The sequence below is a fragment of the Sphaeramia orbicularis genome, chromosome 4, assembly GCF_902148855.1.
Source record: "Sphaeramia orbicularis chromosome 4, fSphaOr1.1, whole genome shotgun sequence".
NCBI lineage: Eukaryota > Metazoa > Chordata > Actinopteri > Kurtiformes > Apogonidae > Sphaeramia > Sphaeramia orbicularis.
Genome location: NC_043960.1, coordinates 56,085,757 through 56,150,186, shown reverse-complemented (window position 1 = coordinate 56,150,186; position 64,430 = coordinate 56,085,757). Strand labels below are relative to the sequence as shown.

Here is a 64,430-nt window from a genome sequence, read left to right as displayed (position 1 = left end):
TTCCTTAAAAATCTGAATAACATGAATAACCTGAAATGTCTTAAGAAAAACAAGTGCAGTTTTAACAATATTCTGCATCAGTTTATTATTTACACATGTGCAGTACAACTTATATTATAATTACAAATATACATAATATTGATAAAATTGCATTTACTTTTCTTAAGACATTTCCTTTTGTTCATATTTGTTCAGGTTATTCACATTTTTTGTAAAAGGATAGTTTGTTAATGTAAACATTTTCATGTAATTTAACTTTTTTTTTTTACACTAAAACAAAGATAAAATCTGCACTTGTCATTATTTAGAGTTTATTATGACAGTATTTTTCTGGTCTGACCCACTTGAGATCTAATTGGTTTGTATGTGTATGTAAAAAGATTTTTACACTATTAATTGTTAATATTTTCAGTGTAAATTTTTGCATTTCACAGATTCATCCTACGGGCCAGATTGGACCCTTTAGCGGGCTGGATTTGGCCTCTGGGCCACATGTTTGACACCTGTGGGTTAAAGGGTTAATATGTGAACCCCTACCCGGACTCAGGGGTTAAAGGTTTAAAAGTGTCCCTGAAACACATCTCTTCAGAGCTCCTCTTCATCTCAGACACCAGACCAGGGGCGTCAAACTCATTTTAGTTCAGGTTCAGTTCATTCCACATACAGCCTAATATGATATAAAGTGGGCCGGACCAGTAAAATAATATAAATAATAGGATAAGAACTGATAAATAATACCAACTCCAAAGTTTTTTTCTATGTTTTTGAGTGAAAAAAAGTCAAATTCTGTAATGAAAATGTTTACATCTATGAACCGTACTTGAACACAACATGAACAAATACGAACCTGAAAATTCTTAAGAAAAATCAGTGCAATTTTAACAATATTATGCCTTAGTTTATTATTTATACATATGCATCATAACCTACAGATCACAGTGGATCTACAAATACACAAAACATTTAGTAAGAGGCAGAATATTGGTTCAATTCCACATACTTAAGAAATTTCAGGTTATTCACATTTTTTTTGTTAAAGGCTAGTCTGTAAATGTAAACATTTTTGTGTAATTTTACTTTTTTTTTTACACTACAACAATGAGAAAAAATTGTAGTTTTCATTATTTATAGGTTCTTATGTTAGTGTTTTACTGTCTGACCCACTTGAGATTGAATTGACCTAAAATGTTTTTAACACCACTGATTGGTAATATCTTCAGTGTAATTTCTGCATTTCACAAATTCATCCCACAGGCCAAATTGGACCCTTTGGCGGGCTGGCTTTGGCCCCCGGGCCACATGTTTGACACTTGTGGTCTATACAGACTGAACCCATGTGGTTTGGACAAGATTACCTTCAGAACCCTTTGGAACGTCAGTTCAACTATGACGTCAGGCATGAAAGGGTTAATATCCACTCCTGCTATCAGTAGTTGTTTTGGTGCACCTTATTACTGGGTTTCCACTCATTTTTCTGACAGACATGTCACTGGAGGAAACAGAACAGGGAGGAGGAGTTCGTGCTTCATGACTTTGTTCTTATCTGTGTATTGTTTTATTATCAGGGTGTAGGAGGTCCGTCTGGTTCAAAATGCACTCGTACTTTGCTTCCATATCACAGTGTGCAGCCCTGGAGCGAACACATGGACAAAGGTCTGAGGGATGATTGAGAGGACAGGGAAACCTGGGGCTGTCTAGTCTGCTCTTATCTGCTCCGGTGCTTTTCCCAGTCCAGCCCTGATAACCCAGCTTGACTAGCAAAATACAGGATATGGCCTGGTAACCTCGCACGACAGCAGGGGAGCAATATTGTTTTATGAGGGGAGGTCTGCTGTAAATACAGTGGAAGGATCAGAGTTCTCAGAGACAGTGACTCATTCAGTCAGGACATAATATGATGTGATGGTGTTCACGGGTGTATGGAAGGGAGGCTCTGAGGGTTCAAAGGTTCACCTGGTGGTAGGGCTGTGTATCGGCAAGAATCTGGTGATATGATACAAATCACAATACGAGGATCACAATACGATATATCACGATATATCATGATCCTGTTAAAAAGGCAATTTTTTGTTTGTTTCTTTTTTTAAATGATTACTTCCTGGAAGAATTGAATTACACCAGAAATGTGCACAAATACTAAACACATTTTTATTTGATCACAACAGGATCTAATGCTATGTCACCAAATTTTTCTGAGTTCAAACTGAAATTCTGTTTTACAGACATTACAGTTTCAGATCCTGTTCAAATGTTCATATTCTATTAGTTCAGAACTAACATCAGAACATTACTTCTGTCCCAACAAAGGAACTAACATCTGCCTCTCAGACAGTAAAAAGTGCTTTTAGGATGCTTCAAATAACCATTATTTAATAAAACAGTGTTAAATAATAATAAATATGATATAAACAATAAAGAAAAACAAAAAACAAAAATGAACTTCCACCATATCTGCATTTGAATAAATACCTAAAAATATCGATACAATACTTTTTAATATCGATACAGTATTGTGAAATGAAATATCATGATACATTGCAGAATCGATATTTTCTAACAGCCCTACTCGTTGGTTCCAGTTCCACCTTTTACTAATATAAGCAGCAGGACAGTAACATGTACAGACTCAGAGTTTAGACCACAGGGGACAAACATACGGTCTGGGGGCCAAAACCGGCCCGCCAAAGGGTCCGATCCGGCCCGTAGGATGAATGTGTCAAATACAAAAATAACACTCAATATATTAACAGTCAGACATGTGACTGTAGGGGCCATATAAAGGTCTACTTTAGTCTGAAGTGGGCCAGATCAGTCAAATATTATCATAATAACCTACAAATAATGACCACTGCAAATGTTTCCTCTTTGTTTTAGTGTAAAAATGTGAAATTACAAGAAAATGTGTAAATTTACAAACTAGCCTCTCACAAACAAGAACTAAGTACCATTTGAGTAATGTTCTGCCTCTTACTGAATGTTTTATGTATTTACAGAGTCACTGTGATCTGTAAGTTGTAATGCATGTTTACAAATGAAAAGCAGAAGCAGAATAGAGTTAAAACTGCACTTATTTTTATTTAACCCTTTCATGCATATGGTCACTCCAATGGACAGTTATTCTACAGCTGTTCTCCTGTATATTCATAGGTTTTGTTGTTTTAGCCGACACAGTGGACACTGATGCATCATCCCATACTCTGCAACTGACACCATTACTGTAACTTTGCTGTTCTTGATAAACCTGATCCGCAGTAACATGTGCTACTGTAAATCAGTTGCGAATTAAATAAGTTCATACTTCTTCCTACTCCTTTTCGACCATGCAAAATTCAGACTTGTATGTGCTTGGAGATAGATTCTGTCCATTTGAATGTTTTATTTTGTTTTGTTTTTTTGTTGTTTTTTTTTTGCATGTTTGAAATAAATAAAGAAATCGAATTGTTATTAAACTGTAATTAACAGTTTTCTTAACCAAAAATTTTTTTCAGTTTTTTTTTTTTTTGCACTTTATCTCCATGAAGTGAGTAACAACTAGTATTAGAGTATGTTAAATATGAGAAAACATCCGATTAGCTGCATTAAAAATGTTTTTATTTAACAGTTGTCACACAGTGTATCACTTCCTGATAATAGGTTTTAAATACATGTTTATTTCAAAAATTAAATACACGGAGTCCAGCTGAATGGACATTTTTGTAACTCCATGAAAAATAGGTTCATTCAAAAAAACTTCAATAGCATTGTTTTTTTCATGCCTAAAGAGGAATAAAAACAATCAGGAAAAAAAATCTTGACTAAGTTCTTTTAATTCATGCAAGAAAAGGTTAATAAATGTCAGTTTTTTCATGGTTGTTCATGTCGTTCACATTTTTGAAAGGATAGTTTATAGATGTAAATGTTCCCATAGCGTAATTTTACTTTTATCACTATAAAACACATTGAAAAGTTTGGAGTTGGCATTATTTATTCTGATACGTACTGGTCACTTCAGATCAAATTGGGAGGATGTGGCCCCTGAACTAAACTGAGTTTGATAGTCCTGGTTTAGAGGGAAAAAGATGAAACTGTCATGGTTTTTAAGAGCAGATTTCAGCCCATAACAGCAGGAGAACACTTCTGCTGCTACATGATTCTCTGCTAATTGTTTGGAGCAGTTCTGTTCTTTTGTTGATGTTCAATAGTTGGAGGCTGGAACATTTCCCACAAACAGGCGTGGTTTCACAGAAGCGCTATTGTCTACGACGGCAGCTGAAGCCACACCCCGGGTTTAGGATACGGCTGGTTTTTAAAGCTGAAACCTAATTTTATATGAGTGATTGTTGTTGGGGTTTTTTTTGTCAAATCATTCAAACGTGGTTGTGATGTGACAAACTCTAAACATGTATTCACTTCTGCTCAACACAGACTGTACAGACAAATGCACCCATAAAGAAAGTCAGTATTAGTCCATGCTTCCATAAGTGGCTAACTGGTCAGCTGAATTAGTGGAACAGGTGGTGACGTCAAACACGACACAACACATGACGTCAGTGTTTGCAGAATTTATTATAACTGAAATGTAAGGACCACATGTAGAACATGTCAGTGACTTTTGACATTCAGCAGGAATATGTTTAAGCCCCTCTGCGCTTTAGATGTTAATGGGTTGAAGGCTGTTTGATGGGAGACGCTCCGTCCTGTCCTGTGGTTTTCCTGCTGGTTCACTCCACTGCACACTGACCTCTTCAAAATCCCACTGGAAAATATGGACAGGTCCAGATTTTATGGATGAATTCTGTTAGAGCACATCATATATATGTTTGTATTTACGCTCTAAAACTGCTTTGACGATCATTTGTGCTGGAACATCATGTAATTTTCGTGTGTGTGTGTGTGTGTGTGTGTCCGTACACATCTGACTGTTACAGTTTGTCATACTTCTGTGTTTTTGCTCAGTGAACAGACTAGTGAAAACAGTAAGTTGATAGGACCAATATTTTGGCAGATGTTAGTCATTTTGGTCTTTTGGACAGACATGTCAGCTGAGAGGTTATTCAACTGAAAACACCCGTGGAATTTACCAAGAAAGGAAAAGAACAAACTGGATCAGAGGATCTAGAACCAGTGGTTCCCCACGGGTCAACATGCTAGTTATAACTGTCATAGTTGTCTAGACGTCATCTATTTAAAAGTGTTACACTGGGAAAAAAATGCCCCTCTAAAAACAAGTGAAAACAAAATTAATAACAAGATATTTTTGCTTGAATTAAGCAAAAAAAATCTGCCAGTGGAACAAGTGAAAATTATCTTGGTCAGATTTCTTAAAATCAGATTTTCCAGATCTACTGTCTATAAATCAGTTCTCATATCTCACTGAAAAGTTCCTCTGTAGGTGATTCTGTCGTATTTTAAGTGTGATGAGATATTTGGACTAGAAATGAGAAAAATACACTTGGTCAGATTTACATTTTTTCAGTGTTAATTGTTAAAGGATGATTATTCAGAGGAGTTTTGTCAAAGTGATTAACGGTTAATTTTTTATTATTTTTTTTACACCATTTCAGTTGCATCAGGTCAAACCCTAAATCAAATTTCTGCTTTTTCGATGTTAATGATAATAATGATGATATAATCTTATGTCACTATGTTATTTTTTCATTATGTCATATTTATTTTCACTGGAGATCAGTGGCTGGGACTATCATGACTATCATGACTATCATGATTATCATGATTATTATAATTATCATTATGTAATTTTTCAGAAATCTTTTGTGTTTGTTTACATTATTAGATTAAACACAAAGTGTTTCAATGCTTTGTAGTTTACTTCATTTTACTGGACACTGACTGTACACACATCACACACTGTGTGTAGGCACTAAAATAACCTCAGGATCATCATCAGTCATCAACCATAATTATAATATTTCTGAAGACGACACCATTCTGAGTTTTCCATGTGTCATCTGTATTTAACGTCAGCCCAGTGGAGCTGTGCTTCAGTGACCATGGTCTGGGTTTGACCCCCATCAGTAGTCTGAAGTCTGTTTGACTGTCCTACAAACACAGCATTTCCCCAATGACGTAGTTACTGGGGAAAGGTTTAGGTTTAGGTTTAGGTTAAGGTTAAGGTTAACTTACTTTATTTGGGGAATAAAGTAAGTTACCCACTGACCCTGGTCCACTTTGACCACTGACCCTGGTCCACTTTGACCACTGACCGTGGTCCTTTTTGACCACTGACCCTGGTCCTTTTTGACCACTAACCCTGGTCCTCTTTGACCACTGACCCTGGTCCTCTTTGACCACTGACCCTGGTTCTCTTTGACCACTGACCCTGGTCCTCTTTGACCACTGACCGTGGTCCTTTTTGACCACTGACCCTGGTCCACTTTGACCACTGACCCTGGTCCTCTTTGACCACTGACCGTGGTCCTTTTTGACCACTGACCCTGGTCCTTTTTGACCACTAACCCTGGTCCTCTTTGATCACTGACCCTGGTCCTCTTTGACCACTGACCGTGGTCCTTTTTGACCACTGACCCTGGTCCACTGACCGTGGTCCTTTTTGACCACTGTGGCTTGTGTCCATGACAAACCACAGCAGCAGGACTTCAGTAAAGTCTCCTGTTCTGATGATCATGTTGTGTTTGTGTGTACACAGTTCAGTCCCTCGGCAGTATTCAACACATAGGAGACCATAAATATCTCTTAAAATAGCAGAGGGAGCGACGCTCCCCTGTAGATCAGGCATCTATTGGACTGACTTCTGAAGCAGACAGACCCAGCCCTGTGTTCATCTGGAATCAAAGATTTTATTTATTTATTTATTTTTTTACACAGGACAACAATTGGGCCACAAGGTAAATCTGAACTAAGCCTCACTGTATTTCATATCAGAACCCCACCCCCCACCCCCACCCCGCCAACTCAGCAAAGGATCTGGAAGAAACTGGTTTATGACAAAGCACACAACACTTCTGTGAGTTCTCCACTTGTTTCAAACCTCTACGTCATGTCGTGTTCAGCCTTAGCATTAACGTTGGTGACACATCTAATCCTGCGGTGACAGCTCTAATGCAGGTCTGTATGTACCCAGGATGCATTTGGAGCTATTATGGGATGTGTTCACATTCTCTACACTGCAAAACTCTAAATCTGACCAAGTGTATTTTTCTCATTTCTAGTCCAAATATCTCATCACACTTAAAATCAGACAGAATCACCTACAGAGGAACTTTTCTGTGAGATATAAGAACTGATTTATAGACAATAGGTCTGGAAAATCTGATTTCAAGAAATCTGACCAAGATAATTTTCACTTGTTCCATTGGCAGATTTCTTTGGCTGATTTCAAGATTTTATTTATTTATTTATTTATTTATTTATTTATTTGCTTAATTCAAACAAAAAAATAAAAAAATAAAAAAAAATCAGCCAATGGAACAAGTGAAAATTATCTTGGTAAGATTTCTTGAAATCAGATTTTCCAAATCAATTGTCTATAAATCAGTTCTTATATCGCAATGAAAAGTTCCTCTGTAGGTGATTCTGTCTGATTTTAAGTGTGATGAGATATTTGGACTAGAAATGAGAAAAATACACTTGGTCAGATTTTGATTTTTGCAGTGTAAGGCTCCGTTCAAACTGCAGGCAAATCCGATTTTTTCACCCACATGTGACCTGGATCTGATCTGTTACAGTCTGAACAGCACTAATCTGACCCAGACCACTTTCATATGTGGTCCTAAATCCGACCCAGACCACTTTCATATGTGGTCCTAAATCTGACCCAGACCACTTTCATATGTGGTCCTAAATCTGATACAGATCTGATATTTTCCAATGTGACTTCAGTCTGAACGGCCAGGTCGCATTTATCTGACCAAAACTGATAGAAGTCGCATTTAATGTGGAATATGAAGGAACACGCAAAAAAAATCAGATTTCACCCAAATATCTGAATAGAGCATTAACACCTGCTGTGTGGGCGGAGCCTCAGTCTGTCCTGGAATGTGTGGTGGACAGACAGACAGACAGACAGACAGACAGACAGACAGACAGACAGACAGACAGACAGACAGAGGCTGTGAATGCACCGCTGACAGGCTGGTGTCATATTAAAGTGTTGTTTAGATGTGTAATGTTCTTCCAAAGCCCAAACATGGACTCTGACTGCTTCATGTGTTGTGATGCCTGAGCTCACCTCAGTGGCACTCAGAACCCCCCCCCCCCCCCCGCAGAACATATTAAACATTAGACACTGTGCCGACATGTATGATGAAATCAGTGTGTGTTGTGTCTTCACTAACAGCTCTGGTCAGTTTTAACCACACAGTGGAGGAAGGGTCACACATCCAGACTGGACGGAGCTGAATATTACAGCTGGATTAAAGGTGAACGGACCCCCACCAACCACAAACAGCAGATGAACCACACAGTTAGAGGGCGACCAATAGTGCATTTATAATCTACCAACAATAGTTTAACAAGGAACAGCGGACTGAATGGCTGACACCACTGCATTTTAAAAAAATGACAGAATTTACACTATTTTTTTCACAGCGTTAGAAAACAGATTTGATCACATTATCTATTGATTTATACATGTACACAGCATAAAAGGCCTGTACAAAAAGAAGAAAATTAAACTCATTTTTGAATTAAAATGTCTGAATTCAAGTAACATCTGCCGGTGCAGTAAGAAAATTACACTTATCAACTTTTATTAAAATAAGAAAATATCATCTAAGGATTACAGAACGATAACATTCTTATTTTAAGCAGAATATACAAGTTTCAAGTCTCAGTTTCAAATGTGAACAGACGACTTCCAGTTGCAGGTTTGATGGGTCCAGTTGCAGCAGAAAGCCACTGGTGAGACTTCAGAATAAGAAAAAGAGGCTTGTCTGGGCCATGAAACAGCACCAGTGGATGACTGAGGACTGGAAGAAGGTGTTCTGGACTGATCAAACCTGTAACTGTTCAGTCTTCTGTTCACAGTGGAACTTACTCCTCCACTATCTTCTCTGTGCTTCCAGCTGTTGTCCTGTCAGTCTCCTCTCACTCCAGCTGTTGTTTCTCATAAACTCTACTTCTGATTCTGTTGTGTCTTTGGTTCTTCCAGACCTCTTCTGTCAGCATTTCCAGTCCAGTTTCTGAGTGCCTTTGGATGGTGAAGGAAACTGGACTTACTGACACCTGGACTTTCTTGGACATTTCTCTGTAGGACAGACCTACATTTTTCAGAGTTCTGATGCTCTGTCTCTCTTCTATCGTTAATTCTTTTCCTCTTTTCCATTTTAACACACTACTTTCTGCAGTCCAATACTGTTCAAATAATGCTCCAACGGTATGGTACCAAAGTGTGTTCCAACATTCCTTTTCTGCAGACACAGGGGGTTGAAGGAATTCACAAACGTTGGGACACCTGGAGGAATTGGTCGCACCAACTTTCCAGGCTTGATCAACCTCCATTGCTGCAGAACTGCTTTCATTTACTAACCCATTTCTAGTTCGCCTTTTTGTGTAATTCTGACATGTACATTATTTTTCAGTTTTGTTTAACCTTAACTTTTTTTTTTTGCTTTTTTCTTATTGCCGTCATGCGGCCTCCGGTGGCGGCAGCTTCTGTTGTCGGCTGTCGTCATCTGTCATCTGTCGTCGTCTGTCGTCCGTTACAAAAATTTCAATCGTCTTCTTCTCCGAAACTATAATTCCGATTGACTTCAAACTTGGTATACAGCTTCTTTATGACGATGTCATCAAAAGTTACTGAAATTATTTGGATCCAGATCTGATTATGGATTTGGTGTGACTTTGAAAAATTTCCCCATTATAAGAGATAGCAAGTGCCGGTAAGCTACAGGGGCATTGGTCGTATTTTTTTTTTTTTTTTTTATTACCTCTGGCAGTTCACCGCTTACCTTTGTACCACATCCAGCTGTTCATTGGACTGGAACTGCTGGAACTTCAATACAAAACTGGAAAAATTGGAGTGTTCTCAAACTTTTGACCAGTGGTATATATATATATGTATATATATATATATATATATATATGCAGATGTAATGTCTCAGTTGATATATATTTCTAAATATATTTATAGGTAAAATTGCCTAAAACAAGTTCTCCGTACTCATCCTCCAACAGTGGACCTAGCTTTATTAGAAATACTTTTTAAATTTGTTGGAATATCTCAGTGGAGTTCAGATCAAGATGAAAATTCTTAGAACAAGTCAAATAATCTGAACAAGTAAACACATTTAAAAATGATTTTTCAAGATAAATATTCCAAATTCAAGTCAGTTTATCTATGTCATATATTCATTTTTTTGCAGTTGAATCAATCCAAAAATATGAGAAATAAATCTGAATGATTTACTAACCAATAATAATCTGACCTTTCTATGAGGAATTTACATTTTTTGAGCTATAGTTTTTGTTTTTTTTCCCCCCAAACTCAGTAATTCCAGTTAAAAAGCTTGATGTCACCAACTTTTTAATTAGTTTATGTCTACTGTACACAGCCATACATTAAAGTGAAGCCTCATCCAAACAAACGCGTATAAATAAAGGACGTTTTGAAGTGAGAACATGGTCCGTGGCCACTGGGCCTTTCACCTGTTCCTGTTTGCTCAACAGTTCACATTGTTAGCGCTCTCACTATTTGCTCTGGTTTGTGATTAAATGACATCCTCCATAACCTGGCTTTGTCCCCCAGTGCATTATGGGAGGTTCTCCTGTGGCTGTGAGCGCTGTGGGCGCAAAAGAAGAAAAGAGCGCAATGTCATTCTGCCTGTGAACTGAAGCTGGGCCTTTACAAGCACTGCAGTTAGAGAAACTGTCCTCTGAAACAGGGACACACGGGGACACGGGGGGACATAAGGGGACAAAAGTGGACATAATGGGACAAAAGGGTACACAAGGAGACACAAGGGGACATAAGGGGACACCGTGGGTTCTCCTGGATACTGAAAATACACTGACAGAGTTAAAATACAAACCCTGCTTTTAGCAAACACACACACACACACACACACACCTCTCTGTAGAGCTCAGCTCAGCAAAGAACATGCTGAGTGTTAGTGTCACACAAGAAACTAACTGCTGTCAGATTTACTTCCCTCAGAATCATGTGTTACTCTTTCTTCGTCCTTCCTCACATTCCATTTCCTTCTCTAGTTCCTATTCCTGATTTTATTTTCCATCATAGACTGTCGGCCACGGATCAGATAAGCAACGACATTCTTAGAATTTTCCTAAGAACTATTTCTGTAGACTGGATTATTAAAAAAGCTGCAAGAAAACAATAAGCAAACAAATAAAAAAGTAGGTGGAGCTTACTAAATCCCCCCCCCGGTACCCTGCCTCCCCAGGGATTCATTCTGGATTTAAAATCAAACATTAGTGTAAACTAGATGAAACTAAATCACTGTTCTTTTTGGGAAGTTCAGTCAAACATTATTCTGTCCAAGTCTGAACTTTCAATCTTTTGTAAAAAACTTTCAAAAATCTGTAAAAACTGCAAAAACTCAGAACATGTGTCAAATTTGAAAAGAATCGGGTGAAGACAAATGGGTTGGACAAACACCTCAGACAGATGGACTTCCTGGTACACACCAAAGGTACCGTTCATGACCTTTTAAAAACAGACTTCTGAATGGATTGGTGGAAAAGTTTACAGTGGGTTCCACTGGATCCAGACCATAATACACTGATACATGATGGAGTTAGAACCTGTAGAAACTGTAGAGTAATGCACTTATTCACTCTAGGTAAATGATTCCATGGCATTTGTTTTGTTTGATTAATTCAATATTGAAAAACATGTTATGTTTCCCAAATACCAGAATGTGTCATTTCCTCTTTACACTTTATGAATTGATGAATATTATTCATACTGTATTATATTATATTATATTATATTATATTGTATTATATTGCACATTATATTATCATATTATGGAGAGAAAAACACATAGGGCCAACTGTCATTTTATTATTTGAAACAGGAGTCAGTTTGAGGTGGGATTCCATCCATTGTCACATGTGTTTCAATTGTTTACATATGTATATATAAAAATAAAAGTAGGTTTATAGTTAATGAAACATTTATCCAACAGTATATATTCTATAAACCCATATAACAATGCAATAAAGTCATCAACGCTGTTCAGCTGATGCCAGACAACCAGCTGTATTCATTCAGATCCTTCAGATATATTTTTTTTATTCTTGCAGATGTTTTTTTTCTTTTTAATTCTTGCAGAGGTTTTCTTTTTTTTATTCTTCAGATCTCATACACTGACCTAATTTCGATCTGCTATCACCACCTAGTGGCAGAACGTGGCACCTACACGTGTACACGTCAGACTGATTCACTTCTCAGTACCAGTCCTCACCTCCAGATCTGAGCCGACTGTGGATGAGTCTAAGGACGTGTCTGAGTAGAAACTGTCCACTCGGATCAAGCGCTCCACCCCGTTCGCAGACCGGTCCTCCGTCTCCTTGGACACCGAGATCTCCTTCAGGCATATCTGACCAAATACGAACACTGCATGTATCTGATGTACACAACCTGCTGATGTACTCACTGACTCAGGACAACCACAGCTTATCGTACAATAGTCTGAGGGACCACTGAGTCTTGTCTTACTTTTCTTACAGGCTGTGCAATGACGTCTATATATCGTCCCATGTCCGTCGCCTTCAGGAAACTTTTCATCTGTGAAGACAAGGTTAGTGAGTACAGAGTGTTACTGTCACATCAACCTGATGAATCCAGTGCAATTCCTACCAAAATTAGGCAAAAGGCATCCAAACAAACAAGAACACATGCTGATGGGACGGAACACAATACTCCAGTGCAATTCCTTAGAACTGGGGAAAACTTTAAGGGCGTAAACATTAACCCTTACCTTTGTTTGTGCTGTTGAATGAACTTCCTGTTTATTGTGTACTGTAGGCTTTTCTTCACAGCTGATCCCTGCACCGCTGCAGAGGTTCAATAAATGAAGGAGTCCCAACTGAGGAACTGGGTTAAAGTTTAATAATAACAACAACAACAACAACAACAATAACAATAATAATAATAATAATAATGATAATAATAATAATAATAATAATAATAATAATAATAATAATAATGATGATGATGATGATGATGTGTGGTTTTAAAGCATTGACAGATGATGAGTAATTTACCCACATTTTTGTAATTTGAGATTTTATTATAATAATGTAACTAAATTTCAGGACTGTTTATTGGTATTAGTTTCCCTTTTGTATTTCTGGTTAATGTGTGTATTATGTATTACCCTTTCATGCATACTGGTCACTACAGTGGACAGCTGTTCTGCAGCTGTTCTCTTGTATATCCATAGGTTTTGTTGTTTTATTTGCATATCAGCCAACACAGTGGATACTTAAGCACCATCTCATACACTGCAATTGATACAATTACTGTAAGTTTGCTGTTGTTGATCAACCTGATCTGTAGGAACATGTTTGAGTGTTTTTTAATTGCTAGTTGTTATTAGACTGTAATTAACCGTTTTCTTAAAAGTTTTTTTTTTTTTTGCATATTATCTCCATAAAGTGAGTAATAACTAGTATTAGATTATACTAAAATGTGACAAAATATCAGATTAGCTGCATTAAAATATTTTTATTTCATAGTTTTCACTCAGTATATCACTTTCCGTTATTGTGTTTTAAAAACATGTTTCTTTGCTTCAAAATATTAAACACATTGTGTCCATTGTGTGAGATTTTTGTAACTCCAAAAAAAAAATAGGTTCATTCCAAAAATTTCAATCACATTTGTTTTTCATGCCCAAAGAGGAATAAAAACACTCAGGGGGAAAAAAAAACTTGACTAAGGTTCTCATAATTCATGCATCAAAGGGTTAATTCAAGCTAAATTTATTTTTTTTGCTTAATTCAGTTCAAGACTGTGGAATTTTTGACTTTGTAAATTCATCCCAGGGGCCGGACTGGAACCTTTGGTGGGACGCATTTGGCCCCCAGGCCGCATGTTTGACACTCCTGATTTAATAGATTTATTAGGGATGCACCCATACCAGTGTTTTCAAGACTGAGTACAAGTACAAATATTTACATTTGAGTACTTACCAATACTAGTCCTTAATAATCCCATTCCAGTTCTTAGTTCCTTTTGTAAATGTGCTTTATTGTCGTTGTCATTAGTCTGACTGGAACAAAGTGCTGCTACTGACATTTAACCCTTTCATGCATAGTGGTCACTACAGTGGACAGTTCTTCTCCAGCTGTTCTCTTGTATATTATGGGTTTTGTTGTTTTAGTTCCATATCAGTCAACACAGTGGACACTTATGCATCATTCCATACACTGACATTCATACCATTACTGTATCTTTCCTGTTCTTGATAAAGCTGATCTGCAGTGACATATTTGAGTGTAAATTATTTGCTAATTGTTATTAGACTGTAATTACCAGTTTGTTTGTTTTTTTAACAAGTTGTTTTTTGTTGCATATTATCTGAGTGAGTAATTGTATTAGAGTGTGTTAAAATGTGAGAAAACATAAGATTAGCAGCATTAAAAATGTTTTTGTTTCATAGTTTTCACACACTATATCAGTAAATGCATGTTTCTTTGCTTCAAAAATGTAATTTTTAATCTGTTCTGTTGTTTGTACATATAACCTGTGCTGCTACTCATTCTGTTTGTGTGCTGCCTCTTGGCCAGGTCGTTATTGTAAATGAGCATCAGTTCTCAGCTAACTTACCTGGTTAAATAAAGGTTAAATTTTAAAAAATAAAATAAAATAAAATGCATGGTGTCCAGCTGAGTGGACATTTTTGTAACTCCATGAAAAGTAGGTTCATTAAAAAAATTCAATCACATTGTTTTTTTTTTCATGCCTAAAGAGGAAAAAAACACTCAGGAAAAAAAAAAAATCTTGATTAAAATTCTCATAATTCATGCATGAAAGGGTTAATGTGTTGGAATGAGCGTTTGTCAATTAATCCACCAGGGGATGCCACTCTGAATTAACCATACTGGACAAATACCACGAAGAAGAGTAAAGTTTTATGAAGAAGAAGAAGAAAGTCAGTAACAACAAGCCTGTAAACGGCAGAGGTAACACTAATGTGATACTAATGTCGATACTGATGAGGGTATTTGTCCTAAATCTGTCAGACGTTTTTCTCTAACTCACAGTCGCTCTTTGAACAGATCCTCTACCTCCATGGTTCTTGGTGGTACTGCTCTGAATTCTCCGTCTGGGTACAAATCCGCGAGCACCCAGAGAACAGACAGAATTATGTACAGAATGTAGGCAGTGTGGTGGACCCCTTGCCACCACCATGTTGTGTCTGTAGTTTTTGTTTCATGAGTTTTGTCAAATTACAGTTAATGATTACATCGCAGAGTTTAGCTGAAGTATTTTATTTAAACATTCTAATGTGGGTGCACACATATTAGTTATGTTTGAATTATTTACTTCCATTGTTCTTCAGTTGCAGACAAAAGACCAGACAAAGGGGCGTGGCTAGTACGTAAGACACGGGAAGGAACTAATGTGACAAGACTGAGGGGGGGGGGGGGGGGGGGGCACCGTATGTGTCTTTGTGATAATTTAGTTTAAATTCTTGGTTTAAATCACAATGGTTTCACACGGTTAGTACGTTGTGTCTAGTTATGATTATTTGTTTTTCATGTTATTTTGACTAAGTTAATGGTTGTGTTTAATTTCACAGTGTAAGGCCTCCCCCTTGTGTTTGATTTGGGTTAGTCCTTTTCTATTTAAGCCCGGCTTGGTTCTTTGTCTGGTTAGGTCCGTTTTTGTTCTGTTGCAGTTTGGTTTAGCTGACCTCAGTTGGGTCCATCTTTGTTCATTTTGTAAATTGACGTTTTTTGGAGCTTGTGTTAAATTTTTCTAACCTTATTAAATGATCATTTTTACTAATTTTACCACCTTTGTCCTGGTCCTTATGTTTGGTCCTCTACACAGAGGACGGACAGAATGCTCCGTCTGTATCTGTCTGTGTCTTTAACGTTACTTTTGCCACTGTCGTTTATTTTGTTAAATCTCCACACTGCTGACATTACTCCTCGGCCTCGTACCTGCTGCACTACAAGGTGAATGTCACACTACCATAAAGTGGTATCAGTATGTTTATATCGGAGCACTTTTACGAGTTGAAGTACATGTGCTCAGTATCGGACCGATACCTGATACTGGTATCGGCATTGGTGCATCCCTAGGATTTCTTAAAAGAGCAGAAAGTGGGAAGTAAACAATTAAAAACTGAGTTTTAATGAAAACTGCAGATCTGTATGTAAAAAGGGCCATCAGCGCCTTCACTGCTTTAGAAAACTGGCACACTTCCACATTGACCGAACCATTTTAACTTTGTTTTATCGTTCCTTTATTATCTCCGCCAAGGAGGTTATGTTTTTGTCGGCGTTGGTTTGTCTGTTTGTCTGTCTGTCTGTGTGCAAGATAACTCAAAGTTATGGATGGATTTGGATAAAAATTTCAGGAAATATTGATACTGGCACAAGAAACAAATTTTGGTGGTGATCAGGGGTGGGGGGGCCACTGATCTGCCTTGGTGGAGGTCTGCGCTCTACGAGTGCTTTTCTAGAAAAGATAGCGCAGACCTCCGCCGAGGCAGATCAGTGGCCCCCCCACCCCTGATTACCACCAAAATTTAATCATTTGTTCCTTGTGCCAGTATCAACAATTCCTGAAATTTTCATCCAAATCCGGGGCACTGATCTGCCTTGGCGGAGGTCTGCGCTCTCCGAGTGCTTCTAGTTTTAGTTATTTATTCTATTTCTTTGCTCTATTTATTGTTATTGTGACTTCAAAATTTTTAAATTTTATGTTCTTATCCTGTTTTTTTTTTATCCCATACTGATTTTATCTTCTCTGGGTTTTTATTGTGTTTTATTGCATTTTGTTTTTATTTATTTGATCTTATTTATTTATTTTATTTTTTTACTTATCCATGCTGCTGTACTGATGAATGGTGGAACACTGGACACTTTTTGTCCTGTCTGTTTGTCCTGTCTGGAAGCTCCACCAAGTACCCGTCTAACATGTTCAATGTATGTCTTGCTGTAATGCCAAAGCAATCACCTCGACTGCAAAACAAATCTACCCACGGGTACAAATAAAGTAACCTTGACCTTAAAAACAGCTGATCCTTGGAATGTGAAGGAACCACCCTTAGGAGGTCGGACATCAGAGTACTGGGGACAAATCTAGTTGTGGTAATCTGATTTCTCATAATCAGATTACCCTGTTATTGGATAAAATCGATCACATGATCCTGTTTACATGATCAATAATAATCTGATAACTGCAGAAATAACATAATGACCAGAGTATTGGTGTGAATGTAAACGGGCTCAGTGTATTCAGAATTATGGGATGGATGGAGTTACTCAGAACAGGAGTAAAGATACAAGCAATGTTTAAACCTTCACATTGTTCTACAAAAGGATACGAGAAGGTCCAGGATGATACCGGACACTGCTGACAACAACCACGGCATGACCCGCAGAAGAAAAGCATAGTGAGTGTCAGAGAGCAGGATGGCAGCGGCGTAGAAGGCACCGGACAGTGAACGCATCACCACCGACACAGCATGGGCCCTGGGCAGCGTATGGCCCTGGGACTGCATGGAAACAAGCAACAGAACAGCCTTTGAAATGATGATACTAGACTTCTGGAAAGAAACAACCAAACAAAACCAACACTTACTGCTCTGTGGAGTGTAGGGAACCTGGAAGTACAGGCGATTACAAAGGACAGGATGCCAAGAGTGTAACCAAGGATATCAGAACGGGCCTGTTGGAAGAACATTTCAAACAGTAAGAGATGAAGGTGTTCAGAAAAAAGATCAATACTTGTGCCGTCATATTTGTTCTTAAACATCAAACACAGGAGGTTTGGGGGAACTTGCAGATATCTTTTTATTTTTTTTTTTATGTTTTAAACTTTGTTGTTGAGATTGTGTTTTTTGATCCAGATCTTTTTATTGAAGTTTTCTCAGTATAACACAAGTGTAGAGCTGGATACAGAAATCTGAAGTAAACATGGGTGTTTATCAGTCGCAGCTAGCACCATAGAAAAACAGAACAAAACAAAGCAAAACAGAGTAAACACCAGACTGTACATAAAATAATCCCTCCTCAGTCATTGCCAGTGCACTAGACATAATGAAGGACCACTCACAACAGAAACCTGCGCTAGGAGTAATGCTGTGTTCCAGGCCGGTTTTTGAGCCCGTAAGTCACGACTTCAAACCACAACTCACGACTTTGTAGCGTTCCAGGCAAGTCATGCCAAACTGCCTGAGCGCAAGGAATTCTGGTAGCTAGATGTAAACAAACCAGCATGGTGGACCGTACGTTATACTCATTTACAATCATTTCTATCACCAAAGGTGTTTGTTCTTTGCTTATTTGAGGGAAACAGAGGAGGAAAAAACGGCGCAAACGTATTTGGTGTTAATTTATTCTTGCACTCAGTGGACTGAAAACTAGCTAACACTAGAGCAGCTGCTGATTATGCTGAACATTAGCAGATAAATGTCAAAGCAATACCTTGTTTTAATACACAATTTGTGTAAAATCCACATCCATGGGGGCCGCCATTGCTACGTGATGTCAGAAGTCGGACCTGGGAGTACATGGATCTAGTACGAGTTCACGGATGGAAGTCACAGGTTTGACTGACATTCCAGTGCATTTTCACCGGTAGAACGTTGGAAAACACGAGTTACGCATTGTCTGGAATGCAGCATAAGTACGAAGTGCGCAGCGCTGTTAAACTGCACTTAAACATCAAGTGTTTACAGGGCCTGGAATGTTTTTAGGACAAGACCCCACACTTTCTGGAATTTCCCATTTGATTGTTGAAGTGAGTATCTAAGTTTCTCCAGTGTTAAAGCAGGACATAATGTCTTCCAGCCACTGTGCATGAGTGTGTGTGTGTGTGTGTGTGTGTGTGTGTGTGTGGGGGGGGGGGGGGGGGGGGGGGGTATACCTCCACCTGAGCAGGATTACTCGTCGGGCCAGTAGGGTGTCAAAAGATCAAATGTGTTGTTTTTCTGTAGGTAACTTATCTTGACCCTCCACGACCCCAAATAGAGCAGTCCAGGGTTTGGTTCTAGTTTGATGTTTAACAGCCGAGAAAGTACATGAAAGATTTCCCTCCAATATTTGTTAATGCTTGAACAGGACCAGTACATGTGGATGAGAGAAGCCCCCCCATGTTTGCATTTGACACAGTATGGACTAATATCAGGGTATGTGGAAGACAGGTTTGCTTTTGAGATATGAGCCCTGTGTAGAGGTTGTGTTCTGACCAGACTGATCTCATGACATTGCATTGTATGTGATGCCAGTTTATTGCATTTGGCGTGCTTTACATATGCATTTTCATCCTTTTGCGTGTTATTTAACATCATTTGATAGCATGTCAATGCGCTAGCCAGTAATCGCACTAATCGCTAACCCTAAACCTAACCCTAACCTTAAACCTAACACTAGCCATTAATCATGCTAATGGTGTGCTATTTTACACGGGGTAAATATACACGCTGAAAGCTTATAATGCGTACAGAAAACATGCCAATTAAAAGTGTCGTGTTTTCTGTATGCAGTTCATGATACCACATTGGTTTTGACACAGAGAGGGGCACTTGACTCTGTAGACGTCCACAGGTACTCGAGGTGAACTCACTGTGGACCCAAATAAGTGGACATGTGCTGGGCACGTCTGTGCAAAACTTGACTTTTATGACTGTGCAGACTCCACATATGCGTAGTCGGTGTCACCCAATAGACTGTTCAGTGGGAAGTCTTAACATTGACCTGTTTTAAATGTGACCCTAAGCTGATACAACCTGATTGGTCCGCTCAACTATGAAACCTCAAACGTCTGTGGACAGTATACGCAGAGTCCACACCACTCACAGTACGTCCAACTCTGGGAGCCTTTACAAGGTACCAGGGTTCAGTGAATCTACTGAAAACCTACAGAAGTGTTCAGATTTGAATATGGAAATGCTCCTGCATCGTCTTAACCCTCCTATTATCCTTGGGGTCATTTTGACTCCATTCAGTTTTTATCATTCAAAAAAAATAATAGTTGACTTTTTTTTTTTTTTTGCTTTATATTTCATGACTTTTTCTAATTTGATGGAGAAAACTGATGAAACATAAAACGATCCTGATGATATTTGTTCAATGTGCTAAACACATTCTGCAGGCACTGGTGTTCCTCTGGGGTCAGTTTTAGGCCCAGCTGTTTTATCTGTGTATGTGTGTGTGTGTGTGTGTGTGTGTGTGTGTGTGTGTGTGTGTGTGTTGTACTGGAACTTTAGCTTCTTTATCTGATTCCCTTCTTTGTTCCCGTATCCTTTCCTGACTACCCTTCCCCACTGCATGCTAACTTTCCTGAATACCCCCCACTGCACGCTAATTTTCCCATATCCCACTACTGTGTGTGTAAATTTTCTTGCAAGGTAACAAAAGGTGACTGATTGTCAAAGCCTTGAGTTCATCATTCAATCAAAAGGCCCTTTGAGGAGACTGGAGGTGTCACTTGCAAACGCGATTCACCCTGTAAAAGGGTGGACCTTGTGAGAAGCTCTTGGTCTTTTCTTCACAATTGCCGCTCGTGTGCAGAACGGACCTTTCTTTGCAAAGAAATAAAATCTTGTCGGCCGGAAGAAGTCTCTATTTCATTATTCACCAGCAGCAGAGCAAAATTTCCATTAACAGTGTACGTGTGTGTATGTGTGTGTCTGTGTGTGTATGCATGTATGTGTGTGTGTGTGTGTGTGTGTGTGTGTGTGTATGCATGTGTATGTATGTATGTATGTATGTATGTGTGTGTGTGTGTGTGTGTGTGTGTGTGTGTGCGTGTGTGTGTGTGCGTCCTAACATTCCCACACCAGTTGATCCTTTTGAGTTGATCCATAAAAACGGGGTGGGGGGGCTGAAAACAACTATTCCCACCAGAACTGTCATCTTTCTGTTGGTGTGAACATGTGGGAAACAACTGGACTAGTGAACTCCTCCAAAATGAGGAAGTCTATGTTTTTTGTTTTTTTTTTTAATGGTTTTATGAAGAGCTGGACTCATGCCTTTCTGTCCTGACCTGGGGCACCGCTACTAATGTGGACCCCATGAAAGGTAAACGTTGTGGGCCCTTCAGAAAACAAATTATCTACAAATCTGTCGTCGGGGCAGGAGTGGTGGTGGGGGGGGGGTGGTGGAGGTGGTATGTCCATAGTGTAAGGACAGGAGGTACAGGGGTGCGTTTCATTAGTGCCATAACAACTGAAACTGGTGTGAAAACAAAAGTAAAACTTTGGACATCCACCTCCCGGCTTCTCTGCCTATCTTTTACTGCGAAGCTTACAAAAAAATTTCACAACTTCCAACCTATATCCACTGGGGCCACTGGAAATGCTGGAGCCCATGAATTTGTCATGTTTACCCCCCCTTTACAGCACCCCAGGGTGGGACACACTCTTAGGACGTCTACCTTGTTGTTGAGGGGAGAAGAAGGACCATCATTTTCCATTTTTGGTGCTAATGTGACATGGGGGAGGAGGAAACAAAATTCTTATGTATTCAACAAATAAACAAAGTGGCCAACACAAAAACTTGGTTAACATTTAGTGTGTGTGTTGGTAACATTTGAGGATAATAGGGTTAAATATACAGCATGAAAAAACATTAGGTAAAGTAAGAAGTTCCAAAGAGCTCAGTGGACACTAAATATGTTGAGTATTAGGGATGCACCGATCTGATACGAGTATCGGGCATCAGCTCCGATATTCAGTGTGTGTACTTGTATTCGTACTCGTAAAAGTAATCCAATACAAATGCACCGATACCACTTATGGCTGTGTGACATTCCCAGTTCAGTGCAGCAGGTACGAGGAGGAGGAATAATGTGTGTGGAGTGTGAAGAGTGTGGAGATTTAACTAAATAAATGACAGTGATAAAAGTAACGCTGACTGCAAGTAACATTAAAGACACAGATACGGACGCAGCGTTCTGTCCGTCCTCTGCGTACATTCCATCCATTTTCCAGGTGTTGGCAGATGCGTACCCAGACGGAGAATACCAGCGGAACCGTGGAGGTAGAAGATCTGTTCAAAGAGCCACTGTGTGAGTTAGAGAAAAACTACTGACACATTTAGGACAGCTACTCAGGGCTGGGCCGGTTTACATCCTACTGATAATACTATGGGGCTACGGAGTGGTGCGGACCGCCGCTAGCGGAAGTGAAAACGAAGCTTATCACTCATTTCTCTTTTCTCTACCTGCTGAAGCTGAGCTTTTAAACCTTACCAGCAAAAACGCTGCAATATTAGTATCACAGTAGTGTTACCTCTGTTGTCTCCATGTTTGTTTTTACTGACTTTCTTCTTCTCAAAAAACTTTACTCTTTTTCGTGGTATTTGTCCAGTATGGTTAATTCAGAGCAGCGCCCCCTGGTGGATTAATTGAGAAATGCTCATTCCAACACAATAAATGTCAGTAGCAGCACTTTGTTCCAGTCAGACTAATGACAACGACAATAAAGCACATTTACAAAAGGAACTAAGAACTGGAATGGGATTATTAAGTACTCATATCGGTACTTGGTATCGGCAAGTACTCAAATGTAAGTACTCGTACTCGGTCTGGAAAAAAGTGGTATCAGTCCATCCCTATTGAGTACATTACATTATGTATGAGTAAGGACTAAATGGACGTCACATGGTTTCCAACTGTGCCTGAGTCATGTGACCAAAGGCAGTTTAGTCCAGACTTACTTCAGGGCTGACAGAGAACAGTCTCCTCTGGACAGGAAGTGAAACGTCTGCAGAGCTCTGACCCACTCCAGCCCTGAGGAAGCCTCCGCCCAGCACCATCAGGACAGACACCGAAAGGACGCACTGTCTCCTTCGTCTCCTCCTCATCCTCAGCACCCGTCCTGATGGAGCACAACAGGTTCTCTGTGAAAAACAGTTGACTCCTCCCACATTCATTTGTATAGTTATCTCTGTAGGCTCTCTGATAAGGCTCCATGCCACTGGTCTGAAGGGTGGAACCAGCTGTTTATTTACTCCACTACCACAGATCATGTCCACTCAGAAGGGAAATGTTTAAGTGGGAGGTTTTAGGCATTTCTGGACAAAAATCCCATAATTAGAACAATTCCAAAATCCAAGAAGTTGTGTCAGTTAGCTTTAGCCTGGATGGAAAAGTGCAATTCAGTGAAGCCAGACATACATTATTCTGACAAACATGCATTCACAGCAGACCTACTGTAACACTTTTGTGGAGGTGGGGGTAAGAGAAGTAGCACTTTCCATGGAGACCCCACCTCTTTAACCTCCACCTGAGAACATATGTTAAAGGTCCTGAACAGAGAATCTGTTTACAGTGGATTACAGCGACACCTTTGGCCTGAATCATTGGTGTTTTTAAAGGACACAGACTCCGTTTCCCATGAGCACTAGCTCCTACTGTCATAAGGGCAGAACTGTGTCCAAGGCGTTTTGAAGTTAATGACTGAAGAGTGGATCCTCTTTCCAACTCTGCATTTCTTTTTTCCACACAGTAACTTTCAGGTGCAAAGTGACGTTTGAAACGAGACAACAAACAAACTTCATAAAGTCCGTTTGTGTCGTAGTTTAGTAACTGGAGTGAAAACCAGAGTGAAACCAAACTGTTAGTACGACTCCTGCTTCTATGTGTGTTCTCCTCTGGAGCTCCTCAGTGTTCCTCACAGACCGCTGTTTCACACGTGTCCCAATAATCTCCATTTGCTGTAGCTTTAACCCACAGTATTCAGTCCTTTTCCTAAATGCCTTCAGTCCTTCTTCTTCTTCCTCATTGTGCATTAGTTCAGTCCAGCTCTAGCTGCTTCAGCCTTCTGCATTCACAGTATTCTACTGGTAGAATGGTCTGGTTCCTGAAGGACAGTTTCCTATCCAGGCCCCGGCATGAACATTCAACTTCATCCAGAACCATTTCAGTGGGACCTTCCAAAGCCCTTAGTTTGGACTGAACCAATGCTCCAAATCCAACAGATGAGCCCCGTCACAGAGCTAGCCCTGTGGCTAACACACAAGTGTTTACCAAGTGTTGGACTGAGCTACCAACAGACACTAGAGTACAATCCAATGTTCCAATGCATCTGAGTGAAGAACAGAAGCATTCTATACCTGTGGAGAAGGAAGAGGGACAACTGCAGCTCTGCTTTCATTCCTTTAACTCTATCCTTAGTTCTATCCATAGGTTCAATGCACAGGTTTCCCTCTGTTTCAGTCTGGGCTCGTTCACTCTACCCTTTAGTTTTCTGTTTCTTTCTGCCAGTCCAGCTCCAGTTCCAGTGTCCACCATTACAACTAAACAAATCCAACTAATCCTTTTGTTTAGTTAAAAGGACAGATCTGACTCCTCACTCGTTCATCTTACTTCTTTTACTAAACTCTGCCGGTCGGTGTGTTGTTGTCATAGTGACATAAGTCTGCTGTAAATCAGTCCAGTCTTGTCCGACCCGACCAGGGAAGATGGAAATAGCATTTGGAAATAACCTGTTTTGGTGAAGATAATCTCATTTTAAACTGTGGACTACAATCAGACAGATACATAAGAATGAGACTTTTTACAGATCACACAGAAAGTCTGTTCAGGACGTTTAACACCAGAGGCAGTAGCTGCTGAAACACTCCTCAGTGGTACATCTGTATGTTCACCATAAATGAAGCAGGATCATGTTTGATCCTCTATCACTGTAGCCTTAGAGTCTGTAGACTACAGATCCACCATAGATGTTTTTCATACCGATACAATAACCTCCTGCTTCTCATAACTGATCCCAAACCCCAACAGTTCCCATTCTTCCAGTTGTTTTCTTCTTTCCAGTCAGTGCTAAACTCCGTTAACAGTCCATTAAAGGCTTCTGCAGAACCTAAACCTGTGTTTGCTTCAAACGGACAATAGTCCAAGGGGTTTCAGTTCTATTTATGTCACAGACAGAATTTGGTGATGATCAACCGCTGTTCTCACACATTCAGCTCCGTTCAGCTTGTTCTCTATAATGTGTCCCTATGGAGAGGACAAGGCTGAACGAGGACCACATCTGTTAAACTGGGGGTGGGATTTTGGCAGAGGTGAAAGTGGGCGTGGCTACAGATGTCCACACCTACTTTGGTGCAGATTGATCACTGTTCTGGGGCATTAAGCTACGATCAGCTGTTGGGACGTTCAGTGTTTTTGAATGTCCCTCCTCTTCTGCTGCTGTAGAACCAAAACAACCACTGGGTCTGATGGGTCTGGATCTACCTCTGGGTCTGGATCTACCTCTGGGTCTGGATCTACCTCTGGGTCTGGATCTACCTCTGGGTCTTACAGCTGTACCAGACTAAGGAACTGGAAACCCTTTGACAAACAATGGACTGATCCGCTCTTCTTCTCCTTCTTCTTCTCCTTCTCCTTCTTCATTTTTATGGCAGTTGCCAAGGCAACAATGTGCACTGTGTACTGGTGAAATGCACCAAATCTAAGCACTTTAGATGCATTATTATGGGCTGTATTTATGGGTGAAACCTTTAATAATCAGAATTATCTGAATGACGTCATTTTTTTCGATATCTGATAATTATCGGTGCCGATACTTCCTGTGCGTCCCTAAAGTACACCTTAACCAGTAGGATCCTGCAGGATTCTGTTCTCCAACATGAATGTGTGGTCCCCGTCCACTGCTAAGTCTATTTACTCATCTATTTAAACCGTCTAAACCAGGATCCACAGTGTGTCTAGAGTAAACAAACCCATAAACTGACACCAGTGGAGAACAGTAGTGTCAGGTCCACGAAGACAGACTGAAGAGTGTCCAGGCAGACGGTGGACACAGTGAACATCCATCCATCCATCCATCCTTCCCTCCCTCCCTCCATCCATTCTTCCTTCATCCTTGTTTCCTTCCTTCCATCTTTCTTTCTTTCTTTCTTTCTTTCTTTCTTTCTTTCTTTCTTTCTTTCTTTCTTTCTGCCTTCTTTCCATCCATCCATCCATCCATCCCTCCATCCATTCTTCCTTCATCCTTGTTTCCTTTCTTTCTTTCTTTCTTTCTTTCTTACTTTCTTTCTTTCTTTCTTTCTTTCTTTCTGCCTTCTTTCCATCCATCCATCCATCCCTCCATCCATTCTTCCTTCATCCTTGTTTCCTTTCTTTCTTTCTTTCTTTCTTTACCCCATGTGGACTCCTTTTCTCTCAGATGCTCCAGGTCTAAACTTCCCTGCTGTTCCTGATTGGTCACTTTTGTCATGTGTCCTCACACATGTGACCGTTCGTCCACTGGACTGGACTGAGCTAACCCCAGTTTACTCCTGAACATACAGATGTTATCTACACGGACCCTCCTACATCAGACCGGATCACTGTACCCTTTAATGTCCAGGTCCTGTTTGTTGTCTGTTTTCTTCTTTGCTGAGGTCACATAGGTTACTGACTTTAAATCTTTTCATATATGAAGGCATGTTGTGTACATATAACCTGTGACTGAAATAAACTCAATAAAAAAAGTTGGGGAAAAAAAAAGCTCATATTCCAACTGTTGTGAGAGACTGCACAGCATCTGGTCCTGTGGTCCACAAACTGAGACCATGGCCCACATTTAGAGGAGAGGAAATGAGTTCAAATTAACGAATGTCAGGTTTAATGTAAATCCAAAATTACTTCAAATTTTAACAGGATTTTCAGAAAATGTGAAAAACAAAAAGCCCATTTCTTTTTCTATCCTTTGCTGTTAAATTAAACTCCGCTCACAGCACGTTTTAATGCACAGTTTGGATTTTCAGGCGAAATCTGATTTTTTTTTGTGTTGGTTCATATTCCACATTAAATGCGACTTTTATCAGTTTTGAGTCTGAACTGAATGTGACCCTGAAGTGATCCACATGCACTAAAGAGGTCCTGAAGTGACCCACATGCACTAAAGAGGTCCTGAAGTGATCCACATGCACTAAAGAGGTCCTGAAGTGACCCACATGCACTAAAGAGGTCCTGAAGTGACCCGCATGCACTAAAGAGGTCCTGATGGAATACGTGACCACGCAAACACACACTGTGTTTACAGAAGGAAATATGGTTTTCCTCCTCCTGGGACCAACAACTGGGACGTTAGTTGCATTTCAGTGACGTAAAGGTCGGATAAATGTGACCTGGACGTTCAGACTGAAGTCACACTGGAAAATATCAGATCTGGATCAGATTTAGGACCACATATGAAAGTGGTCTGGGTCAGATTTAGGACCACATATGAAAGTGGTCCAGGTTGGATTTAGGACCACATATGAAAGCGGTCTGGGTCAGATTTAGGACCACATATGAAAGCGGTCTGGGTCAGATTTAGGACCACATATGAAAACGGTCTGGGTCAGATTTAGGACCACATATGAAAACGGTCTGGGTCAGATTTAGGACCACATATGAAAGTGGTCTGGGTCGGATTTAGGACCACATATGAAAGTGGTCTGGGTCAGATTTAGGACCACATATGAAAGTGGTCTGGGTCAGATTAGTGCTGTTCAGACTGTCTGTAACAGATCAGATCCAGGTCACATATGACCACATTTACCTGCAGTCTGAACAGAGCCTTAGAGTCAGTGTTGTGAAGGTTCTTTTAGAAAAGGAAAACATTACAGATCATATGTTACTCCGTTCATGTACCTTCAAACGTTCGGTTACTGTTTCTGTATTATTTTCTAACAGACATTTGAAATAAGACAGTAATGCTGAAAAGCCCTTAGTGTTTCTAGGCCTTTTCTCATATATCAGAGAAAACACTGTTGGTTTAAACCGTTCATTTTGCTGATTTAGTACTTGTTTTGTTAAATGTTTATTTTTTATTATCATTATTATTATTATTATTATTATTATTATTATTATTATTATTATTATTATTATTGAATACATATTATACTCATTTGGTGTATTCAGTTTATATGTGGTTCCTTTTTGCCAATTTTTAAAATAAAATATACCACATAACTTAAATCCCAGTTCTTATTCAACTTTTGTACTCAGTGTATTTGCAGCAGCAGAAATCGTGCAGATAAATGTGAGTTTTTGATCAACAGTCTGCTCTAATGTCATCTGTGGATCCTACCTCAGCACTGCTAACATGGACCAAACAGCCTTGTGTTCTCGTTCAAAGGACCACATTTGCATTGTTCTTTGGACAAGGTTGAAACTTTGCGTATCATTATTGTGATATTATTGAGAAAAAAATATTGTGGAATAAATGTATACCTTTCATGCAGTGTCTTGTGTTGAATTTATCGGCAAAATTGTGTTGTTCCAGAATATAACATCAAAAAATGTGTCTGACTTGTCCTTGTGTGACTTTTTGCATGATGTTTGCTGAAAAGTGGGCAAAAATTACCCTTTTTCAGTGACAAATAATTTGAAAACCCATATTAATCCTGTTGCTGCTTGTACATTTTCACTGAACTTGCTTCTTTTGAACCTTAGAAGCAGAGCTGATGGTCTGGCCTTTTGAATGAGGATCAGTTTCAGTGATTTCAGTTAATAATGACGTCAGATCAGCCAGTTCCTCAGAAGACGTCCTCTGACAATTTTGTTTGGATTTTTTGGTTTCTAGGTAAGAATTGGACTTATAATTCTTTATGTAGAGTTGATATTATCATAAATCTGTATGTATTATACACCATTCTCTTTCTTTTTCTGTTGTGAATAAAGCATTACCCAACAATTAAGTCTATTCTAATATTAGATCAGTCAAATCATTACTTTTACTAACCCTACCCCCATCAGTTTTTAGTTTGTGAAAAAATACAGACCATTGTGAAAAAAAAAAAAAAACTTGCATTCATTCAATTTTCAACATCTAGCCTCCAAAATTTAATCAATTACGCCCACCTACATGGGCTACAATTAGTTTAGATTATTTAGGCTCATTTACTTTCCTAAAGTGAGATCAAGTTTTTTTTACAACCAAATTTTCATGTTGGTTTTTGAAACTGCCACCAATTTGTTAGATTTGGACTTGCTCTGTCAATGATGAAGCCAATGTAAGCAGCCACAATCACTTCAGGAAGGCTTCTATATGTCAGTTTAGAGTTCAACTAATAAAACAACTCTTACATGTTATGGAATAATGCCTAAATGATATATTTTTTTTAATTTCAGACTGACTGAATAGGGCTAAGATGCCCAGACCAAAGCCATCCAGGGGTGGAGGAAGGAAGGCCTCCTGGGAGGATTCACAGTTCACAGATGAAGAGAAGAAAGCATGTTAGGTTTGATTTTGGACAGAAATTAAATGGTTAAGTCCAGTAGTGCATAGGCCAAATTTCATGTTTTTTTGTTTCAACCTTGTGTCAAGAAAGGCTCAGTGATTTGAAAACCACAAAAGATTTTGCATAAATGATTTCAGATTCAGATTCCTGAGAAAATTTGACCCTAAACTGATATATTTTCAGTCCATAACCAAGAACTTGAATTTTTACCCTTAATGTCACTAAAATGCAACTCAAACCTTGAACCTTGTCTTTGTGTCTTTTGTGTTCATGCTGTGTTACCTTCCTCAGAGTTCCAGCACAGACACACGGGCAGACAACAGCTGAGGAACGCCACTGCGTCCAGGGAGGCAGCGAAAGCGGCCCACACCACCTACAGAGGAAACACTGCATGAGCACTGGAGCCGTGGGCCATGGTCCACCAACACTGGAGCCGTGGGCCATGGTCCACCAACACTGGAGCCGTGGGCCATGGTCCACCAACACTGGAGCCGTGGGCCATGGTCCACGAACACTGGAGCTGTGGGCCATGGTCCACGAACACTGGAGCTGTGGGCCATGGTCCACCAACACTGGAGCCGTGGGCCATGGTCCACCAACACTGGAGCTGTGGGCCATGGTCCACGAACACTGGAGCTGTGGGCCATGGTCCACCAACACTGGAGCCGTGGGCCATGGTCCACCAACACTGGAGCCGTGGGCCATGGTCCACCAACACTGGAGCTGTGGGCCATGGTCCACGAACACTGGAGCCGTGGGCCATGGTCCACCAACACTGGAGCCGTGGGCCATGGTCCACCAACACTGGAGCTGTGGGCCATGGTCCACGAACACTGGAGCCGTGGGCCATGGTCCACGAACACTGGAGCCGTGGGCCATGGTCCACCAACACTGGAGCCGTGGGCCATGGTCCACGAACACTGGAGCCGTGGGCCATGGTCCACCAACACTGGAGCCGTGGGCCATGGTCCACCAACACTGGAGCCGTGGGCCATGGTCCACCAACACTGGAGCCGTGGGCCATGGTCCACCAACACTGGAGCCGTGGGCCATGGTCCACGAACACTGGAGCCGTGGGCCATGGTCCACCAACACTGGAGCCGTGGGCCATGGTCCACCAACACTGGAGCTGTGGGCCATGGTCCACCAACACTGGAGCCGTGGGCCATGGTCCACCAACACTGGAGCCGTGGGCCATGGTCCACGAACACTGGAGCCGTGGGCCATGGTCCACGAACACTGGAGCCGTGGGCCATGGTCCACCAACACTGGAGCCGTGGGCCATGGTCCACGAACACTGGAGCCGTGGGCCATGGTCCACGAACACTGGAGCTGTGGGCCATGGTCCACCAACACTGGAGCTGTGGGCCATGGTCCACCAACACTGGAGCCGTGGGCCATGGTCCACCAACACTGGAGCCGTGGGCCATGGTCCACCAACACTGGAGCCGTGGGCCATGGTCCATGGTCCTGGTGCTGCCAAAGCCCTCCAGGGGGTCCACTGGGTCACCTGGATCTGCAGCTGCCTGGACAGGACGGCCCCAGTGGAAGCACACAGATGCCCCAGGAGTCTGTAGAGAGCAGTCAGAGCCCCCCTGGGACCCGACCCTGGACCTGACCCCGGGCCCGGACCCAGCCCCGCACTGCAAAAAAAAAAAAAAAAGGAATATCTGACTTAGATCAACTGACTTGAATTTGGAATGTGGACCAGATCAAACTGAAGTGAACATCAGTGTCAAAAATGAAAGTTTCTCCGATCATTTCTAAAATAGGCTCATATTTTAACTTAAGAACTCTAGAACTATAATAATATTTGTTCAGACTCATATGTAAATGCACTTTAAACTTTCATATTGTGGCAGTACTTCCTCAGACCTGTTCATACATGTATTAAACACAGATCAGTTATTGAGTCTAAACACAGACACTACTGAACAGGACATGGGTCCACGTGGCACCGCTGGATCTGGACCATATTTATCTTGAAAGATCATTTTTTAGATTGATTTACTTATTCACTCTTAATCTTGTGGAGATTATTTAACACTGAATTACCCCACTGAGATAGTACAACTAAATGTAAACAATATTTATAATAAAACCAGCTCCAGTGTTGGAGGCTGAGTATGGAGGACACAGGAACTGTTTACCCTAAACACACTTTTACTTGTTTTATGTAGTTTATACTGTATATATGTACAACAGATTAAAAAAAACTTACTATGAACACTTGACACAAGTATATTCTGCTTAAAATAAGAATGTTTTGACTCTAAAATCCTTAGATAATATTTTCTTATTTTAATAAAACTCGATAAGTGTAATTTTCTTAACCTCCTCAGACCCAGCTATGGGTTTTCTGTCCACATGTGGACGAGAGTTTCACAACTTTAAACAAAAAAACACCACAAAGGACATTCCATAAAATGTTAAAAGCTGCATCTGAAAAAACTGTTGCATCATGATGTTTCCAATATAAGCACTTATAGGCACTTTTTAACAAAAAACAACAAAAACTCCTCATACCTGCACCTGTGACACATGAGCCTTCATCAACCAGCTACAAATTTACACAGAACTGTCACTGAAAACACACTGAAGTAAATACTGAGTGAAACTGATGTGAATGAATATTTTATACACATGGAGTTATAAATATGCTTTTTTTTTTTTTTTTTACTGTTTTAGTTTTTGTTAATGTCTGTTTTTTATAATATACAGATGAAGTTATAAATATGCATTTTTTTTAAATGTTTTTTTTTTTTTAAAGTTTTAGTTTTTATTAATGTCTGTTTTTTTTTTTAATGATATACAGATAGAGTTATAAATATGCATTTTTTTATGTTTTAGTTTTTATTAATGTGTTTTTTCAATGATATACAGATGGAGTTGTAAATATGCTTTTTTTTTTTTTACATTTATTTTTTTAATGTTCTATAGTTTTTATGAATGTCTGTTTTTTTTTAATGCTAACATCAGCCTGATCATGGACTACAGGTGGAAACTGGCACTAGTGCCAGAACCTGGTACCCTACATCTGTCCTTTTAAAGGTTAATGTACACGGTGCATTGTCCCTGTCTAAATAAATAAATACAATGAAAAGCCAAAACCACTTACAGCCCAGAGGACAGGAGTAAGAACAGAGCAGACACACAGCTGAGAGCCACGGGGGGGCACAGTGGGTCTGAGGCCTGGGTCCCACAGGGGCCTAAAGCGGGTCCATGTGGGCCAAAGGAGCCGGAGTCCTGCTCCTCGGACTTCAGAGCACTTCCCCCCCACATCCGGACTGAAAAACCTGCAGAAGAACAGCTGAACCACAGCCCAGACCAGGAGGACTGACGTGGACCTGCTCCACCGGAGTCCACCGGCGAACAGAGGATTAAAGAGGACCGGAGGGACATGAGGGGAGGGGCTAACCTGTGGGAGGGGCCAACCTGTGGGCGGGGCTCACCTGCACTGTAGGCTATAACTTAACCCTTTCATGCATGAATTATTGAAAAAAAAAAAAAAAAAAAAGGGATTTGGATTTTTTTTTTTTAGGTTGATTTTATTTTTCAAAATTCAGCTAAAGTTGAAATGCATTTTTGATTTTTTTTTTTCAAACTATAGTTTTATTAAGAAGATATTGAACCTCCTCCGACCCAGGAAAGGACAAGTTTGGGCTTTTTTTAATTCAATAATTGTCTGGAAACATTGAAAACATCATGATGCAACAATTTTTTCAGATGCATTTTTAAAAAATTTGATGGAATGTCCTTTAAAGTGGACTTTTTTTTTTTTTTTTTTTAACTTTTGTCTAAATCTGTGAACCTCTTGTCCAATGGTGAACAGTAAACCCATGTGTGGGTCTGAGGAGGTTCAGTGTAGCAGATCCCAGATCAGTCCACATTCTCCAACTCAGATGATCCTTTAGTTCATTTGTGTCTGAGGGTCTGCACCAGGGGTGGGCGACCCTGGTCCTGGAGAGCCACGATCCTGCATGGTTTAGATGTTTTCCTCTTCTGGCACACCTGAAGGTCAGTAGATCAGTCTTCTGCAGATGGATGATGGGCTGATCATTTGAATCAGGTGTGTCGGAAGACGGATACATCTAAAACATGCAGGATAGTAGCTCTCCAGTTCCAGGGTTGGCCACCCCAGTCTGTACAGACTGAACCCACGTGGTTAAAAGAGTTGAAAGGGTTACGGAGGGTTTTTTAAATTCTTTTTAATGCAAATTTCATGATGTAGAATTTAACAAAAATGATCCTAAAAGTACAAGTGTCCATCAGCTGGGAAGTGGGAAGGCTCATTAAGGTTCTCAAACAGGAAGTGGCGACAGAGATGAGTCACATGATTCTGTTTACAGATCCAAAAAAATGTTCTAGGGTTAAGAATCATTTTAAATCCAGATCCACATCCACCACAGGTCACTCCAGTCTGTGGCCGTTCAACTCTATAACTCCTCCCACTGAGTGTCAGACACTTTATTACCTCCTCCAAGGAGGTTCTGTTTTTGCCGGCGTTGGTCTGCCTGTCCGTCTGTGTGCAAGATAACTCAAAAAGTTACAGATGGATTTGGATGAAAATTTCAGGAAATGTTGATACTGGCACAAGGAACAAATGATTACATTTTGGTGGTGATCGGGGTGGGGGGTCATGGGGGGGCCCACTGATCTGCCTTGGTGGCGGTCTCTCCAAGTGCTTCTAGTTTGAATCTATTTCCTTTTCCAAATTCCATTCAGGATTTTATTTTTTCTGGACCAACAGAAATATTGTAACTTCCTTGTAAATCTCTGTAAATTTCTTCGACATACATATCTGGTACATAACTATATAGCATTGTTTATTGTTTACTTGTTGGTTTGTATTTTTTTTGCTTTCTTTCTGTACTTTAAATGTGTTGGAGACACTGTAAAACACACATTTCCCCCCAGGGATTAATAAAGTATTTGTGATTCTGAAATGTTATGGTCATAACATGATCACTGGAATGATAATGAACAAATCTGAAGAGTTTTTAGTAGTTTTAGTTCTCTCGCTTACCGCCCCCCCCCCCAAAATGGAGGGGTATTTCCCACCTGCTCCTCACCTCTTTACCCCACATGCATTAGTTGTGAAATATGCCTTTTCCGTTGTCAGTATTTAAGGTTGACAATCCTGTTAAAAGTTTTTTTGGTCTTACACTCCTGTGAAACATGAGGAAAGATGAACTAAGAAGTGACAAATAACATTAAACTGTTCATTTTACTGTTAAAGTTTAACCCTTTCATGCCTGACGTCCACATGTGGACCCAGCGTTGAACTGACGTTCTAAAGGTTCTAAAGGTAATACAGTCCAAACCACATGGGTTCAGTCTGTACAGACCCTCAGACACACATGAACTAAAGGATCATCTGAGTTGGAAAACGTGGACTGATCTGGGATCTGCTACAGTGAACCTCCTCAGACCCACACATAGGTTTACTGTCTGTGCCTGAAAACCTTCAGCCTTCAGTCCACGCCAAAGTGTTTGAATGTGCGCACAGACAGATGAACTGATGACAATACTCTGTGGTGTGGGCTGAGGGTTACTCACCCCCCCACCCCCCCAAAAAATTGTCCACCACAAACATTCCATAACATGCATCTGAAAAAACTGTTGCATCATGATGTTTCCAATATCAACAATTATTGAATTAAAAAAAGCCCAAACTTGTTTCCTTGGTCTGAGGAGGTTCAATATCTTCTAAATAAAACCATGTTTTTAAAAAAATTCAAAATCCATTTCAACTTTAGCCTAATTTTAAGTAATAAAATCACTAAAAACATCTAATCTAAAAAGATACTTTTTTTCCCTAATTTATGCATGAAAGGGTTAATAAATGCGTCTGAATAAAAGCAGAATCCAATAATACTTTGTGATAATGATTTAATGAAAACGTCTTCAAATTACAACCTGGAAAATCTCTAGTAATTATTAGTTCTGTTCCTCTGCTGTGGGTTTTGCTGATCTGCTGTCCATGTGCAGAACCAGTGGATGGAATGCATGTCCACATGGATCCTAGTGTCCACATGGATCCTAGTGTCCACATGGATCCTAGTGTCCACATGGATCCTAGTGTCCAGATGGATCCTAGCGTCCACATGGATCCTAGCGTCCACATGGATCCTAGTGTCCACATGGATCCTAGTGTCCACATGGATCCTAGTGTCCAGATGGATCCTAGTGTCCACATGGATCCTAGCGTCCACATGGATCCTAGTGTTCAGATGGATCCTAGTGTCCAGCCGGTGTGGACCGCTCCGTCCTCCAGGAGAGGCTCTGGTCCTCTTCAGATCAGCTCCTTTGGAATCAGTCTGGTATTCGATTACTTCTCATTCACAGTACTTTAGTGTCAGGCATCCAGATGTTTGTTTAGGCGCCGTACTTTTTCTTTCTTATTCCTGTTGCCATGTTTTTTCCAGGGTTTGCCCAGAACCGTGTCTGTCCCGGCTTTGGATGCTCCCACAGGTCCGTTTCCAGGTTTGTAGCCCATCACAGACTGAACCCCTCTGGACAGAGCGCGAACATTTTCCTAAAAACAAACATTCCAAACAAACTTCAGACACAGGGGTCAAACATGCGGCCTATGGGCCAAAACTGGTCCCCCAAAGGGTCCAATCCGACCCACAGCATGATCTAACCAAGTGCAACAGGTCCAGATCTAGTGGTGCCACATGGACCCATGTCCTGATCAACAGTGTCTGTGTTTAGACTCAGTAACTGATCTGTGTTTAATCCATGTATGAATAGGTGTAAGTACTGTCACATGACACATGGTACAAAGAACATTTAAGGGTAAAATACTGAAATTCCTGCTGCGTGACACAGGGACTGAAAATAAACCTCATTTTATTGACTTTATTCAAATGTCCAAAACATGCTGTTCTCATCAGAAATGGATCTGAAATGAAACCCAGGGCTTTGGCTCTGATGATGAACTACAACTGGACCTGAACTTGTATTAACATCTTCTTTATCCTTATTTAAAAAGCAACTGAAAGACTCTAATTTATGAAAAACTATAGCATTTTATGTAAATGCATTTGTTTATTGTAATTATATGTAATTTTTATTTCTTTTCTAAATTTATTTGTTTATTTTTAATTATATCTAATTTCTATTCTTTTTTTCTTTTGTATGCAAAATATTCCGTTGCCCTTGGCAATATTCCTTGCGCCCCCCCCCCCCGAAGGGGAGGGCAAGGGCTATTGTTTTTGGTTCGGTTTGTTTGTTTACCCTTCAGCAGCAAAACTATTGGTTGAATTCAGACCTAACTGGGTTTATAGATTGTCAGTTATTACCCAGAATAGATCTGATTACATTTTGGGAAAAGTAGGTCAAATACCAAACACTATATTGATGTTTTTATACACATTTGAAATTTCACCCATTATAAGTAAATGAAAAATGTAAAAAAAAAACCCCAAAAACCTGAACTTCACTTAACATCTTCTTCAACTGTATTTAAAAAGCAACTGCAAAAGACTCTAATTTATGAAAAATTGTAGATTTTATATACATTTATTTGTTTATTTTTAATTATTTCTAATTTTTATTCTTTTTTTCCCTTTTTTATGTGTTTTGTTTATTTGATTGGGGAGGAATTTATATAACCCCACCCCCGCCCCCGAAGGGAAGGCAAGGGCTCAGTTTGTTTGTTAACACTTTAGCAGCAAAACTATTGGTTGAATTCATACCTAATTGGGTTTATAGATTGCCAGTAACCCAGAATAGATGTGATATTTTGAGAAAAGTAGGTAATAGTTCAAATTTTTTATGAATTTTTAATTTTTTTTTTTTTTTTTTTTTTACATTTTTCATTTACTTATAATGGGTGAATTTTTAAATGTCTATAAAAACATCAATTTAGTGTTTGGAATTTGACCTACTTTTTCCAAAATGTAATCAGATCTATTCTGGGTTATTGACAATCTATAAACCCAATAAAGTATGAATTCAACCAATAGTTTTGCTGCTAGAGCAGTGTTTTCAACCTTGGGGTCAGGACCCCATGTGGGGTCGCCTGGAATTCAAATGGGATTGCCTGAAATTTCTAGTAATTGATTAAAAAAAAAAAAAAAAAATTACTAAAAACTAGAAAAGCGCTCTGAGAGCACAGACCTCCGCCGAGGCAGATCAGTACCACCACCCCCCATCACCACCACAATTTAATCATTTGTTCCTTGTGGCAGTATCAATATTTCCTAAAAATTTCATCCAAATCCGTCCATAACTTTTTGAGTTATCTTGCACACAGACAGACATCGGGGGGGCACTGATCTGCCTTGGTGGAGGTCTGCGCTCTCCGAGTGCTTCTAGTTTGTTTGTTTGTTACCAAGATAACTCAAAAAGTTATGGATAGATTTTCATGAAATTTTTAGGAAATGTTGATACTGGCACAAGGAACAAATGATTAAATTTTGGTGGTGATCGGGGGTGGGGTGGGATGGGGGGGACACTGATCTACCTTGACGGAGGTCTGTGCTCTCCCAATGCTTTTCTTGTTATAACTAAAACACCACACACTTTTCCTAAAACATTATATAGCTTAAATGTCGTCTAAAATTTTTATTTATTTGCAACATAGTATAACAAAATATTACATGATCAAAAACAAATTAATTTTAGCAAAAAAATGTCTCCATTTTGAATGTCTGGGGTCGCCACAAATTTGTGATGTTAAAATTTGGTCACAAGCCAAAAAAGGTTGGGAACCACTGTGCTAGAGTGTAAACAAACAAACAAACCAAACCAAACACCATACCCCTTGCCTCCCCGTTGGGGGGCGGGGTCATAACCCATCTCTCTCCTGCTGCCACACATGTATTATGGGATGTGGTTCGCGTGGATTCATTCCTATCCATCAATATCTACCTGATGGAAGAAGTTCTTGTCGACCATATTCTCAATTCTCTTGACTTTCTGCTGTTTATTGGTTGCCATGGAGACATCACAGTCATTAGAATCTCTTCTCTGGAACTTGCTGTGCTGCGGCTGGAAGTCTTCTGGATTCAAATGTGGGGGGGGGTAGCAGTAGAGAAGTTTGCCCTGTAAACAGATCAAAACAGCATATTCAGTTCAAGACCTGCAGGTTTGAAATGAACAGATTTGGTGGAAATGTCCACAGAGCACAGGAACCTGCACAGGGTGTGGAAGGAAGCAACTGCATGTGCTCTAGTTTTACTGAGCAGTCAGCTGATAGTGGAGTTTTAAATGCACTTGGAAGAAAGAAGAGCTTTAAAGAGAGCAAAGCCAACAGCTGTGGGATCTGTTTTATTCCACTGGTCTACAGGTCAAATGGATCCAGAACAACAGTAGTGCCATTGGACCAGGTGTGAGTCTGTGATCCAGTCTACATAGAATGGGTTTAAGTGCAAAGGAATATTTTGCCGCGTTTCCAATACATGGTACCGGCTCAGCTTGGCTCTACTCGGCCTTTTTGGGTTTCCATTATGAAAAAGGCCCTGGAATCTGGTACCCCGTACTAGTTTTTTGGTATCACCTCCGCCGAGGTTCCAGGACTGGACCATAAAGGTCTTGAATCTCTTGAATATCTACTTATACCAACATGTGCTGTGATTTAAAGCATCGGACGCAGGTGTGACATTTACATTGACGTAATCCTTGAGGATGTAGCGGGCTGATCTGGACTGGTCGGGTTGGCCGTGGGACGTCATAAAACCTCTCATATCTGAATGAGACAAAAACACAATCATATTCATTGATATCAAACCTAATTCATCTGAATTTCAGGTCATCGGATGGTAGGATTGTTGCCTGTTATAAAATTTGGGAAGCGGCCTCACATCCATAAGCCATGAGCAGCTCCTCAGAGGTGGGCGGCCTGTCGGGGTCTTCATCTTCTCGAGGTCGGATGATGTTAATGCCGTACGTTCCTTCTAACACACACCGAGGAACTGTCTGACACACGTGGAACACATGTTAAGGACGGAACCGCACTCAGATTTTAATATGGATCCCTCCTACAGGGTTTGTACACATTTCAAAGTCAGATTCAAACTCTTTTAAGGGTCATTTTCACCTTTTCACTGGGGTTAAATCCATACCTACAGAAATACAGATACCCAGGATTATTTTACTCACTTTTTACCACACTGATGTATGTTGTATTATGTGTAAACATGTAAAATTAAGTTTAATAATAACAAAAAGTTTAGAACTTAAAGAACACAAAGTTTTATCCCAAAAAAAAGGGAAGACATTTGGTGTTCTTCAGACACACTGGAAGCAAAGAGACAAAGATGAAGATACAAATGGACCTGGAGTCGACCTGGAAAATCTACCTCTATTCTGACACAGTTTTATTTTTGTGTGGCCTCTATAAGTAGCTTTGGCTTGAGTTAACATTAAAAATAAATAAATAAATAAATCCCATCAGAGTTAGAATTTCTAGCACTTTCAAGCATGTGACCTAAAATTCCAGCACTTTTCAGACCTTGAAAACACTACATTGAAATTCAAGCATTTTCAAGGACTTCAAACACTCGTACCAACCCTGCTTCTATATCCAAAAATGACTGTTGGTTTCCTGTAATCATTCCCATCATTACTAATGTTACTAACCAGCTTATTCATGGTTATTTCAGTAGAATGAAATGATAAAATGTAAATATGTCACCAAACATATTATGAAGAAAACTTTGCCTCATTTGTTCGAAGGATGTTTGACTGAATCACATTTTCTTTTGTATTGTCCTCTATATGATGAACTGAGAACCTCTTTGTTTGATGACATGTTTATCCGAAATCCTGTTATGTTCTGGAGCACTGATGATGACAAGATGAAATGGTTGTTTAGTTCTAATGTATATAAATTAGCATCATTTGTTTGTAAAGCCTGGAAAAAGCGGCAGATGTGTTTGTTTAAATAGGTCAGTACTTTGTTTTGTTCATATCTATTGTGCTATTGTCTGGTATTTGATCTTTGGTTTGTATTTTTGGTGTCTTATAAGACCATGGAAGGGCTGGGCATGTCTGTATGCAAGACACAATAATAAAAACATTCATTCATTCATTTATACATGATAATTTCACCTTCATCTATGATGGTGGACGAAACACCAACTCCCATGAACCCATATGACATCACAACATCATCAAACCACATCTTTTGTTAATGTTTTGAGTCATCCACAACAGCAGAAATGACAAACTGTGTGTTTAAGGTCACAGTTCCTTTTGCACTTTGCTTGATAATAACATGTCCAAACTAATTTACAGGGTTCAAACAATTTTCAAGGTCAAATTCAAGCACTTTTAAGGGTCCTTTTCTAATTTTTCCAGCATGGCATCTTATCGCTGGGGTAAAATACATATCTACAAGAATATATATACACATTTCACTTTTTATAACAATGATGTAGACTGTATTATGTATGAAAATCTAAACTTATGTTTTATAAGAGCAAAAAGTTTAGAAATGAAAGAACACAAAGGTTTATCCCAAAAAAGGGAAGGTACTTGGTGTTCATCAGACATACTGGAACTAAAGAGACAAAGATGAAGGTACAAATAGGACCAAGGCTCCTGTAGTCCAGTGGTATATTTAAAGACATAATTGGTGTTTGTTTGACCTTTCAAAGTCACTGAAGGTCAAAGGTCATGGCACTAAATGAAAGCCCATATGTGACTTCCTATCTATTACCAATAGGAATTCTATCAGTATCTTCAACTGTTTTACAGTTACAGCACTTTGAAATGTGTCCCACTGTAAACCAATGGAGATGTGGAAAATTCAAAAAACTCATAATAAATTAAAAAAATTTAAATTTCTCAATTCTTTGAACAAACTTAGTAGACCTTAACCCAAAGAACCTCTGCTATGAATTTCAATAGATTCTGGTTGATGGTTTGGAGAAGAGATTTCTAGAACAAATGTTTACAGACAGATGGACGGACGAACGCCAACTGATCCCAATAGTCCATCAGACCTTTGGGCCGTTGGACTAAACATGTACCTGGAGTCGACCTGAGAGCACCCGGTAATTTACTTTTTTGACCTAAAGTGTTATTTTTTTATAATGTATCGCCTCTGTAAGTAGCTTTGGCTTGGATCTATCCTGTCAGAGTTAGCATTATAAATAAATAAATAAATCACATCACAGAGTTATAATTACAAGCACTGAAACAAAAATTCAAGCACTTTTCAGACCTTGAAAACACAACACTGAAACTCAAGCATTTTCAAGGATTTCAAGGACCTGCATGAACCCTGTATTTTAAAGAAAAAGGTCGCAAAAGAAAAATGAAATGGGTTTGACCTCAGAATCCACTCAAATAAGAACCACCATCACAGGACCAGTGGATCGCAATTATTGAAGGAATATATACAATGGAAAGGGTGACTCATAGACTGCAACTACGGGAAGCTCGAATGGACAAAAAGTGGAATAAATGGACCGTTTACAGAGGTCAGAATGGTGGGAAAACTGGATAATGCGAATGAATTGAAATGTGTGTAATGTACCCAAGCAATGTTGGTTTGTTTGCTTCTTTTTTTTTTGTTAAATATATGTGTAGAAAATGTCAATAAAAACTTAAGTGTAAAAAAAAAATAAAATACAAAATCCACTCATATAAAGGATATAAGGGACACGGCCGGCACATGGTCCCTCATCTGATCGATGGGTAAGATCCCTGAACAGATCATCTCAGCTTTAGTGGAAACAAATGAGGGCATGACCAGACCAGGGCAGTCACAGAGGCAGAGGCCCGGCTCCACATACAGGGTCTGGGAAACACAGCAGGAAAACACAACATACTCACTACGAGCGTTCTTTTCAACAACTGTAAACCATGTATGTGTCCAAGTATGAGTCAGGTACCTGAAAGTGCTTGGTGTGTCCAGGAGTGGCTGAAACTGAAACCTTTTTGTTCCTCAGAATAGTGTTGATGGTGGAACTCTTTCCGACATTTGGATATCCAACCTGTTGAATTCATGAAGGGTTTAGAAAAGTCACAGAGGTAAGTATACGGGACAGATGGTTTTATACAGTAAAAGACCTCCATGCATGTTGGTGGTACCAGACCAGTAAATGCTGATTACTGCTGTCCTTTCATGTCCTTGTGGTCACTGTGGAATGTTCTGAGCCACTGCTGACCTGCTCAACAAATCAAACTATGGAACTTTTTTGCAGCTGCTTTTACAAATTGGGTCATTTTGTACTTAAAGACAAAGTATAGAACATTTTATTTTATTTCATATAGACTAGAGTCTGACCGATATGGGATTTTTGGGACCGATGCCAATACCGATATTGGGGGCTAAAAAAAGCCGATAACCCATATATCGGCCAAAATATGAAATAAGAACATGGATATACACAGGATAAAATACTCTTAGATAATGGTGGACATGTGGATTAACAGTTGCATCTTTGTTTATGTCACAAAGATAACTGACCCAACTTTAAAACGCTGCATAATAGTCTGACATTAGACTTATATGTGACCTGTGGGAACCACGGGGTGTAGATGTGGTAGTTTTTATGGTGGGGAGAGCAGACTTTAGGGAAAAGATGTGAGTCTATATTTAATAAGTAGTGACATAAAAATTGTTGACCCTGGTTTAAGGCAGATGTTTCACTCACTGAGTCTCTCTCACCTTTGAACAGTATAAGCCCCAAAGTTTTCAGCACAGTGAAGCATACTGTTTAATCAAACGGAACTTTATACATTTTTGCTGAGTAAAATCCATTTTGAATTGTGGGACTGATCAGAATTGTTTCCATATCTAATTCAGACCAGTACAGACTGTTCACTGATGCACATTGAAAATATAGTACTGCTGATTTTTCATATTTAAAAATGTTTAAATTCATCCTGTTGTGTTCAGGTGGAGGATATGTAAGGATATACAGGGGTTGGACAAAATAATGGAAACACCTTAAAACATCAACAAAATATAATTTAATATGGTGTAGGTCCGCCTTTTGCGGCAATTACAGCCTCAATTCTCCGAGGTATTGATTCATACAACTTGTGAATTGTTTCCAAAGGAATTTTAAGCCATTCTTCAGTTAGAATACCCTCCAACTCTTTTAGAGACGATGGCGGTGGAAATCGACGTCTTACTTGAATCTCTAAAACTGACCATAAATGCTCAATAATGTTGAGGTCTGGGGACTGTGCCGGCCATACGAGATGCTCAACTTCATTAGAATGTTCCTCATGCCATTCTTTAACAGTTCTAGCTGTATGGATTGGGGCATTATCATCTTGAGGTGAAGGTGTTTCCATTATTTTGTCCAACCCCGTATATAATTTAGGCAATAAACACATTAAGTAATTGTCCAACTGTGTGTGCTACTAAATTTTTCTTTGTGCTACTAAAGTTTTTAACTCGCTAGCACCAGTGCTACCACCTAAAAAAGTAAACATACAGCCCTGAAAGTCCTTATTTATGGCATTGGACACGCACAGCGGATTTATGGGACACAATTGGACAGCAGGAAATCACCAACCAGTTGTGGATCCAGAATTTCCCAGTGACCCGGGTACCGTTTACTGAACTGTGTGATGTTCTTGAACCTCTGGTGTCCTCAGAGAATACATTTATCTGTGTTTCCCATTTAAATTATTATGTTACTGGTGATGCGTGGGTCAGGGTTTTTTTCAACCCGCTGGTCCCACTTTTGTGGGACCACAAAAGTGGGACCAGCGGGTTTTTTTATTTTACCCACTCCAACCTGACCCGTGGGTAACTTGTAAGTGATCTGTGCATCACTAGCTAACCATCAAATATAATATAAAATATAATAGGCTCTAAAAGGCTAAATATTTTAACCTACTATGGGGAATTTATACATGATAGTGGACAGATTTGTGTGTCTCTGCTCAATCAATGACCCTCAGGTTACCCACGCATCACTAATGCCTACTGGACACAAACAGAACATAAGGCACGTTTCCACTGCAGGAACTTCAAGGTAGTTTTATGGGGGGGGGGGGGGGGGGGCATTGGTACGTGTCTCCACTACAGGAACCGCCCCCATGGGTCAAATTACAGGAACATATACTGTATTTTTCAGACTATAAGGCGCACTTAAAATCCTTTAATTTTCTCAAATTTTAATCCGGTGCGCCTTATGTATTAATTCTGGTTGTGCTTACTGACCGATTTTATGTGGTACACGGTGCTCAAAAATCTGTCAAAATGTTTTAGTACAACTTTGGTAAGCTACGAAGCCACACCGCTTGATGGATTTTCGGAGCATTACGGTTGTCAGGAGCCTCGAGGAGTAATACGTAGTATTGTGCTTTAACATAATATTACGGTGTGTGTATAAGTGGCTAAGGTGTCAGTCTTAAGTGTCGTCCGAGCTTTCACAAAGGCTGGAATCCTCACTGAACAGCTAAGTAACAGCAACGAGACTGACTTGGATAATGATGAGAGGGATCCGGGCATGCTTGATGCCGAAATCGCCCAGCTGTTAAACTCAGACACTGAAGATGAAGAATTTGATGGATTTGTGGAAGAGGAATGAACTGAAAAAGTGGGTGTATTGTTTTGTACGCTTATTTTGCTAGTGCTGGCTCCCCCTCTCTTTTTTCTGATGTTACAACGGAACAATGTTGAGAGTTATTGTGATTGTGGTTGTTGTGAGTTGAATGAAGTTTGACTTATCTGAATGTTTTGTTTCACTTAATGCGCCTCATAATCCAGTGCACCTTATGGCCCAAAAAATACAGTACAGGGTTTAACCAAGTCCCTGCTCCTGGGGGCTGGTACTCCAAACAGCCCTGAAAACTTCTGGGTAGAGTAGAGCTGCAACCGATTAATCGACTCAAAGTGATCCAAAAAAATCATTCAACCACAATTCTCCTGAATCAAAGCTTTGTTTCCCTCATTTCTCTGCTGTTAAACATTGGTTCCACTGTTGTGTTTCACACAGACACTTATTGTGATGCACAGAGAAGCTTCAATTCAGGAAAACTGCAATAGAAAATCTCCCTTCAATCAATTCAAGTCAATTAGTCGAATCGTGAATATTTGCACTGGTTTCAAGCACCTAATCTATTAATCGGTTACAGCTCTAGGGCAGAGCTTAAAGGTTTACTTGATGCTGATTGGGTAGAACCAGTGGAGGATAGAGAACAAGCAGCATTTTTAAAGCCCTGCAGAAGATAAGTAGGAGATGGTAGATTTAGGGAGTACCAACAGATTTTACTATTAAAAGAATAATGTATGATAAGTGGACCAGCGTAGATATGCAGGTGCTGCTGACATTCTATGACCAAACTGGGCGTACAATGATCACAGCTGATTACATCGGCAGTGGAGACACAGCAGCTGAGGGGACGCTCCTGTAAACCCCCCCCCCCACTTGTACCCTGAAACTCCTGTGGTGGAAACCCCACCTGTGGAACACCTGTAGTTGTGTTTTTACCCACCAGCCCCACTGTTAGTTGTCCTTCTTTACACGAGGGCCCGTTGTGAACAGACCTAAACATGGCCAGGAGCTCGTCCTTGTGCAGCAGACGGCTGGAGTTATGGAAGGAGGATTCAGTAGATGAACCAACAGCGCCTTCGGCTTCTTCTGCACCCTCATCTTCTGAGCAGGTGTGCCAGTCCTCCTCATCTACACTAATGTGTTGATGTTCTTGGTCCTCGATATCATCCTCCTCATCATCATCTTCCTCATCCTCCTCTCCATCTGCACCCTTAGGACTCAAGTCTTCATTGTTTAGCTGTTCTTCTTCTTCCTGGTCACTCTCGTCATCTTCTGGATCTTTCGTTTCCATGCCCTGTTGACACATAGCAGAACATACAGAATAGAAAGGGCATGTCCTGGTCTCCTATCTGTTTGTTTGTCTTTTGTAAATAGGTGTGTGTGTCTCAGTCAAATCCATAATTGTGTCTCTACAATCCTTTTGGTCCATGTTCACTGATGCATGACTCAGTTTCTGCAGTAAAACAGTCAGATCCATCATCTCCAAATGGATCCTTTATCCTGATCATGTCTGTAAAACTAAGTCTGAACTCTGTTGGATTCATCGGGACATGACTGACTCAACTGGAAAGGAGTTCCATTAAAGCAACTAATCCTCCTGATCAGAAGAACAACAAACATGAGTAAATCAGACATGTTTAGGTGATTATTTGGATGGTCCATTCACTTCTCCATGGAATGGATCAGTGTTCAACCTTCTCAGTTGTCCTTCAAACTGAACATCTGTCCCTCCTCGTAGATTCTACAGCTGATATATTTGGTGGATAAATATAGTGTGTTGAACAGATTTACACCAACAGAATCTCCAAGGTGGACGAGAGTGTTCTTTTAGATTTGAAAAGTCCAACCTAACGATTGGACTGGATTTTCCACCATGATATTCAAATGAGTTCAGGTCAAAGGTCATGTTTGGTCATTCTGTGGAGCTGGAGACGGATTAAAGGCACTATTTCACTATTATATGTATGAATGATATAGAAGTGGATCCAACTGCATCAGAGCTTTGATGGGATTTGGAGGAAATATTGGTGGTTGAAGGTGATGTCAAATGGAGCTGAGTTCAACATCTGGAGGTTTAGAGAGTTGGACAAGATCAATATATGGAATCAGAAGATGGATCCAACTAGGAATCAAACAGTCAACTGTGTATGAGGAAGTCTAGGACAGTGGGACAGGTAGGGACAGGAAGGACACACAGCCTTTACCTCGAAAAGTCAAAATTATGGGACAGAAAACAAATTACAGAACAAACCCAAATGTCACTTGGGCCCTTTTGGAAATGTTGTGGCTCAGTGCATTGTGGGAATGTGAGTTCCGTGCAGCATCAGTTTGTCTGTTGGTGAGTGTTGAACCCACATGTGTCCTTTACCTCCATCCACCGACTAGACCCATTCTGGAAAACAACCCTGGTGGACTGGAGGAGTTTACGGTGGAAACATCTGGATCAATTACTACTTGAATCTGTGATAAACCACTTTCGCTTCCCACAATGCACTTGGTGACAAAATTTCTGAAAAGGCCAAAGTGACATTTGGGTTTGTTCTGTAAACAAGTGGACTGTGTTTATGATGGAGTCATCTACGAAGGTGTTCAATATGAGGCGAGTGATTCAGGTGCAGAAGCACTGACAGACTAATGGATTAGATCAGGGGTCTCAAACATGCGGCCCGTGGACCAAATGCGTCCCACCAAAGCTTCCAATCTGGCCTGCAGGATGAATTTGCAAAGTGCAAAAAATTCCTCAGTCAAGGCTGTTGAACTCATTTTAGTTCAGGTTCCACATACAGACCAATATGATATACAGTCAAATAATAACAGCAGAATAACCGACAAAAAAGAATGACTCCAGATTTTCTTCTCGGTTTAATGTGAAAAAAATAATATTACATTATGACAATAAATAATGACAACTTCAAATTTTTGTCTTTCTTTTAGTGCAAAAAATAACATTAAATTATGAAAATATTTACATTTACAAACTATCCTGTAACAATAAAATGTGAATAACCTGAACAAATATTTACAACCTGAAATGTCTAAAGAAAATTAAGCACAATTTTAACTATTTTCTGCCTGTTACTTAGTGTTTAGTGTCTTTGTAGATCTGATCTATAATGCACATGTAGAAATGATAAATTGAGGCAGAATATTGTTAAAATTGCACTTATTTTTCTTAAAGAAATTTCTGTTTTTTCAGGTGTGGAAAGTTTATAAAAGTAACTATTTTCATAATTTAATGTTCTGTTTTGTTTTTTTGCACTAAAACAAAGTCATTATTTATAGCTTATCATGCTATTATTTTATTGGTCCGCCCTCCTGCAGATCAAATTGGGTTGAATGTGGCCCCTAAAAGAAAATGAGTTTGACAGCCCTGGATTAGAGATAATGAGGACATGACTGGGGTTGGACACATTTGAACAAACATCTGGGATGAAAGTCAAATGCTGCTTTAAGTAAACATTTAAACTCCAGTCTACACCGCTGTCCCCAGTGAAGGCACTCTGACCTTTGACCCCATCACACAGCCCTAGTAGCCAACAGCACCTCACCTTGTCCTCTGCTTCCAGACGATCGCCTTCAGCCAACGCAGACCAGAAGACGGCCCTCAGCCCCTCCTTCTCAAAATACCGGGCCCAGACTTGCCTCTGCTTCCTGGTCAGCAGGTCAGCCTTATTCACCAAAAGCATGTTGACCTTATCCTCTGACACTTCCTTCACATAGGACTCCTAACAGCATATGGCACAAAACATACTTCAAACTAACAGTAAACACAGGACAATCTGGATGAAGTATTTGTGGTGTAGTTTAAATTAGGGATGCACCGATATTGCTTTTTTCCAGACCGAGCACGAGTACTTACATTTGAGTACTTGCCGACACGAGTACCGACACTAGTCCTTAATAATCCCACTCCAGTTCTTAGTTCCTTTTGTAAATGCGCTTTATTGTCGTTATTAGTCTGACTGGGACAAGCTGCTGCTACTGACATTTAATGTGTTGGAATGAGCGCTTCTTAATTAATCCACCAGGGGGTGCCGCTCTTAATTAACCCAACTGGACAAATACCACGAAGAAGAGGAAAGTTTTTTGAGAAGAGGAAAGTCAGTAATAACAAACATGAAGACAACAGAGGTAACACTAATGTGATACTAATAATGTAGCGTTTTCGCTGGTAAGGTTTAAAAGCAAAGCTTCAGCAGGTAGAGAAAAGAGAAATGAGTGATAAGTTTTGTTTTCACTTCCGCTGGCGGCGGTCTGCACCGCTCCGTAACCCCGGCCCAGCCCTGGGTAGATGTCCTAAATCTGTCAGTAGTTTTTCTCTAACTCACACAGTGGCTCTTGGAACAGATCTTCTACCTCCACGGTTCCGCTGGTATTCTCCGTCTGGGTGCGCATCCGCCAGCACCTGGAAAATGGATGGAATGTACGCAGAGGACGGACAGAACGCTGCATCTGTATCTGTCTGTGTCTTTAACGTTACTTGCAGTCAGCGTTACTTTTATCACCGTCATTTATTTTGTTAAATCGCCACACTCTTCACACCCCCCACACATTATTCCTCCTCCTCATACCTGGTGCACTCAACTGTGAATGTCACATGGCCGTAAGTGGTATCGGTGCATTTGTATCAGATTACATTTACGAGTACGAATATGAGTAAACACACTGAGTATTGGAGTCGATACCCGATACTGGTATCAGATCAGTGCATCCCTAGTTTAAATATTCAAAGTGATACTGACCAGGTCTGGACATCTGAACAGCAAAGGGTTTCTGGCATCAACTATCTGGACGACAACATCACTACAGACAAACACACAGAGTTTGACATTAATTACAGCTGCAAAATGATTAACTGATGAGAAGTGAAGATTACATTCATACTATAAATATAAACCTTTATAATCTATAATGGTTTGATAGTTTTTAAAGGAAAACAAACAAACTACTGAATCCAGCTTCTTTAATGTTGAAGGTTTTCTGGTTTCTCTCGTTTTCTGTGACACTAAAAGTATTGGTCTGTTTAAATGAATGGAAAAAGGATTGATCTGGATGTAGATGTTTTTATAACCGACTGAATTGGGTTCTGCCTTGTGATGCTTTTAAGTACATTTTGTTATACTTTTAGTACCTTTAAAAATAATGGTGTTGTTTTATATGTATGTTCTTATTTAGTGTTTGATGTACAGTTTTAGTACTGACTTTTATTGTGTTTGATGTAGGGATTTCCCAATTTTTAGAAGATTGGATCAGATTTAGTCACGAGATCGGGCCGATCCGCACCCAGTTCTGGGGGTGGGAGTGGGGGTGGGGGGGGCAAACACTCATCCTGCTCCCTCAAATTGAAGTTTCCGAAGGTAGGAAAAAGGAAAATTAGCTGCACAACAGCAGGAAGCTTAGAGGAATTATTAAAAGGTCTATAGGTTTCACTTTCAGTTTAAGGTCCGGTAGTGATGCGTGAGTCGGACCTGTGGGGCTTTTGTGGAATTATTTGACCAGACCCATGAGTACCCCGCTGATGTGCGCATTACTAACGTATGATGCAGAATGCACCCCCATATAATCCCTGGATGGACCTGTCCATAGACACGCTACAGCAGTGGCAAACATACGACCTGTGGACCAAAACTGGCCCACCAAAGGGTCTAATTTGTCCCACAGTATGAATTTGGAAAATGCAAAAATGATACTAAAGGTATTAAGAGTCAAAGGTGTCATTGTTGTTTTAGTTCAGGTTCCACATTCAGACCAATTGTGAGCTCATATAAAATAATAGAATAATAACCTAGAAATAATGACTCCAAATTTAAATCTAAATTTCATTGTAAAAAGTCTGCTGTCTGGGCCAGGACACTCTGGAAAAAGACATTTTAAATCTCAATGAGCTTTTTCCTGGTTAAATAAAGGTTATGAAACTAAATTAAATGTGTTCATGTTGTGGAAGACATTTGAGGATGTTGTGTTGAGTTTTGCGAAACACTTGACATCATTTTTAAAACCATTTTCTGGCATTTTACAGATTAATGAAGAAAATAGTTGAAAGATTAGACCAAGGAAGGAATGCTTAGTTGTGCCCTCACCATCAATAGAACACAAAACATGTTCTAGAATCAAGCAGAGGTATGAATGGACATGCATGCAGAGCTCTGCCTTCTACCTTCGCTCGATCACCCTCCACAGCTGTCTCCAAAACTCCAGGTTCCTCTCATAGGGGGTGAGAATTAACTTCTGTTCCTCCTCCAGCCTTTAGAAGAAACACTTCAGTTAGTGACACTGAGAGTACAGCACAGATGGACCAAAGCACATATAGAATAGAATAGAATAGAATAGGAGAGGAGAGGAGAGGAGAGGAGAGGAGAGGAGAGGAGAGGAGAGGAGAGGAGAGGAGAGGAGAGGAGAGGAGAGGAGAGGAGAGGAGAGGAGAGGAGAACACAATAGAATAGAATAGAATAGGAGAGGAGAGGAGAGGAGAGGAGAGGAGAGGAGAGGAGAGGAGAGGAGAGGAGAGGAGAGGAGAGGAGAGGAGAGGGGAGGGGAGGGGAGGGGGAGGGGAGGGGAGGGGAGGGGAGGAGAACACAATAGAATAGAATAGAATAGAATAGAATAGAATAGAATAGAACAGAATACAAAAAAATATAGTATAATGTAATATAGGATATACACAGGTAATATATAGAATGTATACAGTTAATATATGGGATATACACAGGTAATATATAGGATATATAAAGGTAATGTAGGATATATACAGGCAATATAGGATATATACAGAAAATATATAGGGTATATAAGTAATATAGGATATATACAGGTAATATAGGATACAAACAGGTAATGTAGGATATATACAGGTAATATATAGGATATATACAAGTAATATAGGATATATACGGTAATACATAGGACACATACAGGTAATGTAGGATATTCACAGGTAATACATAGGATATATACAAGTAATATATAAAATATACACAGGTAATATATAGGATATATAAAGGTAATGTAGGATATATACAGGTAATATAGGATATATACAGAAAATATATAGGATATATATAAGTAATATAGGATATATACAGGTAATATAGGATACAAACAGGTAATGTAGGATATATACAGGTAATACATAGGATATTCACAGGTAATATATGGGATATTCTCAGGTAATATATAAGATATATACAGTAATATATAGGATATATACAGGTGATATATAAGATATATACAGGTAATATATAGGATACATACAGTTAATATATAGGATATATACAGCTAATATATAAAATATATACAGGTAATATAGAGGATATATACAGGGTGGGGAAGCAAAATTTACAATGAACATTTAGTTGTTTTTTCTCAGCAGGCACTATGTCAATTGTTTTGAAACCAAACATATATTGATGTCATAATCATACCTAACACTATTATCCATACCTTTTCAGAAACTTTTGCCCATATGAGTAATCAGGAAAGCAAACGTCAAAGAGTGTGTGATTTGCTGAATGCACTCGTCACACCAAAGGAGATTTCAAAAATAGTTGGAGTGTCCATAAAGACTGTTTATAATGGAAAGAAGAGAATGACTATGAGCAAAACTATTACGAGAAAGTCTGGAAGATACTATTAAAGAAGAATGGGAGAAGTTGTCACCCGAATATTTGAGGAACACAAGTTTCAGGAAGCGTGTGAAGGCAGTTATTGAGAAAGAAGGAGGACACATAGAATAAAAACATTTTCTATTATGGACATTTTCTTGTGGCAAATAAATTCTCATGACTTTCAATAAACTAATTGGTCATACACTGTCTTTCAATCCCTGCCTCAAAATATTGTAAATTTTGCTTCCCCACCCTGTACAGCGAATATACAGAATACATACAGGTAATATATAGGTTATATACAGCTAATATATAGAGTATATACAGGTATAATATATGATATATGCAGGTAAGATTAAGAAAACAAGGTGCTTGTGTTGTGACTACTGCTGTGACGTAGGGTGAGTATTGCAGTGTCCAAATGGTTAAAGTATTCAGTCCTTTTCATAAAGGACATACAACAATAACACCAGTGTTACTCACTGTGCCAGCTCTCGTCTCCACTCTAAGAAGCTGTCTCTTTCTGCCAGCTGAAGAGCATCTGGACTGGTGCTTTCATCCCAGTGAGGCCTTGGAATTGAATGAGAAAGACAGATCAACAGTTAAAAATGCAACTTCATAACAATCTTAGTGAATTTATCAGATCCTGTCAACTTACCGTCGTGGAATTCTGAGAAAATGTTTGTTGTCTTCATGCAGTTTTTTCAGCCTGCTTTTCTCTGCAGTTGACAATAAGCCAGCTCTAGCTTCTGCTGGCACAAACTTGATGTTGAGCTTCTCTGAAAAAACAGAATAAATCAGTCAGAGGCAGAGGCAGAGGCAGAATTAAACACTGTGAACAAAAAGGAGTTTTCAAAATGTATCTACAAAAGAACCAAAAATAACCTTTGCTCCTTTAAGCATCACAGTAAATGGACACACATCCCATAATAAACGAAACAGAATAACATCATAATACAACCACAACTAGTGCTTGCCAGTCCTTGACAGTACCTGCTTCTGTTCTTTAAAATAAGTCTGCGATCCAACAGGTCATGTGTGCAGAACCTGTTCAACTCCTGCCCTTTAACTCAGTTCAGCTGATATGTGCTCTCTTTACAATAACTCTATCCTGTGTACATGCTACAGTAGTTTAACACCACCAGAGTGTGAATGTGAGAGCGAATGAATAATGGATCAATAATGTAAAGCACTTTGGGTGACTTGAAAAGCGCTATAGAAATCTAATCTACTGTATGTCCCAAAAAAAATTACAATCGGACTTTCCGCATTGATAACTTTTAAAATAATGAAACGATCTAAATGCTATTTCAGGGTATGAAACTATAACTTGTTCCCTACATCTTGCAGAAAACCCCATTTAATTTGGTTCAGTGGTCAGAGAAATGTGGATCTGTGTAAAACATGTCATGGGTTGGTTTCTTCCAAGTTTGGCACTTGGATGTTCTTCCATCCATATGAAGGAAAATATTCTGCTCACAACTGACAGGGCAACGAACAAATGAATTCAAAGTCTGTGCATAAAATTACATCAATGATGTGTACTCGTGTGAGGTTTTGTTGTTGAAAGATGTTTGATTATTTAATATCTTTCTTTAATCGTTCATTTTCGCACGTTGCAAAACTCAAAAATCTGCTTCCTTTTTGATGTAATTCATTATTCATTTCATTAGTTGAAAATGAAAAGAAACAAACGGTCACTTTTTCAAAAGAGATATTTTTGTGCGAGAACTCAAAGAATAACTTCATATTTGTACGGCGTGAACACAATGGACAACATGTCTCCTTACAAAACTTGGAGGGAAGGGACTTCTGACATGTTTTACACAGATCCACATTTCTCTGTGACCACTGAAGCAAATCCAATAGGGTTTTCTGCAAGATGGAGGAAATAAGTTATAGTTTCATACCCTGAAATAGCATTTAGATTGATTCACTATTTATAAAGTTACTATTGCAGAAAGTCCGAGTGTGATTTTTTTTTTGGGACATACGGTATTACCATTCTACATCATAAAAGGGAAGTGGACTCTGTGTGTGTGTCTCAGGTATCACACTAACTCTGTACAGAGCTGACCGCTGCAGTTTGTCACACTTATGGATTTTTGATCCAGCAACAGACTAATGAAAACGGTAAGTTGATCAGACCAATATTTTGGGAGATATTAGTAATTTGGAATACAGTAATCTCCCAATAGCCAATCACGTTGCTATGGCCAGAATCATAGAATCATCATTGAAGTGGGTTACCTAGCAACAGATAAACAATAGTACCACGTTGTCATGGTGTCAAATTTCCTGTGCAGAAACAGACATGTCAGCTGAGAGGTTATTCAACTGAAAATGACACATGAGTTTACCAAGAAAATAAAGGACTGAACTGGATCAGAGGATCTAGAAGCTGTGGTTCCCCATGGGTCAACACAACAATTATTATTATTTATTATTATTGGATGTTTGACCATTTCCTTTCTGTAATGTGAATTTGGTTTTCTACTTAAAAATGAAGAAGATGAGGCGTTTGGTTTAATGTGAAGTGTTCCTCTAAACCGGAGCCATCAGGGCGGGGCAGATCCCACCGATCCAGACCAAATCCAAAAGTGTTCCTTTTGTGGTTGGTTTCACTGACTTTCTCATTGGCTGTGAAGGAGCTGACATGTTTACTGGAACATATGGAATGGTTTTTACCCCTGGGCCAACTTCGACACAAGGGTTTTGTAATCATTTTGTCATCTGTCTGTCCAATCAACAACATAATTGAATTATCTGAAGAAGCACTGACATATCTGCACCACATTTACACAAAGACAATCTAATGTAAATTAGAAGGCAGTAACCTTCAACAGAATCTACACGATATTTGGATGAGGGGGATCTAGAGTGCACAGCACTTCATGTTTTCTAGATCTGCTGTGGAAATGAAATGTAAACGTCATGATGGAAACCACAGACAGACAAAACTGCAAAAGGCCATTTAAGATGAAGGAGAAGGATGGGGTGAGTCACTAAAAGTGTTCTTTAAACGGTGGAAAAGACTTCAGCAATATTCAAACAATGTTATGTTTATCAGATTCATCAAAAGGAAAATGATCTTGATTATGTAAAACACTCAGTGTGAGGTAATTGTACAGTAATAATTAAAACCTGACAACTAGTGTTTATTATCATAAATAAATATGAGTTAGCTTTAGCGCTGTATTATTTACCAGCAACAAACTCTGTTCCTGCGAGTTCCGCAGTGGCCAGAAAATCATCCATAGAGCTCTGCTCTGTCACCGACTGTAGGTTCAACCGTCCCCAGTCGTATCCATCATTCAGTTCACTGGTGTGGCGCTGTCAACAGGAAACATCACAGACATTATTATATTTGTCAGATTTAATTAGCTTTCACATGATAATTTTCATTCCCTTTCTTTCAAGTGAAATGTGTACTTCTGTAAAAAGTTGTTTTTGAGTGTTTCAGCATTTTTTACATGCTGCGAAAATTCTCAAATTTCTAAACTAAACAGAAGCTAAACTAAACAAACTCTATAAAAGCCTTGTTGGTTGTGTGGTCAAATGTGTCGTCACAAAACTGAGGATACGTCTGTTTGTCTGAGCTCAAGACTCTGGGACATACATGGTTATTCCATGACATCCATGACTGTATGATGATATTAAAATAAAGTATTATTAATAAAGTTAATAGTGTATTTACATATATAAGTCTGAACAAATATTATTATTAAAGTTAATAGTACATTTACATATTTATCAGAACTATAACTTTATATAATCAGTTAAATCTTTTTTTCTACAAGTGATACTGGCATTTTGTAAACAGTTCCATAAAATACAGTTCTTAAAGTAAAAAAAAAATGAGTCCGTTTGTCAAATGATAGGTGGAACTTTACTTTCGGACTCTGATGTTCACTTTGGTTGGATCTGGTCCAGCTGCTTTACATGGTGTTTGCTTCAAGGACCAAACCATACTCAGGTCCATAAAACAGAAGCACACTTATGTAGACCTGTTTTTCTCTGTTATTTGAACTCGTTTGTCAGATAAATGTTTTTTTTTTTCTGTTATTTGAATTCGTCTGTCAGATAAATGGTTCCTACCCAGGTGTCTCCTCTCCTCTTCCCTCGGCTCGTCTGCACTTTCTCTTTTATCAGAGCTCGTCCCAGTCCACCTCCTCCGCCGCTTTTCTTCTTACCCATTTTCCTTCTGTTGTTGTCACTTCACACTAGATATTTAAGAAATTATACACATAAAAACGACTATCAGTCACCAGCAATGACACACGTGCCAGAAGTTGTTGTCGTAGGAGAAAACGGCAGCGGAACAAACCAATGTGACCGGATATCCGGTCCAACAAAGACCTGGTTTTAGACATTTAACATCTCAATTTAATTGTCTCTCAATGTAAAATACTAGCCATATGTTGTCTAGAAATCTAAAATATTTACTCTATTTGGTGTATTTTATTCTAAACATGTCTAGTAATAACGCAGTGGTATAATCCACTTGTTGTTCAACGAGTAAATGGGTCCGGAAGGAAAAAGGAAAACACCACAATAGTTCCGTACAGATAACAGGTCCTTTTCCAAGACAGTCACAAAAATACAACTAAATTCAGCTTATACTGTTTACAAATTTAACGTGCTTTACAAAACAGACAAATAAATATTAAACTCTTCTTCACCATCACACACACAATTTAAATGCCTTTCTAAAACATAAAATATACAACTCAATAGTGTCTGAAAAATACTGGAAATTTATAAAATGGCCAGAAAGTGAAAGAAATATTACTTAAAATCATCAATAATTTTTATCCATGGGCTGAGGCATTGAGGGATAGATTTGGTTTTGATGTTGAACCCTGGGACTTTTATCACAAGGTCCAGAAAAAATGGAACATTTGTTCTTTTCTCGCCAAGTGGTTCAGAAATTCTGTTCAGATGTGCAACTGGTTCCAAAATAAATGTAGGGATCTTAAACCATTAAAGATATAATGTTAAATAAAAAATACTCTCAACACAGATACATCACTTTAGGTTAATATTATTCACATTCTGGGTAAAAACCACAAAAACAAATGGAAAAAACAACTGACAAACTGAAACTGTCTGAAAAACCAACTACAAATATGTTTCTCCTCTATGAATCTTTGAAGAAACTCCATCCAGCTGTGGAAACCATTTGTGAAGCTGCTGAAATGTGTTTATTATTTTAATGCCTGTTTTTTCATGTTTTATCATTATGAATATTGCATTTATTATTTTAATGCCTTGAGTTTTTTGTAAATGCTGATGTATGTAGTGCCATGGCATTTCTTGTTGTCTCTATGAGAAACTGTATTTTTTATAATAAAAAAGTAATTAAAAAAAAAAAAAAAAAAAAAAAAAAAAAAAAATGCTTTTCTAATGTGAACCTGAAGATGGCAGCACAGAACAAGTAAAATGAGACTCCTCTGTGTCATAGAGGATGTTTCGCTGTGATGAAGTCAGCAAGTGGATCTGTCGCCTTTTTGATTGAATAATTATTCATTTTAAATAACTAATAAATTAATAATTATAATAATACCACAAGATGTTAGAGCTAAGTTATAAAAAATACTGACAATATCAGTGACATTTTCAGTGAAAACACAGTAGTTAATGCAGTAGTTAAAGTTTTTATGTTGCATTTGAGGTTGTGTGTGTGATAAAATACGTCCTTGTCAGCAATTTTAATGTAGGTTAAATACCAGAGGAAAAAGAAATATTCAAAACAACGTTTTTAATCACAAGTTAAATGTCACTGATATAACTTATATACAGCCTGCTGTGAGATACAATCTTGTTAAACTATAACATATCATTAAGGCAGAGTTTAATAATAATAATAATAATAATAATAATAATAATAATAATAATAATAATAATCTAATCAAATAATATATATAAATACCATATAGATTAAGACATCCAATTCACAAGAGAAATATTTGCACATTTCTGGAAAAAATAAATAAATAAATAAATAAAAAAAATCCAATGGCACACGTTCGTAAATGTTAAGTACCCAACTGATAAACAGTATGTTTGGACCTGCACAAGTTCAACTTATAAGTCAAACAAACAAACAAATAAATAAATAAATATACTCCTGAGACCCAGCAATGCATTTTTCTTCTGTATGGGACAAAAGTAAAAAAAAAAACAAAAAACAAAACACTATCTACTGCAAAGAATCTTCCATAAAACAAGAAATTGATTAAAAAGTAATTAAGAAATGCATCTGAAAAAGCTGTTGCATTATATTGTTTCAAATCCAGGCAATTATTGAATGAAATAAGCCCAAGCCTGTCCTTCCCTGGGTCTGTGGTGGACACATCCACTGTCTGTGTTTGTGTCCTCCTCCCCCCACAGTCGCACTCAGATGGTTTGTTCCAGTTTCTTAGATGGTTAGTTCCAGTTTATTAGAAGAGCACAGCTCCTCCGCTCTTCAGTCTGAGTCTGTGTTCGGCGATGACAGGCTACGGAGCCGCCACCATGGACAGGAGGAGCCGGGACGCACAGATAAAGTCCGGTGTCTCTGCGGACAGTGTCCATCCATGACCGGACAGGACAGTTCGGAGCGTTCAGCGGGAATTCAAGCCTCTTGTGTCAGTAGACTGGGTCGCTGTTGACTGGAAACAGGAATAATGCTGCCGTGGAAGAAGAATAAGTTCGACCTGATAGAGGAAGATAAGCAGTCCAAGCAGAAGGGCTATGCGGTCAGCCTGCACTACTCTGCGCTCACCTCTTTGGCCAGGTCGTGTCCGGAGAGCGCACTGAGCAGGGTGGGCAGCATGTTCAAGTCCAAGCGCAAAAAGGTCAAGATCACCAGCGAGGACCCCACCTACACGGTGCTGTACCTGGGCAACGCCACCACCATCCAGTCCAAGGGGGACGGGTGCACGGACGTGGCCGTGAGCAAGATCTGGGGCAAGAGCGAAATGGGCAAGAACGGCACCAAGATGCGCCTGACCATCAGCTCCCAGGGCATCCGGATGGTGCACGTAGACGACAAGGCGCGGAGGCCGGGACACCTGTACCTGCTGCACCGGATCACCTACTGCGTGGCCGACCCCAGGCTCCCCAAGATTTTCGCGTGGATTTACCGGCACGAAATGAAGCACAAAGCCGTGATGCTGCGCTGCCACGCGGTGCTGGTGTCCAAGCCGGAGAAAGCCAAGGCCATGGCCCTGCTGCTCTACCAGACCTCCGCCACGGCCCTGGCCGAGTTCAAGAGGCTGAAGAGACGGGACGACGCCCGGCACCAGCAGCAGCAGCTGATCGGGGAGCAGAGCATCCCCCTGGTGCCGCTGCGGAAGCTGCTGAACGGACAGTGTTACTACAAACCCCCGGTGGAGCGGAGCCGGAGCGCACCCAAGCTGGGCTCCATCACGGAGGACTCAGTGGGGGAGGAGGAGGAGGAGAAGGCGGCCATGCACTTTGAGTGTGAGGACATCCTGGACAATGAGTGCGTGTCCAACGGCAAACAGGAATTAACTCAGATCATTAATGACTTAGTGGAGATGAGCATCGGAAACGACGTGCAGACTCTGAAGGCGGACCTGAGGGTCACCAGGCTCCTGTCCGGGGAGAGCACGGGCAGCGAGTCCTCCATAGACAGTAACCAGGACCCCCCCGCGGCCCCCCCAGGAGGAGGAGGCTTCCAGGAGGTCAAGGTGCAGGAAATTGCCTAAGAATGTGTTTGGCATCTGCAGGAGCCGCGCATGCGTTGAATTTGTGAAGCCATGATGTTTCCACTGGAAACCTGTCCTCTGTTGTCCCCAGGTTCTGGACTCTGTTTGTCTGATTTGTGCCTCGACAACTAATTGAAAGGATCGATACAAACCTCTAATGGTTCCAGGACAAAAAACCAGCACATGCGCATACTTTTGGGCAAATGAGTTCTACTTTAAAAGTCTAAATAAATAAATACAACAGTGAACCTCCTCAGACCCAGCTCTGGGTTTACTGTCCATGTGAGGACAAGAGTTAAACAGCTTTGTACAAAATAAAACCTGTCCACCAAAGGACAGGCCAGAAAAGGGTCTGATGCATCATGATGTTTCCAATGTAGGCAGTTATTTAATTACAAAAAGCCAAATCTTGTACTTTCTGGACATTTCCTGGGTCTCAGGAGGTTAAAAACAACAACAACCAAAAAAACTAAACTCCATTTAAAAAAAGCTTGTCTATTTTGAGAGACAGTTGAACGGACAGAATCCCAGTGCGCATTAGGATGTACAACACTAATTCCATCTCTTTTAAGAGGATTTGTTGGAGCCTCAGGCTTGTTTACCCGATGTTTTTTCTCTCTTGAAAATAACATTTTCTTTTTCATTTTTCTTTTGAAAAATGTCCATCATGATCAGAAAACATTCCACTTTAAAGCACATTTCCTCTTTAGTGGTTCTGTTGGTCGTTAAAGGCGTCCTTATTTTGGTTTTGGGGTGCTTTTGTGCCCGCCTGCTCATTTCTGTTCATTTTGCACTGTTGTGGAGCTCATTCATTATGTTGACTACCATGTACATATAATGTCTGTTGGTATGTTGTCTGAAACATGAATGTCATATCTTTGCTGTGCAAAAGAAAACCACCTTTTATGTATTATGTAAAATGTTAAGTAAGATGTTTAAAGTATAAATTTGTTATTTTTTAAAGAACAAAAAAATGTGGTTTGTTATGTGAACCTCAGAAACTTAACAATAAACAGAAATTAATATAAAAGTGTCCTGGTTGGTGTAGATATGTGTTGGAAATGCAGCTGGTCCTGTTTTTATAGTGTCTGTAACAGTAACACTGGTCACATACACACAGGTCAGATACAAACAGAATAACAGTAGTGCCATTGGACCAGGTGTGAGTCTGATCCAGACTAATCCAGTCTGAAATGCTGGTTGGTTGTAGTTTCACAGATACAGTCTGGACTCAAAAAGTGAAATAGTTGAATTAATGATAGAATGGGTTTAAGTCCAGATGAATATTAGTGTCAGATCTACTTCAAACACTGTCTGCACATGACAATACATGGACTGGACAGGTTCTATCAGTGGAACATTTAGAACACACCATCATATACCTGGAAAACAGCAGAAAACCAGCACTTTGGTCATTAGTTTAACAATCTGATTAAAATATGGAACATTTAACACATTTAATCTGAGACAGATCATTTATAAACATCATAGACCAGTGTTAGTGGATGTTTACAGCAAGAGTCAAAACTTACAAAAGAGATGAGTCATCAAAGGAATCAGTGGCATCTGTGTTATTTTTCACCCTTAAAGACCCAAATGTCCGCCTTTAACCCTTACAGACCCAAACGTCCACCTTTAACCTAAACCATCTACAGATCTAAACTGTTTAATACCTGTTGATCCACTAATCCTATCAATCCATGTCAATAATTGGTGTAAAATACAGTTCTTCATCTTTTCATGGTCATCAGATATGACCATATTTGGCCGTTCAGAGGCTCCGTAGTTACCGTGGAAACACCGTCATCTTCTACAACATTGATTCACCAGTAAAACCCATGGAGTTGGATCAATGACAGTGGATGGACACACTGGGTTTATGTTCAGTTAATGACAGACTGGACTGAAAAAGAAACTGTTTATTCAGTTTTTCTCTGTTTCTGATATATAAACCATCAAGTTTAATCTGAGCTTTAATGAACATCTACATGATCTGTACATTAAATATAGGGAAATACATGATTTTCACTTAAAAATGCAAAATACAGAACATAATATTAGAGTAAATGGTAATAAATCAATTAAGGAAAGTTAAAAATAGACAGAAAACTGAATTTCGGATCTGCCATAAACGTAGCTGTGGGTCTTAATGGGTTCAAATCTATGCATGACTTGTGGACATCCTTCTGGTGACTCCCTCCCTGTTTCACTACTCATCTGACAGGGAAGGAGCTGCACAAGTGATGTGGTTAAAGCACTAAAGGCTCATTCACTGTGACTGGCCTTGGGGAAGGAGGCCACATGAGAGGACGTCACCACAAGCACAAGCACTTAAAGCATCACATGGGCCTTTGAACCCACAAAGAGCCAGCACTACTGTTAAGGCAACGCCCACATGCACTGGTCTGTCCATTGAAGCTTTTACTGATGGATTTATCAGCATTTATTAGAAAGAAAGAAAGAAAGAAAGAAAGAAAGAAAGAAAGAAAGACAGACAGACAGACAGACAGACAGACAGACAGACAGATAGACTTGTAGCAGCAGTATGAAGGAAGGAAGGAAGGAAGGAAATATTCTGTTTAGATATATTTATTAAATTTCAAATACAGAATACACACAGGTATATCAAACATAAAAAAGAAAAAAATGAAGAAAAAAAAAAAAAGAAACAAAACCCACTTAACCCTCCCAAACCTCTTGCTGGGGAAGGAAGGAAATATTGAAGGATTTGATGGATGGATGGATGGAAGGGAGGATAAGGGAAGGATGGATGGAAGGAAGGAAGGAAGGAAGGGTGGATGGATGGATGGAAGGATAGATAGCTACTAGTACTAGTAACAGTAACAACAGTAACAGTAACAGCTGTAACAGTAACAGTAACAACAGTAACAGCTGTAACAGTAACAGCTGTAACAGTAACAACAGTAACAGCTGTAACAGTAACAGCAGTAAGAGTAACAACAGTAACAGTAACAACAGTAACAGCTGTAACAGCTGTAACAGTAACAGCTGTAACAGTAACAACAGTAACAGCAGTAACAGCTGTAACAGTAACAGCTGTAACAGTAACAGCAGTAACAGCTGTAACAGTAACAACAGTAACAGCTGTAACAGTAACAGCTGTAACAGTAACAACAGTAACAGCTGTAACAGTAACAGCTGTAACAGTAACAACAGTAACAGCTGTAACAGTAACAGTAGTAAGAGTAACAACAGTAACAGTAACAACAGTAACAGCTGTAACAGCTGTAACAGTAACAGCTGTAACAGTAACAACAGTAACAGCAGTAACAGCTGTAACAGTAACAGCTGTAACAGTAACAACAGTAACAGCTGTAACAGTAACAGCAGTAACAGTAACAGTAACAACAGTAACAGCTGTAACAGTAACAACAGTAACAGTAACAGCTGTAACAGCAGTAACAGTAGTAGTAACAGCAGTAGCAGTAACAGTAGCAGTAACAGTAACAGCAGTAGCAGTAACAGTAGTAGTAACAGTAACAGCAGTAACAGTAACAGCTGTAACAGTAACAGCTGTAACAGTAACAGCAGTAACAGCAGTAGCAGTAACAGTAGTAGTAACAGTAACAGCAATAACAGCAGTAGCAGTAACAGTAGTAGTAACAGTAACAGCAGTAGCAGTAACAGTAGCAGCTGTAACAGTAACAGCAGTAGCAGTAACAGTAGTAGTAACAGTAACAGCAGTAGCAGTAACAGTAGCAGCTGTAACAGTAACAGCAGTAGCAGTAACAGTAGTAGTAACAGTAACAGCAGTAACAGCAGTAGCAGTAACAGTAGTAGTAACAGTAACAGCAGTAGCAGTAACAGTAGTAGTAACAGTAACAGCAGTAACAGTAACAGCTGTAACAGTAACAGCAGTAACAGCAGTAGCAGTAACAGTAGTAGTAACAGTAACAGCAATAACAGCAGTAGCAGTAACAGTAGTAGTAACAGTAACAGCAGTAGCAGTAACAGTAGCAGCTGTAACAGTAACAGCAGTAACAGCAGTAGCAGTAACAGTAGTAGTAACAGTAACAGCAGTAGCAGTAACAGTAGTAGTAACAGTAACAGCAGTAGTAGTAACAGTAACAGCAGTAACAGCAGTAGCAGTAACAGTAGTAGTAACAGTAACAGCAGTAGTAGTAACAGTAACAGCAATAACAGCAGTAGCAGTAACAGTAGTAGTAACAGTAACAGCAGTAACAGCAGTAGCTGTAACAGTAGTAGTAACAGTAACAGCAGTAACAGCAGTAGCTGTAACAGTAGTAGTAACAGTAACAGCAGTAGCAGTAACAGTAGTAGTA

The 64,430-nt window shown here is 39.6% G+C and overlaps 3 protein-coding genes across 3 annotated transcripts; 1 reads left to right on the top strand and 2 right to left on the bottom strand.

The window, feature by feature from the left end:
* Positions 1-4,540: 4,540 nt before the first annotated feature.
* On the bottom strand, positions 4,541-32,610 carry tmem44 (transmembrane protein 44). Its single transcript, XM_030131633.1, has 10 exons — positions 32,447-32,610; positions 30,839-30,971; positions 29,611-29,701; positions 22,828-22,988; positions 17,747-17,833; positions 17,490-17,660; positions 12,903-13,010; positions 12,650-12,709; positions 12,387-12,521; positions 4,541-4,735 (listed from the first exon to the last, which is right to left on the bottom strand). The coding sequence occupies exons 1-10, from the start codon at positions 32,608-32,610 to the stop codon at positions 4,631-4,633; spliced, it is 1,215 nt and encodes a 404-aa protein (XP_029987493.1). The 3' UTR covers positions 4,541-4,630.
* A 2,594-nt stretch (positions 32,611-35,204) lies between these two features.
* On the bottom strand, positions 35,205-56,913 carry lsg1 (large 60S subunit nuclear export GTPase 1). The gene is made up of 14 exons (XM_030131911.1): positions 56,510-56,913; positions 55,618-55,744; positions 53,070-53,190; positions 52,895-52,981; positions 50,965-51,051; positions 49,550-49,610; positions 48,356-48,532; positions 45,748-46,101; positions 42,180-42,281; positions 41,942-42,085; positions 39,141-39,264; positions 38,946-39,025; positions 38,209-38,382; positions 35,205-35,866 (listed from the first exon to the last, which is right to left on the bottom strand). Exons 1-14 carry the CDS (start codon positions 56,606-56,608, stop codon positions 35,687-35,689), a joined length of 1,917 nt encoding a protein of 638 aa, XP_029987771.1. The 5' UTR covers positions 56,609-56,913; the 3' UTR covers positions 35,205-35,686.
* Positions 56,914-58,876: 1,963 nt separating this feature from the next.
* fam43a (family with sequence similarity 43 member A) lies at positions 58,877-61,159 on the top strand. The gene has a single exon (XM_030131913.1). The coding sequence runs from the start codon at positions 59,080-59,082 to the stop codon at positions 60,124-60,126; it is 1,047 nt and encodes a 348-aa protein (XP_029987773.1). The 5' UTR covers positions 58,877-59,079; the 3' UTR covers positions 60,127-61,159.
* The last annotated feature ends 3,271 nt before the right edge of the window (positions 61,160-64,430 follow it).

Coding starts and splice junctions, on each gene's coding strand:
- lsg1 (XM_030131911.1), bottom strand. CDS start 56,608: ATGGGTAAGAAGAAAAGCGGCGGAGGAGGTGGACTGGGACGAGCTCTG. Junction 42,282..45,747: donor GACAACTAACAGTGGGGCTG/GTGGGTAAAAAC, acceptor TGAATTCAACAG/GTTGGATATCCAAATGTCGG. Junction 35,867..38,208: donor ACAAGAACTTCTTCCATCAG/GTAGATATTGAT, acceptor GTTTGTTTTTAG/GAAAATGTTCGCGCTCTGTC.
- fam43a (XM_030131913.1), top strand. CDS start 59,080: ATGCTGCCGTGGAAGAAGAATAAGTTCGACCTGATAGAGGAAGATAAG.
- tmem44 (XM_030131633.1), bottom strand. CDS start 32,610: ATGTGGGGGGGAAGTGCTCTGAAGTCCGAGGAGCAGGACTCCGGCTCC. Junction 29,702..30,838: donor CCAGGCAGCTGCAGATCCAG/GTGACCCAGTGG, acceptor TTTCCTCTGTAG/GTGGTGTGGGCCGCTTTCGC. Junction 17,834..22,827: donor TGTTCTCTGTCAGCCCTGAA/GTAAGTCTGGAC, acceptor TTCTTCCAACAG/GCCCGTTCTGATATCCTTGG.